We start from the raw sequence: 57,830 nt of genomic DNA, 5'->3' as shown, positions 1-57,830 counted from the left end.
ACTTGTCACTAGAGGTGTGATCATGGTCTTCTTGCAAAGAGGTGTTGATGTTTTCACCCTCCCCTCCACCACCATCCTATGTTTACAAACAACCCTGGACTGGGAGGGGCATTGATTCCAATTGGTGACGTCATCGTGAAACGCACATGTTTCCATGCTGCAAGGCCACAGCGAGTCCCAAAAGACGTTGGTTATTGCAGTAAAATCAACGAGCATTCGGTCCAGTCTCCGTACCTGGTGTTTGGGTCGAAATTGTATACTGTATTTTCGTAATGAATGTTTCTAAAATGATGTTAAAGCTCTCAGACTACTATGACCTCTATAATTTACGAGAGGGGTCTCAGGGCATTCTGGGTACCATAACACAAACCGGCAAGCTGCTGCAAACGGTGTCCTATCAAATACCAGGCATGGAATCCGTAGTAGTCCTGGTGGTGGATCATAATGTATAGGCGTTGGATGGTGACTATTGTGGAAATTGTCTCAGTCTTTATTCTCGGCCTATACCAGCCATTCTTCCGATTGGCAATTTGTTCATCCAAAATGTCAAGCTTGTTCATACTTTCGGTTATATGGGACGTTGCTTTGAATATGTAAACATGCAGTGCAAAATCACAACGTCATCATCAACATAAATGTTGTTTTACGAATAATCCAATTCTATGGTAACAAAAAGAACACTCATAAAGCATGAAATCGTTGTCATCTTGGCAATGGCATCGTTTGAAGTTTTTTTTTTTAAACGATAGTGCCGGGACTTACATCTCGCCACGCATAATACGGGTCGTCACTACATACCACAGCCACAAAGTCATAAGCCCCGCCTATTTCTACAATTATCTTTTTAAAATGTGATTTTTAAACCTAACCACACTGTTAACCGTATGCCTAACCGTAATCTTAAATTAAGACCAAAAATGACATTTTCGTTTTCATGAATTTTTAAGATATAGCCAATTTTGACTTTCTGTATGTGGTAATTATTGACAACACAATGCGCGTACGCTACAGTTCAACCAACCTTGAGTCAATGATCAGCTGTTTCTTGTGTCTGATTGGTCTTCTCTTTGTAGCGTCAAGTGCCTGTTCATTTTTTATTGGGTTATTGGATTGTCAATCGTGGTATATCCACATGTTGTTTGTTTGGTTGGAGCCTTCTCCTACCCTTTCTCTCTGTGTCGCGGCGCTGGGTTGGAGCCGCTGTCCCTGGTCTGGCACGTTCCCTTACATTTTTGTGTTAAATTTGATGCCCCTTTTTTTTGATTCGACAATTTGCAACGGCATTTAAAACACCTACACGGGCATCTCCATACCGGTGTTTTTTTAAATAAGAATTTGTCAAATATACCCTTTATCCTGTAAAATGGCGGTGTTAAGCGGGTCGTCTGGGCCGGTTGCCCGGCTTGAGGGCCGTGAATTCGAATACTTGATGAAAAAGCGCTCGGTGACTATCGGGAGGAACTCGTCTCAGGGCTCGGTGGATGTGAGCATGGGTCATTCCAGTTTTATTTCTCGAAGACATCTCGAAATATTCACTGTTAGTGACGATACCACTGGTGGTGGAGATTTCTACTTGCGATGCCTCGGCAAAAATGGGGTGTTCGTGGATGGAGTGTTCCTCAGACGGGGTGCCCCTCCTCTACAACTACCACGAATGTAAGTTCAACATGTATTTAGAATAACTAGCTATCTTATCTTTGTTTTGAATTACCACAAAGCACGTGCTGTTGCAGCAAGACTAAGGGGTGGTGTTTGCCATGTAGGTTCATCTTTGCTAGCTAATTAACGTCAGCTAGACAGTGTTTGTCATATACTAGTAGCTACATGTTATGAACTGCCCTCCCATTGTTATAAAATATCTTCTGAATTAAGACAGCCAAATGTAGCTAGCGGTATTCGAACTTGATTCTACAGCACACTGTCTGTCGGCCAGCTTTCAGTTGATTTGCAATCACATAGTGTGTCATTATTGTAACTAGCTAGCTGTGTACTTGGTCATACAGGTAAACAATGTCATATAGTTCTGTGCAAGTGTTTTGTTAGTCAGGTGGATATGATCGATGTTTTGTTTATATTTAAGTTTGTGGGTGGCTACGTTGCTTGTAGGCCTGTATCTTTATAACATGTGTGATGTGCATCACTAGGCCATCACTCAATTGAACATTTCTGATTCGGGTCATTACGGGTCAGCTTTGCACAACTCGGAAGATAGATGTTTTGGTTCAGTTTGCTCCATTCACAAAATTATAATGGCAGGTCACAAAGGCCAACGCTAACGTTACAATACATAAGAAATAGTCTCCTCAATATTCACTGACCATTATTTTCCTCTTGCCATCACGGTAACATTACTCTATTCTCTTAGACCGATTTGAATTCCATAATACTAAAATGAGATTCTATTTCTATGCCAAATTCCCGGTATGCATAGTTTGTTTTGTCAGATTTGGCCCATTTTATTCTAAAGGAACTTGCAAAATACACTCCAATCCAACTCAACCATTAAATCTGAAGACAACCCTGTATTTAATTAGGGAAAGTCACTATTGTGCCATAATCCACTTTTGAATGTTTATATTTGATGCATAATTCACAACAAAATGTAGTGGGCTGCTGGGGCTCATTCATTGGTCAGTTGCCTCAGTGACATACAAACACAAAGCTGCATTCTTAAAGCAGCAGTCAGCAGTAGAAACAATAACAAAGTGGCCTCCCCAACCCTGTTTCGGTAAAAAGCTAAGGGATGGGGCTGGAGAAATGTAACCACTCTCAAATTCATATATAGAGCTATATAGAGCTATGGGTGCAAGGACTGACCATCCAAAATTATAGTTTCAAACGTGTTTTGAGGCTATGGGTGTGTATATATATATTCACTCTGGAGTGCCAGAGTGCGCACAAATTCAGAGTGTTGTCAGCGCACACTGGACGCTCTGCCCGAGGAGTAGGGTTGATCCAAGCGTTCTGACCTCACATCAGTCAATCACTCAAGCTAACTGGCTAAAGTTGGCTAACTTGCTAGCTACTTCCAGACACAAATGAGAGAACACATCACTCTGACCATTTCTATCGCCCTAGCAGAGCTGGTTAGGCTGTTTGTTATCTAGAGCGTTGGTGACTGTAACTGTGCTGCTGGCAACAATTTTAATATTTTTTTTGCCAATGTTTACTGACAGGTGATATTCAACTGGTGCTGCACTATTTGTAAATTCATCAGTTATTCTGCACTCTGGTACACTCAGATGAGAGTGCTCTGAAATCAGCGTGGAAAGCCAGAGTGAATTTACGAATGCACCCTATATAGTGTTTGTTTGCATTTACTTTGACAAACATTGGAGTAAAACATGTTTATTTTGGGTTGTGATGAGGTACGACATGAGACAAGTTATATTATTCAAGAATCAGTGGGGTACATATAATTAATTTATACGTTCAAAAATGGATGTAGCAACTGCTCATTGCCCCTTTAACTAACCACCCAGTCTTCTTACCCATTCATGCACTGTATCACAGCACTTTAGACTGAAGAGATGTTGATTCCTAACTAAGAAGCACAGTGGGCTCAAATTCCCTTATCAATCAGGTTGACGTGACTAAAGAGCTTTAAATCAGGGGTGTGTTTTATACGCTCACATCTACAGCTTCAAGAAAACCTTGTGATATCCTTATTTTGGAATTGGGCTTCATGGGTATAATGACTATAGTAACCCACCCTACCTAAGGCAAAGAATGATCAGGGAAGTGGACAGACAGTCTTGGCTTGGAGAGCTCTGGACTGGGGTTCTTTATGTCCCCTGGATTCCAACAGAATGACATAAATTGCCAGAATGAAGTAGTCACTGCTGCCCAGCCCTCCATGTTGTTGCTCTCACACGCCTACAAAATTACTCCATGGCATAGTCTTGCTATGACTGTTTACATCCTAACTGAATCTGTGTAAAGCAGTTATATTAGTTTGATGCTCATTGTTTGATCTCATTGGGATGTTGTGTTTTTCGGATAATCTTTAGGGATGATTATCTTGGGCAAAAAAGTGAAAGAAATAGAGAAGACTTGTTGTCTCTGCTGCCCTGAGCTTGGATACTTTTTGATCTTTTGAGGGTCCATTGTGTTCTACATCCTGGCATAACATAGCAACTGTGCATTTGCTTTTACAAAATGTTTGGTCTCATTGAGCAAGGATGGAAATTGGCAAAGGAGCCTGAATGTTAAAATGCATTGAGACTGTGGGAAAACTCAGCTCTTTGCAAAATGACTTGGGATTTCCATGCAAGCTTATCCTCTTAACCAAGCTTCTTTTGTTGTTGAAAACATTTAAGTATGAATTGATTGAAGCCGATAGTAGACTATATAATAACATTAATTGTCTGGTAGGGGGGTGGGTTTTGTGGTCTTGTGGAATTCTTTACCTCAGGTAGTAGAGATTGGGGGTCTGGTGGCAAAAGGAATTCTGTTTGTATGCGTCTGTGCCTGACTGACAGAGGATCAGTGAGCCCACACACACACACACACACACAACGTTGTAAAAGCAATGTGTGTTGGCTTTGGTCACACACAGCACTCTGCGAGGAATGTGATGTCTCAGAGCTCAGCATTCCTGTATCAAAGACACCCTGATGGGTGCCATGTGAGTGTGCTGCTGAGCACAATGTTGATGGTGCTGTTCTTGCTATTAGGTGATTTTCCCCTCAATAGCAGGAACAACACCATCAGTGGTCAGAACCAAGTAATATCAGGATGCAAGATGGCACATAAACCCAACAACCTCAATGACTAATTTCTCTGAACTAGAGGTCGACCGATTATGATTTTTCAACGCCGATACCGATTATTGGGGGGACCAAATAAAGCCGATGCCGATTTTTGTGTGTGTAATAAATGACAATTACAACAATACTGAACAATGAAGACTTTTATTTTAACTTAATATAATACATAAAATCAATTTAGTCTCAAACAAATAATGAAAAATTCGAAATTTGGTTTAAATAATGCAAAAACAGTGTTGGAGAAGAAAGTAAGTGCAATATGTGCCATGTAAAAAAGCTAACGTTTAAGTTCCTGAACATATGAAAACTGGTGGTTCCTTTTAACATGAGTCTTCAATATTCCCAGTTAAGAAGTTTTCGGTTGGAGTTATTATAGGACTACTTCTCTATACCATTTGTATTTCATATACCTTTGACTATTGGATGTTCTTAAAGATAGTTTAGAATTACCAGCCTAATCTCGGGAGTTGATAGGCTTGAAGTCATAAACAGCGCTGTGCTTCAAGCATTGCTAAGAGCTGCTGTTTGAATGAATTCTTACGAGCATGCTGCTGCCTACCACCGCTCAGACTGCTATATCAAATCATAGACTTAATATAATAAACACACAGAAATACGAGCCTTAGGTCATTAATGTGGTCAAATCTGGAAACTATAATTTCGAAAACAGAACATTTATTCTTTCAGTGAGATACGGAACCGTTCTGTATTTTATCGAACGGTTGGCAACCCTAAGTCTAAATATTACTGTTACATTGCACAACCTTCAATGTTATGTCATAATTATGTACAATTCTGGCAAAGTAATTACTGTCTTTGTTAGGAATAAATGGACTTTCAACAGTTCGCAACGAGCCAGCCGGCCCAAACCGCTGCATATACCCTGACTCGCTTGCACTGAACGCAAGAGAAGTAACACACTTTCCCTAGATAATATTGCCTGCTAAACATTAATTTCTTTTAACTATATATGCAGGTTTTAGAAAATATACTTGTGTATTGATTTTAAGAAAGGCATTGATGGTTAGGTACGTTATTATAACGATTGTGCTTTTTTTTCGCGAATGCACTTTTGTTAAATCATCACTTGTTTGGCAGGTGGTTAGCCTGCCATGCAGCCTCCTTGTGGATTGCAATTTAATCGCCGTCCAAAAAGGCCTATTACCGATTGTTATGAACACTTGAAATTGGCCCTAATTAATCGGCCATGCCTCTACTCTGAACATCACCAAATTCACTGAGGATACATTACATAGGATGAAGAAACAATACGCCGATCCTCAGCCCCTTACTACATGGAGAACGAATACTGTATACTCGTTATTGAGTGGGATCTGCATGGGGTGTGTGTGTGTGTGGGGGGGGGGGTCCTTGGTGGCTTCACACCATTTCTTTGGATACCTCATGGGTAACTCATTGTTAGAAAAAAGTTTGATCCAAATCAGATCTTAGGTGCTATATTTATTGAATATTATATGAATCCTATAAATTAAAATGACCAGTTGGGTTCAATAGATTAGCTCAATGTTGCAGGAATGCTAATCTTATCTGTTTCTAACAGAAATTATTTCAGAACAATCTGAGATGGTGGGTGTCGATCCTCTTTCTTGTGCTTTTTAAGTTTGAGCGATCCAAAGGCATCATTAGGCCTATTGAATATTGCTACCTGCCTCTACCATCAGGGATGCAAACTAATCACCTTTTGGCGAAATTTGCAGTTTTGAATCCAAATTCGGTGACCTACGTGATCCGTATAGATCTAATGATAAAAGTTTGTGTGGGGGGGGGGGGTTGGAGCAATACTGGCTGTATCCAAGCCTCAGCCAATCGTTTACATAACAGAATGCAGCGCAGCACGCGACTGAAGAAAGAGAACCAACTTACTAGTTACAGCATCAGCGAGCGCTCTGGAAAGGCAGCTTGCCAGTTACAGCAGCGCATCCCCTGAACGATAACGAAGAGGTAACGTTAGATGAGAAGCCTGACCATGGAGATGGGGGTGAGAAGGTGATGAAGCGTACTTCATGAGCTGTAATTGAAAAACTAATGGCATTTGGAAAGTTTGTGGTGAGGGAGAAAGTGTGGTGGAACTGGTATTAGCATTGTTAAGTATCTTGCTAGCTGGATCGAATTCTCAGTTAGCTAGCCAGAGAAATGTTGAGCAACATTAGCCAACTTAACTGATCAAATAATTGAGTTTATGGTGTGAAAACTAGCTTGCTAAAAAAGTAGACAGCTAACATTAGTAACCTAATCAATTCTCTATAGTATTAACTGCTGTACGACTCCTTGCCATTCCTCAAGTTATAACGCGTTAGTTGCTTACTGGACCCTGGCAATCTGTGTGAAATGTTAACTAGCTAAAGAACTAACCACTATCTGTTAACTAATGTTTTCCCTCTACAGTATGTGGTTAATTTTCAGAATGAGAGAATTAGGTGAGTTAAACAAGTACATTCAGGGTGTGGAGCTGGGCCTGGCTTAAGCTGGATGCCACGATAGAGGTGAAAGGAACACCACACACTTTCTCACTTTTGCTGGCACATTGTAGAACAGATGTCCACAGGCAGAAGGTGTACAATATAATAATGTGCAGTGCAGCCCAAAGATATTGTTTTTGTTCTGTTGAACTTGACAGTAACACGTGTGGGGGATTATAATTTAATTCGGTGAATGTTATTTTTGCACACATGTAGCCTTGTGCACTTGATCAATGTCTATAGTGACCACAATAATAGATAAAAAATAGAATGCCTGTTTGTTTCATTCTATTTCTACTTTAAAATGTATTTTTCCCATGTGCAATGTGTGTGTGTGTGTGGTCACAAGCGTTCTATTATAAAGGCTGTCATGGTCACAAGCGTTCTATTATAAAGGCTGTCATGGCTAACTGCAATATTAGTGTATTGTTTTTTCTCAAGACTTGAGTGTCATTTGCAGTAAAGTCTAGGCAACAAATAACATTGGATTGCTTTCTTTACATTTTTTAGCTGTGAGTTAGGTTCACAATTACCACTTTATTTTACACAGAGACTGATCATGTAGATCATATTCTTTGTTCAATTAGTTAAAACCTGCATTTCCCCCTAGCAGGGATGTTTTGCATGTTTCAGTGCAGCAAAAAAAAAGTGTCACCTTTTTGGACCCTCACCAGTTTGCATCCCTGTACCATGCTGATAACTAGTTTTGAAAAAACATGTTTTCCCACTAGACACTAGTTATGTGTGGTCTGCATAATGAGGTCATCAACATCCCCCTATTTCATCAAATCATTTAGTTTCCCATGCTCTTTGTTGACAGGGGTATTACATTGGTTCTGAAAGGGTGTTGGAGTGCATATGCATAATTGAAGTGTCTGGCTTCACCAGGCTGGCTCCCAGCAGTTTTTCACCCTCTGAGTAGCAATGCTAATTTGAGACTTGGGTGTCAGGGACACTGTTCTCTCAATGTGCTCTATGCCAGCTCTGTTGGGGCTTGGCAACAAGTGCTGCAGCACCTGGCATCCGGACCAAAAGGAAGCAGGGCTGGCATAACAATCTGGCCCTCAATCTCTCTCTGGGGTGTGGTGATGGAGCCTGATCCTGCACTGATTGAACCTTGGTGTATATGGACATCTCCATTCTAGGCATTCACACTGCTTGTTGTTTACCCCACAATGAGAATGTGTGTTTGATTAGGCTACCACAGCCTATATTTAGCCTGAGCCTCTGGAAGCAACGTCAGCACAAGAACTGTTCGTCAGGAGCTTAATAAAATGTGTTTCCATGACCGAGCAGCCTTACACAAGCCTAAGATCACCATGCGCAATGCCAAGTGTCGGCTGGAGTGGTGTGAAGCTCGCCGCCATTGTACTCTGGAGCAGTGGAACCTCGTTCTCTGGAACCTCGTTCTCTCACACTTCACCATCTGGCAGTCCGACGGCCAAATCTGGGTTTGGTTGATGCCAGGAGAACACTACCTGCCCCAATGCATAGTGCCAACTTTAAACTTTGGTGGTGGAATAATGGTCTTGAGCTGTTTTTCATGGTTTGGGCTAGGCCCCTTAGTTCCAGTGAAGGGAGATCTTAACGTTACAGCATAAAATGACATTCTAGACTTCTGTGCTTCCATCTTTGTGACAACAGTTTGGGGAAGGACCTTTCCTGTTTCAGCATGACAATGCTCCCATGCACAATGTGAGGTCCATATAGAAATTATTTGTTGATCGATGTGGAAGAACTTGACTGGCCTTTACAGAGCCCTGACCTCAACCCCATCAAACACCTTTGGGATGAATTGGAACGCTGACTGCGAGCCAGGCCTAATCACCCAACATCAGTGCCCGACCTCAGTAATGCTTTTGTGGCTCAATAGAAGCAAGTCCCCGCAGCAATGTTCTAACATCTGGTGGGAAGCCTTCCCAGAAGAGTAGAGGCTGTTATAGCAGCAAAAGGGGAACCAACTCTATATTAATGTCCATGATTTTGGAATAAGATGTTCGATGAACAGGTGTCCATATAATGTAGTGTATAACGAAAAATACATTACATACAAAATACTTTTTACAGTTTACATACATTTAAAAACATTAACATGTAGTGTGTGGATGCTCAGAGTCCACATAGACTGGAAGGTTGCATTATGTTGTGTGGTAGGTGATTTTGAACCTTTTGTCTCTTTTTCTCTGCAGGTGCACTTTCAGGTTTCCCAGCACAAACATCAAGATCACATTCACAGCCCTGTCCAGTGGGAAGAGGGAGAAGCGTGAGGCGCCTGAGTCTCCAGTAAAACCAGTCCACATCTCTCCACTCACCATAAACATTCCAGACAACATCGCCCACCTCATGAGCCCTCTGCCCTCGCCCACCGGCACCATCAGGTACAGTAACAGTAGGCCTGGGCCTCAGTTAACCTTGAGATAACTTATCATACTGGCCTGGCGGCTAATGCTTACTTTATTGAACTCTAGGGGAAGCTGTGAACCAGGCTCAGCTTGCAGGTTAGGTCACCTCCTAACCTACACAATCTGTCCAACACAGCTTTATTGCGTGTACTTGTTAAGCCTAGTCTGTGTGTAGCCATTGGCAGTCTTTACTTAGCTGCTGTGTGTGTGTTGACTGAAAATACATGGCTTCTAGCAATGTTAATTTTGACAGCTGTTTTAGTTTTAATACCTTTTAAATACCTTTTTTCAGTCACATTTTAGTCATTTCATCCTTTGTTAGTTATTATTAGTCGACCAAAACTGTGGGCAGTTTGTCTAGTTTAAGTCACAGCCATTTAGGTCACATAGTAAGTGCATTTTCCCCCCCGATTTTTAAATTATGAATATTTAGGCTACCTCTAACTTCCATGTGCACATTCCTTGAAAAGGGGGGAAATTGAGCCTTACAAAAATGCAAAGGAGTATTACTGTACTACTAATATTCAACAAATAGCATTTGTTATTTCCATAGGAAAGGTTAGTTACAAGTCAAGTATCCTGTAGGCTTGGGTGGTATACTGTATAACGGGGTATTTGGAAGAAACCACGGGAGGATTTTTCAAAACCGTCAACTATTTCTTTGAAGTTTCAGTGAATTTGAATATTTGTAGCAACTTTTTATGTTAATTCCTGCAGTCAACTTGTGCAATACATTACGAGATAAAGCATATCGCATTCTTCATTTCACCTGTCACATTATTTTACGTGATGAAGCTTACCGTAGTTCCCCAGAACAGTTGAGCCAGTCACGTGTTTGTTTGTAAGTAGCACAATTGGAGAAAGCCATCTGGTGAGTCCACAGCATTCTATATCGATCGGCGAGTCTCTGTTGTGCAGCGCACATGAGGTGATGAAGCCATCAGATATCTTATAATGGCTTTCTGCCAGAAGTCAGAGCGCTAGATGAGTTCTGTACAGCTGCCATTTTTCCCCCTGTGCTTTCTACTAGTGTTTTTTTATTTTATTTTTTCTTCTCCCATCTGCTCCATGTACACATGCTTCTCTTCCTTCGGAAAAGCATGCATCACAACTTTGTTCATTTGCACAATTTCTCTCGTTCGCTTTCACTTGTAAATGTCCATACAGATCAAAAATGACATTCGGTAGCTACTTTTGTTTAACTTTATGAGCTGTATTTGCTGGTCTTTGTAATTAGTTTGTTTTGCTCGTTGGCATTTCGCAATTAGTTTGCTAATTTTTATTTGCATTCTGGTAAGAAGCCCAGTTGACTTTTCTTGTTTGTAGCGCCCTCTTGTGTGCTATGCTGGTAATACCGTAAATCCTGGAACGAGAGAAGGGACTGTATGACGACATGAAAATCTGTATACCGCACAAGCCTACTGTCCTGGCTTTGCATCAGTTTAAAAGATTGAACGAGTGACTGAAGTGACCACCTGGGAACTGTGTGGGAGAGCCTGGCAGATCAACTCAATCAGACCGTGCAGCTCAAATATGTAATGAGAGCATTGAATGAAATATTCTGCACTCATGCATGCTTAGGATGGGACAAAACAGTTGAAAGGAGCTTCATGTCAAATGAAATGTGAGACTAATGGACGTGGAATTCTCTTTTCACATTTTCGTAGACTAAAATGAAAATGAATTTGTAATAGTTATAGTTTATTCCAGTGCATTTCATTATCGTAGTAGTTTTAGACAGGAAAAATAGGTTGTTGATTAGTTATTGTTGACTAAATTAACACTGGCTTCTAGGGGTGTGAACGTTTAAATGTAATTGGGGTCCTTAACGTTAGGAAACATTTTTTTAAATTCACATTGCCGTTATCACGCAACATATTTTGTGTTGTTGCCGAACTAGACGATAGGCTATATAGGCCTGGGGAAAGTTGTGTAACGGTTGACTCAGCGATATGACTTAGCTGCAGAAAGTAAACTGCATAGTGGGTAAATATCCGCAACATCTAAGAGTGTTGAAGTGCTAGGCTCAACTTCTCAGCTGTTTTTGTCCTCTTTCTGCCTGGTGGGCGACCTGCCTATACTGTGCCCCTCCCCTCTCTCTCCGTCCCTCGCTAGCTCGCTATGAAAGATGCAAGTGTTTGTGTTCTCTGAAGTATGGTAACTAATCCAGGGCTCTACAGTGTGACCATTTCGCTCGCACATGCGCCTAAATATTTTTCTGTGTGACCTGGGCATTTTGTTTAGGAGCGCCTGGAACATTTGAAGGATTTTAGCTTTAATATCTCAAATATTGTTAATTGTGCTCAGTTGTAATCAGGCTCCTCCATTCCAAAATTCCTGGCGGAATTGAATCTTAACTCTCCAGAAATGGGGAGTTGACGTGCAAGTCTGAGTAATTTATTTTGGCGTCAACTGTCCACCACTGCGTCATCATTGTTAACAGTTGGAAAAATGGCAGAGAAAGGCAAGCGACAGCACTGAAGCCCTGTATGGCAACACTTTGAGAAGTTAATGAGAAGGAAATGCACATTTTGTGAGGTGGAATTGAAGTACAGTAATGGTAGTACAGGTGCAATACTGAACCATCTGAAACGGGCCAAACCGTTGTGGGCAGCAGCGCAGCTGAATTGTGAATTCACTTGGAATGTTTTTTTGCTATCGTTTTAACGGAAAACCCATGATAAAAATTGCAGTTTAAACATTAAGAACTTTTCCCCCCATTTGTCACATCCTTAATAGCTTCTGCTGTGTTCAAATGTAAACTACCCCTATATAGTATGTGAAATGAAAGTTGTAGCAGTGCTAATTAGAGGTCGACCGATTCTGATTTTTCAACGCCGAAACCGATTTATATGTATGTGTGTATATCACAAAAGTGAGTACACCCCTCACATTTTTGTAAATATTTGAGTATATCTTTTCATGTGACAACACTGAAGAAATGACACTTTGCTACAATGTAAAGTAGTGAGTGTATTTGCTGTCCCCTCAAAATAACTCGACACACAGTCATTAATGTCTAAACCGCTGGCAACAAAAGTGAGTACACCCCTAAGTGAAAATGTCCAAATTGGGCCCAAAGTGTCAATATTTTGTGTGGCCACCATCATTTTCCAGCACTGCCTTAACCCTCTTGGGCATGGAGTTCACCAGAGCTTCACAGGTTGCCACTGGAGTCCTCTTCCACTCCTCCATGACGACATCACGGAGCTGGTGGATGTTAGAGACCTTGCACTCCTCCACCTTCCGTTTGAGGATGCCCCACAGATGCTCAATAGGGTTTAGGTCTGGAGACATGCTTGGCCAGTCCATCACCTTTATCCTCAGCTTCTTTAGCAAGGCAGTGGTCGTCTTGGAGTTGTGTTTGGGGTCGTTATCATGTTGGAATACTGCCCTGCGGCCCAGTCTCCGAAGGGAGGGGATCATGCTCTGCTTCAGTATGTCACAGTGCATGTTGGCATTCATGGTTCCCTCAATGAACTGTAGCTCCCAAGTGCCGGCAGCACTCATGCAGCCCCAGACAATGACACTCCCACCACCATGCTTGACTGTAGGCAAGACACACTTGTCTTTGTACTCCTCACCTTGTTGTTGCCGCCACACACGCTTGACACCATCTGAACCAAATAAGTTTATCTTGGTCTCATCAGACCACAGGACATGGTTCCAGTAATCCATGTCCTTATTCTGCTTGTCTTCAGCAAACTGTTTGCGGGCTTTCTTGTGCATCATCTTTAGAAGAGGCTTCCTTCTGGGATGACAGCCATGCAGACCAATTTGATTCAGTGTACGGCGTATGGTCTGAGCACTGACAGGCTGACCCCCCCACCCCTTCAACCTCTGCAGCAATGCTGGCAGCACTCATACGTCTATTTCCCAAAGACAACCTCTGGATATGACGCTGAACACGTTTACTCAACTCCTTTGGTCGACCATGGCGAGGCCTGTTCTAAGTGGAACCTGTCCAGTTAAACCTCTGTATGGTCTTGGCCACCGTGCTGCAGCTCAGTTTCAGGGTCTTGGCAATCTTCTTATAGCCCAGGCCATCTTTATGTAGAGAAACAATTCTTTTTTTCAGATCCTCAGAGAGTTCTTTGCCATGAGGTCCCATGTTGAACTTCCAGTGACCAGTCAGTATGAGGGAGTGTGAGAGCGATGACACCAAATTTAACACACCTGCTCCCCATTCACACCTGAGACCTTGTAACACTAACGAGTCACATGACACCGGGGAGGGAAAATGGCTAATTGGGCCCAATTTGGACATTTTCACTTAGGGGTGTACTCACTTTTGTTGCCAGCGGTTTAGACATTAATGGCTGTGTGTTGAGTTATTTTGAGGGGACAGCAAATTTACACTGTTATACAAGCTGTACACTCACTACTTTACATTGTAGCAAAGTGTCATTTCTTCAGTGTTGTCACATGAAAAGATATACTCAAATATTTACAAAAATATGAGGGGTGTACTCACTTTTTTGATATACTGTACATACAGTGGGGAGAACAAGTATTTGATACACTGCCGATTTTGCAGGTTTTCCTACTTACAAAGCATGTAGAGGTCTGTAATTTTTTATCATAGGTACACTTACTGTGAGAGACGGAATCTAAAACAAAAATCCAGAAATCACATTGTATGATTTTTAAGTAATTAATTTGCATTTTATTGCATGACATAAGTATTTGATCACCTACCAACCAGTAAGAATTCTGGCTCTCGCATACCTGTTAGTTTTTCTTTAAGAAGCCCTCCTGTTCTCCACTCATTAACTGCACCTGTTTGAACTCGTTACCTGTATAAAAGACACCTATCCACACACTCAATCAAACAGACCCCAACTTCTCCACAATGGCCAAGACCAGAGAGCTGTGTAAGGACATCAGGGCTAAATTGTAGACCTGCACAAGGTTGGGATGGGCTACAGGACAATAGGCAAGAAGCCTGGTGAGAAGGCAACAACTGTTGGCGCAATTATTAGAACATGGAAGAAGTTGAAGATGACGGTCAATCACCCTCGGTCTGGGGCTCCATGCAAGATCTCACCTCGTGGGGCATCAATGATCATGAGGAAGGTGAGGGATCAGCCCAGAACTACCCGGCAGGACCTGGTCAATGACCTGAAGAGAGCTGGGACCACAGTCTCAAAGAAAACCATTAGTAACACACTACGCCGTCATGGATTAAAATCCTGCAGCGCACGCAAGGTCCCCCTGCTCAAGCCAGCGCATGTCCAGGCCCGTCTGAAGTTTGCCAATGACCATCTGGATGAACCAGAGGAGGAATGGGAGAAGGTCATGTGGTCTGAGACAAAAATTTAGCTTTTTGGTCTAAACTCCACTCGCCGTGTTTGGAGGAAGAAGAAGGATGAGTACAACCCCAAGAACACCATCCCAACCGTGAAGCATGGAGGTGGAAACATCATTCTTTGGGGATGCTTTTCTGCAAAGGGGACAGGACGACTGCACTGTATTGAGTGGAGGATGGATGGGGCCATGTATCACGAGATCTTGGCCAACAACCTCCTTCCCTCAGTAAGAGCATTGAAGATGGGTCGTGGCTGGGTCTTCCAGCATGACAACGACCCGAAACACACAGCCAGGTCAACTAAGGAGTGGCTCCGTAAGAAGCATCTCAAGGTCCTGGAGTGGCCTAGCCAGTCTCCAGACCTGAACCCAATAGAAAATCTTTGGAGGGAGCTGAAAGTCCGTATTGCCCAGCGACAGCCCCGAAACCTGAAGGATCTGGAGAAGGTCTGTATGGAGGAGTGGGCCAAAATCCCTGCTGCAGTGTGTGCAAACCTGGTCAAGAACTACAGGAAACGTATGATCTCTGTAATTGCAAACAAAGGTTTCTGTACCAAATATTAAGTTCTGCTTTTCTGATGTATCAAATACTTTTGTCATGCAATAAAATGCAAATGAATTACATAAAAAATCATACAATGTGATTTTCTGGATTTTTGTTTTAGATTCCGTCTCTCAAAGTTGAAGTGTACCTATGATAAAAATTACAGACCTCTACATGCTTTGTAAGTAGGAAAACCTGCAAAATCGGCAGTGTATCAAATACTTGTTCTCCCCGCTGTACGTGTGTAATAATGACAATTACAACAATACTTAATGAACACTTTTTTTATTTTAACTTTAATATAATACTTCAATAAAATCAATTTAGTCTCAATTAAATAATGAAACATGTTCAATTTGGGTTAAATAATGCAAAAACAGTGTTGGAGAAGAAAGTAAAAGTGCAATATGTGCCAGAACATATCAAAGCTGGTGGTTCCTTTTAACACGAGTCTTCAATATTCCCAGTTAAGTTTTAGGTTGTAGAAATAGGACTATTTCTCTCTACCATTTGTATTTCATAGATGTTGACTATTGGATGTTTCTTATAGGCGCTTTAGTATTGCCAGCCTAATCTCAGGAGTTGATAGGCTTGAAGTCATAAACAGCGCTGTGCTTCAAGCATTGCGAAAAGCTGCTGGCAAACGGAGAAAAGTGTGGTTTGAATGAATGCTTACGAGCCTGCTGCTGCCTACCACCGCTCAGACTGCTCTATCAAATATCAAATCATAGACTTAATTATAATATAATAAGCACACAGAAATACGAGCCTTAGGTCATTAATGTGGTCAAATCTGGAAACAATAATTTCTAAAACAAAATGTTTATTCTTTCAGTGAAATACGGAACCGTTCCGTATTTTATCGAACGGGTGGCAACCCTAAGTCTAAATATTACTGTTACATTGCACAACCTTCAATGTTATGTCATAATTATGTACAATTCTGGCAAATTAATTACGGTCTTTGTTAGGAAGAAATGGTCTTCACACAGTTCGCAACGAGCCAGGCGGCCCAAACTGCTGCATATACCCTGACTCTGCTTACACTGAACGCAAGAGAAGTGACACAATTTCAGGCACCGCATTGATTATATGCAACGCAGGACAAGCTAGTTAAACTAGTAATATCATCAACCATCTGTAGTTAACTAGTGATTATGTTAAGATTGATTGTTTTTTTTATAAGATAAGTTTAATGCTAGCTAGCAACTTACCATGGCTCCTTGCTGCCTGCACTCGCGTAACAGGTGGTCAGCCTGCCATGCAGTCTCCTCGTGGATTGCAATATAATCGGCGTCCAAAAATGACGATTACCGATTGTTATGAACACTTGAAATCGGCCCTAATTAATTTGCCATTACGATTAATCGGTCGACCTCTAGTGCTAATCCAACCATGAATTCCTACTAGCACATCTGCCAATCAGCTACGGCGCATTGCACCGATGATACTGCTCCAGATACATTGAAGAATGGAAAAAATAATATTGATGTTTTAATTTAATTCTAGCCAATCATCAGTGTTTATCTCCAGATTATTCATGTTTGCTTCAGCTAATGACACATCCTTAAGCTTTTTCTGCTGTTTTAACTCTCAACTTAATGCCTCATGAAACGGTTTTGCTGTCCTTTCAATATGGGTTAGATAATGTGAGGCTATTTGCATAGGTGGTGTGTACCACTCTGACCGCAGGCTACTGCAAGAAAGGGTACAGATAAGCTGAGCCAATATATTTATTTTACTGAGGCCCCCTATTCCTCAGAATAGCTTGGCTAATTGTAAACCATTGCTTGATTTAAAAAAAGAAAAACATCAGTGGATCAATTAGGCAGTTTTGTTTGTAGCCTAAAAGTATTGCATTATTCTTAGTCAGATAATTTGATACTGTGTTTGTCATCATGCTGACAGACTTGGTGACTAACAGTCTGGTTCTCTTCTTCCCTACAGTGCTGCCAACTCGTGCCCCTCCAGTCCCAGGGGAGCGGGCTTGTCCGGCTACAGGATGGGTCGCATCGTCAGCTCTGCAGAGCTACAGCTCATAAACGACAACTCCCAGTCAGAGAACGACAAGGAGGCCTCAGGAGGGGACAGCCCCAAGGTGAGCACCACATACAGAGAATCTCCATTGAACATGCTTTTAGTCTAAGGCTTAAATTCATCTGTGTCTGTGAAACTGGCATTTTTTATTTAGTGGCAATCAGCAGTTGCAACCATAACATGTTATCCCCGCCACTGTTTTGGTAAAAAGCTGAGGGATGGGGCTGGAGAAATGTAACCACTCTCAAATTCATAGGTGGAGCTATGGATGCAAGAATTGACCAACCATGATATCAATATAGTTTTAATGTTATGATGGTGTACAGTGTTTGTTTACATTTACTTTATTTTAGTGCTGAGTAGGGTTGCACATTTTGGGGAATATTCAGAGGTGGAAACTGTCTGTGTGAATTAACGGGAATATTATGGTAATTAACAGATATCTATGCAAATTAATATTAATACCATTTAAATGTTTTTTTGCTTTGGATATATTTACCATATCATATGGAGACAGAAACATAAACCCTTTAACCTTATCATAAGTAGACATAATTGCAAATGGTTAAATCCTTCCAATAGAGAAAAAAAAAATACGAATTGAACTTTAATTAAATGAGTTGACTCTTCATGATTTCACTGAACAAAAAAAGAAAGGGAATATTGAATGATCCCCAATGATCTATCGCATTTCCCCAAAAACTTTTTCAACATACATCTGTAAAATTATAGTCTAGAAACTAAAGCTTTGGTTGTCTTCTCAGGCTTCTCTGTCTTCTCCCTGGACCTCCTCAATGTCCACCTCTTGAACATCAGACTGAGGCCTCATCCTCACTGTCACTTTCCAACCTTGTTGAGGATGACTTGTTGTCAGGCTCAAAAAGCCTCAAATTTGCCCGGATGGTCGCCAATTTTTTTCAACTCTTGTATTGGTCAGCCTGTTGCGTGCTTTGGTGTGTGTGTGTGTTCCCAAACAAGGACCAGTTGCCATCTGAGATGGCTGATGTTGGTGGGATTTGGAGGCAACAGGGGAAAGAGCCTCATATCCACAAAGTCCCTTCCACCAGTTGGCTGATGAGATATGTTGTCATGACTGCCATGTTGCATCTCCATGCCAAAGCCCTTGCTTAGAAGTTTACTTCGCCAGACTGCAGAGAACCTTGCCCTTATCAAGGCCAAGGTGGCGAGACACGGTAGTGATGACACCATAGGCCTTGTTGATCTCTGCACCAGACAGGATGCTCTTGCCAGCATACTTGGGGTCCAACATGTACGCTCGGCGTGTATGGGCTTCAGGAAGAAGTCTTCACGCTTTCTGATGCATTTCAGAACTGCAGTTTCCTCTGCTTGGAGCAACAGTGAAGTGGGAAGGGCAGTACGGATTTCTTCTCTTACATCTGCAAGCAGAGTCTGAACATCAGACAGGATGGCATTGTCTCCCTCAATCTGTGCAATGGCTATCGTTTTAGGTTTCAGGCTGCTTACCACTCTCTCCCAAAATACATTACCCAGGAGGATCTTCTTGAATGGGCTGTCCATATCGGCAGACTGTGATATATTCTTGGAGAGACTCCTTCCCCTCCAGGTTGTCATCAAACATGATGACAACACCACCCCAATGGGTGTTGCTGGGAAGCTTCAATGTGGTGCTCTTATTCTTCTCACTTTGCTTGGTGAGGTAGATTGCTTCTATAACTTGATGACCCTTCACATACCTAACCATTTCCTTGGCTCTCTCCATTGTTTTCAGTGCTATGATGTCCTTGAGGAGCAGATTCAATGCATGAGCAGCACAGCCAATGGGTGTGATGTGAGGGTAGGACTCTCCACTTTAGACCAAGCAGCGTTCATGTTCGCAGCATTGTCTGTCACCAGTGCAAATACCTTCTGTGGTCCAAGGTCATTGATGACTGCCTTCAGCTCATCTGCAATGTAGAGACCGGTGTGTCTGTTGTCCCTTGTGTCTGTGCTCTTGTTGAATACTGGTTGAGGGGTGGAGATGTAGTTAATTATTCCTTGCCCACGAACATTCGACCACCCATCAGAGATGATTGCAATAGTCTGCTTTCTCTATGATTTGCTTGACCTTCACTTGAACTCTGATCTCTGCATCCAGCAAATTAGTAGATAAAGCATGTCTGGTTGGAGGGGTGTATGCTGGGCAAAAAACATTCAGAAATCTCTTCCAATACACATTGCCCGTGAGCACAAGTTGCATACACATCTTGAGCAAGACATTAACTTCTCTGGAATATGTGGGATGCAAGTGTCCCACATGGCCAACATCCAGTGAAAATTCAGAGCGCCAAATTCAAATAAATTACTATAAAAATTCAACTTTCATGAAATCACACATGCAATACACCAAATTAAAGCTACACTTGTTGTAAATCCAGCCAAATCCAGCCATTTCAAAAAGGCTTTACGACGAAAGCACACCAAACGATTGTTAGGTCAGTACATAGTCACAGAAAAACACAGCCACTTTTCCAGCCAAAGAGAGGAGTCCCAAAAAGCAGAAATAGAGAAAATCTTCATCAGATGACACTCATAGGACTTCATGTTACACAATACATGTATGTTTTGTTCGATAAAGTTCATATTTATATCCAAAAATCGTATTTTACATTGGCGTGTTAGATTCAGTAGTTCTAAAACATGCAGTGATATTGCAGAGAGACACATGAATTCACAGAAATACGCATAATGAATGTTGATGAAAATACAGCTATTATACATGAAACTTTAGATACAGCGGTTGCATTAAGGAGAAGTGTGTCAGATTTCAAAAAAACTTTACAGAAAAAGCATAATCTGAGAACGGTGATCAGAGCCCAAACCAGCCAGAGAAATATCTGCCATGTTGGGTAGTCAACATTATTGATAAAGAAAATTATAAAAATTCACTTACCTTTGATGATCTTCAACAGAATGCACTCCCAGGAATCGCAGTTCCACAATAAATGCTTGTTTTGTTCGATAATGTCCATCATTTATGTCCATTTATGTTCAATAGCTTCTTTTGTTAGGGCGTTTGGTAAACAATCCAAAAAAGTGATCTGGTCCATTCGGACAAAACATTCAAAAGTTATATTACAGGTCGAAGAAACTTGTCAAACTAAGTATAGAATCAATCTTTAGGATCATAAATGTTCAATATTGTTCCAACCGGAGAATTCTATTGTCTGTTGAAAAGCACTGGAACGAGAGAAACCTCTCAAGTGAAAGCACGTGACTGAGAACGAGGCTGTAGGCAGACCCCTTAGTAAAACATCTCTCATCCGGCCCCCCTTCACATGAGCAGCCTGAAACCACGTTCTAAAAACGGTTGACATCTAGTGGAAGCTTTAGGAAGTGAAAAAATACCCATGTCTCAAAGTGTATTCGATAGGGGTGAGTTCAAAAACTACAAACCTCAGATTTTCCACCTCCTGTTTGGATTTTTTCTCAGGTTTTTGCCAGCCACATGAGTTATGTTATACTCACAGACTTGATTCAAACAGTTTTAGAAACGTCAGAGTGTTTTCTATCCAATACTAATACTAGTATGCATATATTAGCATCTGGGGCTGAGTAGGAGGCAGTTCACTCTGGGCACGCAATTCATCCAAAAGTGAAAATGCTGCTCCCTATCCCAAACAAGTTAAGCATGGAACTTTAGATAAACTTCTCCTTAATGCAACCGCTGTGTCAGATTTCAAAAAAGCTTTACTGAAAAAGCACACCATGCAATAATCTGAGTACAGAGCTCAAACAAGCCATACAGATATCCGCCATGTTATGGAGTCAACAAAGTCAGAAATAGCATTATATATATTCACTTGCCTTTGATCTTCATCAGAATGCACTCCCAGGAATCCCAGTTCCACAATAATTATTCGATAAAGTCCATTTATGTCCAAATACCTCCTTTTTGTTCGCACGTTTAGTACACAATCCAAACTCACGACGCGCGGTCAGGTCCAGGCGAAAGTTCAGACAGTCATATTACAGTTCGTAGAAACATGTCAAACTAAGTATAGAATCAATCTTTAGGATGTTTTTATCATAAATCTTCAATAATGTTCCAACCGGAGGATTCCTTTGTCTGTAGAATTGCAATGGAACGCAAGCTACCTCTCACGTGAACGCGCATGACCAGCTCATGCCACTCTGGCAGACCTCTGACTCATTCAGCTCCCATTCCCCCCTCCTTCACAGTAGAAGCATCAAACAAGGTTCTAAAGACTGTTGACATCTAGTGGAAGCCTTAGGAAGTGCAATATGACCCCATTTCCACTCTTGGATAGGCAAAGAGTTGAAAAACTACAAACCTCAGATTTCCCACTTCCTGGTTGGATTTTTTCTCAGGTTTTTGCATGCCATATGAGTTCTGTTATACTCACAGACTTCATTCAAACAGTTTTAGAAACTCCAGAGTGCTTTCTATTATATGCATATTCTAGCTTTTAGGACTGAGTAGCAGGCAGTTTACTCTGGGCACTTTTTTTATCCAAGCTACTCAATACTGCCCCCCTGTCCCGAAGAAGTTAACAAGAAATCATGTATGTCATATAACATATATTCACCCCACCCAGTATTGTAATCAAGACTTACCAGAAAGCATGTAGTCCTTGGCTCAGACAGTGTAGTAGTGTGGGCTCAATAGCATCTCATTAGTGTGCAAGATCTTGAGAATCAGCTGTACATGTGATGGAAGAATGCACTGTGCATGCAGAGGGTTGCAACTCCATTGAATTGGGGATAGACCTAAATATGCCACAATACCTAGAATTGCCTTGTGTATCCCTCAAAAAGGTTCACTGTTATAAGCAAACTTTTATTTATTTTTTTAAAGAAAAGTTCCAAATATTCCTGGGCTTAACTTCCCAATTTCTGGAACGTTTCTGCCACTTTGCAACTCTAGTGCTGAGGGATTAGTGCTTTTTGGGGTCGTTTTGGCTCTATTATAAAAAAAATAATCACGGTTTTGATAACGCATAGTACATTTAATGACAATTGTATTATGTGGATTGAATGATGTAACAACACAGAATAAAACATTTAACAAAAGTCCCATGATGGTAGTGACTGCCCATTACTGTACTTATTAACCATCATTTATTTACATTACTATTTACTTTATAAATATTTAAAATATTTCAGTTGTTGGGTATATTACATTTAGTTTTATTTGATGACTTTTTATTATTTAATTCCAAGTCATCGTCTCATCTCTATAAGAGCTGCTGTCTGACATAATCAGTATTTTAATAGTTCTTGAGTAAATAATGCATACTTTTACAACTGCTGAATATCAACTATCAATCACTTAGATCATGTATTTTCAAGTAGAGATACCTCTCAAAGCAACTGCTCCCTATGCCTCTCGCTCGCGTTTCTTCTGTCTCTTCTCCCTCTGTGTGCCCCACACAGACTGGACAAGTAGGCGTGACATTATTTATGGTCATGTTGGTTAATTACTGCGCTAATCTATGTAGAATATTGGCCTGTTAAACTACAACTCTACTATATCACACAGTTTGGACTTGATCCGATTTATCTCGATTGTTTTTTTTACATATCTGATCTTTCGGTTAATTGCTCAACACTACTTTGTTTACAAACATTGGAGTAAAACAAGTTTGTTTGGATGGGGTATGACAGTTGAACTAAGCTCGAGGCATTTATAAGTTATATTCTTCAAGAATCAATGGGTACTGCAACTGTAGATTGCCCTTTTTAAATTACTGCACACTTGAATTAATTGGAAAGGTAGTCATGTGTCTGCCTGTTTTGGCATTTTAACTGATGCATGTGACAAAACAAACCCATGATTTGTTGTCATCAAGTTTAATTTGTTACATGCTTCGTAGACTAACAGTGAAATGCTTACTTACGGATTATTTTCCAACAATGCAGAGATAAAGATGAGATTAAAAATAATATACAAAATTGAGATAGTGACACGAAGAATAAAAACACAGTGAATAACAAATAGAAATAGCATGGCTATACATATAGGGAGTACCTGTACCGAGTCGATGTGCAAGGGTATGAGGTAATTGAGGTAGCTATGTAATGTACATACAGGTAGGGGTAAAGTGACTAGGCAACAGGATAGAGAATGGGCAGTAGCAGATGTGCAAAAAAGGGTAAATGCAGGTAGTCCTGGTAGCCATTTGATTAGCTATTTAACAGTCTTGTTTAGATGTCTTGGGGATAGAAGCTGTTCAGGGTTCTGTTGATTTCAGACTTGGTGCGTTGGTACTGCTTGCCGTGCAGTAGCAAAGAGAACACGTCTGTGGCTTGGGTGGGTGGCTGTCTTTGAGAATGTTTTGGGCCTTCCTCTGACACCGTCTGGTATAGAGGCCCCAAGTGAGTCAAGATGGTGCCGCTGTAGAACTTTTAGAGGATCTGAGGGCCCATGCCAAATCTTTTCAGCCTCCTGAGGGGGAAGAGGCGTTGTCGTGCCCTCTTCACAACTGTTGGTGTGTTTGGACCATGATAGATCCTTCATGATGTGGACACCAAGGAACTTGAACCTCTCGATCCACTACAGGCCTGTTGATGTGAATGGGGGTGTGCTCACCCTTACGTTTCCAAAGCATTTGGGTTTGTGTCCCGCTCCCTGAAAGCAGCAACTCTAGCCTTTAGCGCAGTGCTGATGTTGCCTGTAATCCATGGCTTCTGGTTGGGATATGTACATATGGTCACTGTGGGCATGTCGTTTGAGGTTGTTTTATTTTTACAGGGACAGTGCACATTAATCAACGCTTCAGTAAAAGTGCCGGTTTTAGCCAGCCGGCAAATTTTTTAACCGCAGTCCCTGGGCAGGTTTTCGATGCACTTATTAATGAAGCCAGTGACTGATGCCATCGGATGAAGCCCGGTACATATTCCAGTCTGTGCCTTCAAAACAGTCCTGTAGCTTAGCATCCGCTTCACCGGACCACTTCCGGTCACTTGAGTGAGTCACTGGTACTTCTTGTTTGAGTTTTTGCTTGTAAGCAGGAATCAAGAGGATAGAGTGATGGTCAGATTTGCTAAATGGAGAGAGAGAGAGATGTGCATTTCTGTGTTTGGAGTAAAGGTGATCTCGAGTTTTTTTCACCTAGTTGCACAGGTGACATGCTGGTAGAAATGAGGTAAAACGTATTTCAGTTTCCTGCATTCAAATCACGGCCACTAGGAATGTCACCTCTGGGTGAGCATTTTCTTGTTTGCTTAGGGTCTTATACAGCTCATTGAATCCAGTCTTATTGCCAGCATCGGTTTATGGTGGTAGAAAAATATAATGATAACTCTCTTGGTAAATAGTATGGTCTACAGCTTATCATAAGGTATTCTAACGTGAGCAGAACCTCGAAGAGACGCACACTCCCTCCCCCTGAGCTTCCCCGATGCTGCCGTTCTGTCATGCCGATGTATAGAAAAACCAGCTAGATTAATATTTTCCTTGTTCCACCACGACTCAGAGAACATAGGATATTACAGTTCTTCAGATCACGTTGATGGGATAGTCTCAAACAGAGCTCGTCCAGTGATTGCACATTAGCCAGTAGCGCCGCCTACTTCTCAGTGTCATGGATTTGGGCCTGGTCTGGGATAATCAATATGTCCTTCGACTCATTGCAGTAAAAGTCCTCATCCAAATCGAGGTTGGTGATGGCTTTTCTGGTTTCCAGAAACTCTTTTCGGTCATAGGAAACGATGGTGTAAACATTGACGTAAACATTATGTACAAAAAAAGTTAAGATCAACGCCCAAAAACACAAAATAGTTCAATTGGCCAGGAGCCCGTGAAACGGCTGCTATTCCCTCCAGTGCCATTGCTCACTATGTGCTTTGCTACCTAGTAAATGACACCCTTTCTCCCTTCCTCTTCTTCTTCCCTTTAGGATGATTCCAAACCGCCATACTCATATGCACAACTGATAGTCCAAGCCATTACAATGGCACAGGACAAGCAGCTCACACTAAACGGAATATACACTCACATCACCAAAAACTACCCCTACTACAGGACTGCAGACAAAGGCTGGCAGGTGAGAAATTACGTCTTTCAATACAAATAATTTCAGTGAAAATGGTGCATGTGAGGGAAAAGATCTGAACCTGTTTTGAATAGCATTAGGATACCACCACATGGTTATATTTGAAATATCTCAAAAACCAGAGCATAGCCCCTTGATTTTTCCCCACATTTCCTTGTTTCAACATGGATCAACATTGTAGTTACTCCACAATACTAACTTAATTGACAGAGGGAAAAGAAGTCTGTACAGAATACAAATATACCAAAACATGCATCCTGTTTGCAACTAGGCACTAAATTAATACTTGGCAATTCAATTTTTGTCCTGAATACAAAGTGTTTGGGGCAAATCCAATCCAATACAACACATTACTCAGTACCACACTCCATATTTTCAAGCATAGTGGTGGCTGCATCATGTTATGGGTATGCTTGTAATTGTTAAGAACTGGAGAATAAATGGAATGGAGCTAAACACAGGCATAATCCTAGAGCGGGGGTACTCTACTCTTACCGTATGAGGTCCAGAGGCTGCTGGTTTACAGTTCTACCTGATAATTAATTGCACACACCTGGTGTCCCAGGTCTAAATCAGTCCCTGATTAGAGGGAAACAATGGAAAAAATGCAGTGGAACTGGTTTTGAGGTCGAGAGTCCTAGAGGAAAACCTGTTTCTCTCTGACACTGGGAGATGAATTCACCTTTCAGCAGGATAGTAATCTAAAACACAAGGCCAAGTCTTCACTGGAGTTGCTTACAAAGAAGTCCGTGAATGTGGCGGAGTTAGTTTTGACTTAAATCTGCTTGAAAATGTATGGCAAGACCTGAAAATGGTTGTCTAGCAATGATCAACAACCAATTTTGAAAGAGCTTGAAGAATTTTGAAAAGAATAATGGGCAAGTGTTGCACAATCCAGGTGTGGAAAGCTCTTCGAGACGTACCCAGAAAGACTCACAGCCCTAATTGCTGCCAAAGGTGTTTCTACAAAGTATTGACTCACTTAATAATTATGTAAATTAGATTACTATTTAATTTTCAATCGATCAGCAAAGATTTCTAAAAACAGGTTTATTGTGTGTAGATGAGTGAGACTTTTTAAATACATTTTGAATTCAAGCTGTAACACAACAAAATGTGGAATAAGTAAAGGGGTATGAATACTTTCTGAAGGCACTGTATATTAAGATGTGCTTTGACTAATATGCAACCTTGTAAAAGTACACATTCACTTTGGCTTCAAACTGAAGGGCGGTACATGGCTTATCCCATCTGTTTCCATGTTGTTTTTGAGCATGTGCCATTGATGAACTGTGACGTGAATAACAGCCGTGGCTGCAGTGTGTTCGTACTAACACGACGGCGTATTCTGTTGTAGAACTCGATCCGTCACAATCTGTCACTGAACCGCTACTTTATTAAAGTAGCCAGATCGCAGGAGGAACCGGGCAAGGGCTCGTTCTGGAGGATAGACCCGTCCTCAGAGGGCAAGCTCATGGAGCAGGCCTTCAGGAAACGAAGGCCGCGGGGTGTGCCCTGCTTCAGGACCCCCCTCGGACCCCTCTCCTCCAGGTATGGACCTACTCACTCAGGTTTCAGTCACACGATGAGCTCGCTGCATGCTTTACTGCAGGGGTCTCCATCCGGTTGCTCGCAGCCCATCTATCCACAAATCCTCATTTGACATTATCCCATCCCTAGTTAGCTCCAATTGGCCTAAACAAGCCAAATGTAACACTATCTGCCAATTAATTTCCAGCAATAGTTCCCCTGTATGTCTGTGTAGTGCACACATTTCTCTTCCATTCACTTTGTGTAGCCAGTAAGAGATGATGATAACTGTCTTCTGGGTAGATGGTAGGCTTGGGCGGCATACCGTATACCGGGGTATTTGGAAACAGCCAGGGCATAGTTTTTCAGTACCGTCAATACCATTGAAACTATTTCTTTTAAGTTTTTCAATATTTTGTTACTTTTGAAGTAAATACCTGCAGTCAGCTTGTGTAATATGTTAGGAGATGAAGCATATCGCGTTCTTAATTTCACCTGTCACAATATTTTACATTATGAAGCATAGTTCCCAGAACAGTTGAGCCAGTCATGTGGGGCGGCAGGTAGGTGGTTAGAGTTGGGCCAGTAACCGAAAAGGTTGCTAGATCGAGTCCCTGAGCTGCCACGGTAAAAATCTGTCATTCTGCTCCTGAACTGTTGCTAAGCCATCATTGTAAATAGGAATTTGTTCTTAACTGACTTGCCTAGTTAAATGAAATAAAAAATCAAATAAAGTGTTTGTAAATAGCACAATGGGAGAAAGCGCGAGCAGTTGGTTCCAGCTGTGTATTGACAGGGGTCGCGTTTTATATTGACAGTCAAGTGTTTTTTTTCTTTCTTTCCTTCAATAGAGGGATCAGGGACATGCAACTATAGTTTTCCTTCACAGAAAACACATTCGGCAGAAAATAGCTTCATTTTCATCAGATAACAACATTTAGCAAGTAAATGGGCTTACAATGAAAAAGCAAGGTCTTTTTTGCAAAAAAAAAGCTACATTTCCTAATGTTTTGCTTAAAGTTAATCTTGCATTTTACTGGAGAAAAGTAGTCTGGCTACACTGAGTAAAGTACTGGAGAAAAGTAGCTCAACATCAGTCAGTGCTGTCTGCTGATAGAAAGCCTATGAATTCTCATCTGAGTGGAGAAATGCAACTGAAGCACAAAATGTGTCTGATGCCGAGCAGAAATTACAATAAGAAGCATTTTACATCTGCGTTTACAAAACACAGCAAGATAACAATTTTTTTATTTTTTTCCTGTGAGAAAAAGCAGAATTCTGCGTTAAAGCACAATACTATGTTTAACTTGCTAGTTATCGAAGTATGTGGCTGAATTAATAGGGTGACGGGGCATCATATAGTGTTAGAGAACTCAAAGCCCTTTGGATTAGTTATTTGTACAGCTGCCACTATCTTGATATCCTTGTGCTTTTTCTCCTCTCCGTTCTCGGGCCGTCTTCTCCTCCCCAGGCCCGTTGCCCTAGTGACTCCAGACTCCACATACACAGCATGTACACATGCTGCAGCAGAGCCAGTTCTGTTCGTCCTTCAGACAAGCATGTTTCAAAACTTTGTTCATTTGCACAATGTCTCTCATTTACATTTGCTTGTAAATGTCCAAACTCACCAAAAATGACATTCAGTAGCTCCTATCTAGGCAATCCAGCTCATAAAGTTATACGTGTATGTCTTTGCAATTCGTTTGCGCTCTTTAGCGTATTTTGTTGGCATCCTCCATGGAAATGTTCCATTACTTGTGCAAATTTTGTTAATAGACGGCCAATTGTTTTTTTTATTTTTAAAAAAATTTAAATTAATTGGTGCGTCCTTGTGTACTAAGCCGGTAATACCGTATATCCCGGGATGCAAGCAAAACGGTATGACAATATGAAAGTATGGATACTGCCCAACTCTAGGAGAGAAAAATTCTTTCCCCAAAACCTTCTCAATTAAATGTTAATGGAAAAGCAGGCTTACCTGGCAGAATTCTATCATGATTATTTGATCAATCGGGTGGGCTTTTTTTTGTGTGCAAAATCTGTCATGACATGCAGCAGCAAAAACATTGCTAGACCAGCACAGTCTCTCTCGCAAAATTCTCAATTAAAGTGGTATTGCATGCAAATCAAAATGATTTTTTCCCCAGACCCCAAAAATGATCTTAAATGTGATTTTAAGTATTGGCGTGGACTCAGAATATCACATTTCATTGTTTCTCTAAGAATAATTGTAATTTTGAGTGAAAAACTGTAAAAAATCCCAAACCGGGAAAAATATAACGGGACTGAATTTGGGAAAATACTGTGTATTTGATGCTAGGAAAAAATGTAGTATTTTGTGATAGGTTTCATATTTTAAAGTAGCTCTCATGATATAAAAGGTTGGACACCTCAGCTTTACTGTTAGATTGACATGTTTGTGCCATCCCCTTGTGGTCACTATAATATTCCCATTGGGAAAGTGTGACTATGGTGGAGTGTGACTAGGGTGGTAAATTTCAATGCATATGTAAATCTAGGGCATTTTTAAAGTCTATCTGCTTTTCCCTTTCACAGGAGTGCCCCAGTCTCTCCTAATCACTCTGGGGTGCTCTCGGCCCACTCGAGTGGGGTACAGACCCCTGACAGCCTATCCCGAGAGGGTTCCCCTGTCCCCATGGAACCAGAGCCCGCTCCGGCCCCGCCCCCTGCCACAGCAGTCCAGCCCAAACTAGCTGTCATCCAGGAGGCCCGCTTTGCACAGAGTACACCAGGTGAGAGACGCCCATTTTTGTCCAATCACATTGTTGGAGTCTTCTCCAATCCTATGTACAAATGTGCAGTCGTCACATGTGGATCCTCCGTTAAAGAAAGCTATTGTTTGTCCAGGCTCCCCTCTCAACAGCCAACCGGTGCTCATCACGGTTCAGCGTCAATTACCTCAGACCATAAAGCCGGTGACCTATGCCATGGCCACGCCTGTGACTACCAGCACCAACCAGAACCAGCAGCCCGTCATGCAGACGGTGCACGTCGTCCACCAGATCCCTGCTATGTCTGTCACCAGCGTGGCCGGGCTCAGCACCGCCAACACCTACACAGTGGCCACCCCCGCCATGGTCACCCTCCAGACTGAGCCCCTGGAGAACGGAGACTACTCAGAGGCCAAAGGTGAGGGCAGGGAAGGAGGATGGTGTGTGTGTAGATGGACAGATTGTGTTGACTCAAGGTAGTAGTGGTTTCAGCCAGGTTTACGTAGGTCTGTTTTACCCTTGGCCAAGGCACCTGTGTCTGTGTGTGTATATGTGTTGTCTTAGTAAATGTGAAATGTATCTCATGTTGATCAGTTATTGTAGTGCTTGTTTGGTGTTAGTTATGTTATTAGAAGTCATTGACATCTCTTTTTTTTCTATGTTTGTCTCTAGTAAAAGTAGAATCTGTTCCAACCATCTCCCACGCCTCTATAGGAGGTGGCAGTCGCATCATCCAGACAACCCAGTCGACCACGCCCTTACAGACGCTGACCTTAGTGCAGCAGCAGCCGCCCCTGGGCCAGCACCAGCTCCCCATAAAGACCATCACACAGAACGGCACCCACCTGATGCCAATGCAGGCCGCTGCAGGTGAGACACTGACTTAGAATGGATCCTGTCAAAGCGCTTTATCCCCATCTGTAGTCTACCACTGCTCTGACCCCATCTGTAGTCTACCACTGCTCTGACCCCATCTGTAGTGTACCACTGCTCTGACCCCATCTGTAGTGTACCACTGCTCTGACCCCATCTGTAGCCTACCACTGCTCTGACCCCATCTGTAGTCTACCACTGCTCTGACCCCATCTGTAGTCTACCACTGCTCTGACCCCATCTGTAGTCTACCACTGCTCTGACCCCATCTGTAGTCTACCACTGCTCTGACCCCATCTGTAGTCTACCACTGCTCTGACCCCATCTGTAGTCTACCACTGCTCTGACCCCATCTGTAGTCTACCACTGCTCTGACCCCATCTGTAGTCTACCACTGCTCTGACCCCATCTGTAGTCTACCACTGCTCTGACCCCATCTGTAGCCTACCACTGCTCTGACCCCATCTGTAGCCTACCACTGCTCTGACCCCATCTGTAGCCTACCACTGCTCTGACCCCATCTGTAGCCTACCACTGCTCTGACCCCATCTGTAGCCTACCACTGCTCTGACCCCATCTGTAGCCTACCACTGCTCTGACCCCATCTGTAGCCTACCACTGCTCTGACCCCATCTGTAGTCTACCACTGCTCTGACCCCATCTGTAGTCTACCACTGCTCTGACCCCATCTGTAGTCTACCACTGCTCTGACCCCATCTGTAGTCTACCACTGCTCTGACCCCATCTGTAGTCTACCACTGCTCTGACCCCATCTGTAGTCTACCACTGCTCTGACCCCATCTGTAGTCTACCACTGTTGTGAGTAGTCCCTGTTTGTTTAATTAACTAGAATTCATGCAGCATACTTGTCAGTGCTGCTCTGCAGTGTGTTTGTATCTCGAAGGGCCATATGAATCTCTGTCTGGCTAGAGTTTCCTACACTGTTTGGAAAAGTACACTTTTTATTGGCATATGTTCTAAGACGTTAGATTACTTAGCAGAGTATTCCATCAATTCCGCCACTGAAATATTTCTATTTTTTTCCTCATCTTCCTCCCTATGTTCAGCCACAGCTGTTGCGAGTCCTCTCCACTTGCTGGCCACTCACGCCTCCGCTTCAGCCTCCCTCCCGACCAAACGACAGAACGGAGCCCAGGCGGCCAGCGATCAGCCCGGCGCTAAGCGCATCAAAACAGAGGAAGGGGACAGCGCCACCCCCACCGCAACACGCGCAGCAGACACGGACTCGTCGGCAGCCAATGACCAAGCCAGCCACCACAACTAGTCTTCTGCAACAACACCACCGGCTTGTTTTTTTTTTCTCCTTTCCTACCATTTATTTCCCCCTTCTTCCATTGACTCCCAAGGTGCCAAAAGGAGAAGATTTTCAGTTGGGTTTAACCATTGTAGAGGATTGGAAAATATGACCACCCCTTTAAAAAAAAAAAAAAAGACTGAAGAGAACATTTAGTTGAGATTTGAAAAATGGACAACTAGGACAAAGAAGAACTCTAATTTGAAGGTACCCCTGTGAGACATCGCCACGGAGGAGGATGACGACTACTCCAAGACCACAGGAAGCCTTAACAACAATTAACCTTTAACATGATGAGCTGAACTTTGACCACCTTTGACCACCAGCGAGCAGTTTGACTGAGGCCCATGTTAGCCCGGCGGTCGCGCAGCACCTCTGTCTCAACTACCTCAGTGCAGATTGGGGCCACGGCCAAGGGCACCACTCAACGGACCCATGGGATGACTGGATGAAGTGACCAACTAGCAGCATGACAAGCATTTGACGCAGACATGAAATGTCAATGAGTGCATTCAGAAAAAGGGATCAAAACAGTCGGAGCCAATTCCTGGACCTTTGGCAGCTAGCCTTTCATATACTGACCTAGCCTTATTGCAGCTGCAAGTAGAAATGCAGTATTTTGTTGTTCGTATGTGGACCATAGGATCTGTTTTGGATGTATTTTCATTTATATAGGTAAAAAAAGTAACAATAATTTAAATAAAGCATACAGCAGTGGGGTCAATGACATTTCAATCACTCTACCTGAACTTTAAAATTCTCGCTGTTAGTTTGTATGTGTTTTTTTCCCTGTTAAGTGTAGTTTCTTTTTACAATTCTATCAATGGAGTGTTTTTTTTCCCCCCTGTCAAATCCACGTTCTGTCATATCCAAATCAATTTGCTTTGTTACACTTACATATTTTCATACTTGCACAGATAACCAGTAAGATATAAACATATTAATTCCATGTGTAGTTGATCAGATGCCTCCTCATCGAGCTTTCATGTAACAGACTACAGAAAAGTACCTGAGCCGTTAACACTTGAATCCTTAGTTGAAACAATACCAAAGTGGTCACTCCGCCTCTGTTTTTGGTAAAAAGCTGAGGGATGGGCCTGGAGAAATGTAACCACTCTCAAATTGACAGACGAGCCTATGGATGCAAGGACCGACTATCCATGATATCCAAATTGTGGTTTTAACCATGTTTTGAGACTACCGTGCTTTACATTTACATTGTTTACAAACCTTGGCGTAGAACACGTTTATATTCTTGATTCTGATGGGGTACGAGAGTTGAACTAAGCTCATTAGGTGGATTATTCAAGAATCGATGGGTATATATCATTCATTTAAGTCAGAAAATGGATGTAGCAACTAAGGATTCTAGCTTTAACTGTACATTTAACAGAAGAAAAGAGCTGCTTAAAACCAGACCAGATCTGCACTTGGTAAAATGTTTTTCTCTCGTTATCCTTGGCTGTGGTGACTTCGGTGTGGACAGACCCTTTGCTTGATTATTTTATTCTGTTCCGACAACCTGACGAGTCTGTCTTCAGATTGTATATGTTCCAAACTAAAGAAGATACGAGTGATGGATATTTGTTCCACTTCAGTGGATAAATGCTTTTTTTTTATTTTATATAAATTAATTTAAAACCTTTCACACTCTCTATTTTACTTGTCCAAAGGTTTCACCACAACAGTGATCAGATCTTCTGCTCTCAGTACGCATTTAATTCACAGATGTTTCAGGGACAACATGCCAGAGCAGCTGATGGCAGACTTTACTTAGAAGCCGCACGTGGCCATTCTATTGCCTCTGACCAGATTATCGTCCTTCAGTTTTACATGTTGAATAGCTGCCGTTCAACAACAACCAGCAGGTGATTGCTAACAGCCCACGGCCACCCGTTCCTTTTAGCCGTTCCTCTTTCTGAGTTTCCCCCCTAACAATACAACTAGAGAATGACACACCATAGCCTCTTTTGCTGAGGATTTGCCATTTGGCACACACGACATTCACTTGTGATTTGAAGCGTTGTTTAGTTGCCTTTTGACAGCTTCCGTAGGGAAATTCAAGATCTGCAAAATTAGACATGCTTTCTTTTAAACCCCTTTTATTGTATTGGTCATTGTGTGAATTAGGATTTTGACAGTGCCCCAATTGACCACAGAGGGGCAGTATTGGCATGGTAAGCCAACCCTGCCTTCGCATCACATACACTGTGCACAAAACATAAGATCACCTTCCTAATACTGAGTTGCAGAACCCTCCCCACCCAGGACTTTGCTCTCAGAACAGACTCAATTCGTCGGGCATGGACTCTACAAGGTGTCGAAAGCGTTCCACAGGGATTCCACAAGCATTTCGCTACACCCGCAATAACATCTGCAAAATGTGTATGTGACCAATACAATTTGATTTGATTTGGCCCATGTTGACTCCAATACTTCCCACAGTTGTCAAGTTGGCTGGATGTCCTTTTGGTGGTGGACTTCTTGATACACATGGGAAATTGAGCGTGAAAAACCCAGGAGTGTTGCAGTTCTTCTACAAACCGGTGCACCTAGCACTTACATTTACATTTTAGTCATTTAGCAGACGCTCTTATCCAGCGCGACTTACAGTAGAGTGCATACATTTTATTACATTTTTACATACTGAGACAAGGATATCCCTACCGGCCAAGAGCAGACGCTCTTATCCAGAGCGACTTACAGTAGAGTGCATACATTTTATTACATTTTTTACATACTGAGACAAGGATATCCCTACCGGCCAAACCCTCCCTAACCCGGACGACGCTATGCCAATTGTGCGTCGCCCCACGGATCTCCCGGTTGCGGCCGGCTGCGACAGAGCCTGGGCGCGAACCCAGCCCAGCCTGGGCACGAACCCAGAGACTCTGGTGGCGCCGCTAGCACTGCGATGCAGTGCCCTAGACCACTGCGCCACCCGGGAGTACTCCCGGGTAACCTGTTCAAAGGCACTCATTATTTTGTCTTGCCCATTCACCCTCAATGGCACACATACACAATCTGTGTCACAATTGACTTAAGGCTTAAAAAAGTATTCTTTAACCGGTCACCCCCCTTCATCTACACTGATTTGAAGTAGATGACAAGTGACATCAATTAAGGAATTGTAGCTTTCAGCTGGATTCACCTGGTCCGTATGTAATGGAAAGAGCAGATGTTCCTAATGATATGTACATGATATGTATATCATCACCTGTGACCTGACGACAAACATGTAAAACAAGCAATATTTGCATGCTTGACTAAAATGTTTCACTCATTAGTATGATTCTGTCATACTCTATTTGGCATGACGTTGTTGCATTGTCATAGCCGGGGTTTGTTAGAATTCTAGCTTGGTATTAGGTGTGTGTGTGTGATTCAGTTCAGCCTTTCTTTCTGATTTGGCAAACCCCTAGAATGCTCCTGTCAGATTTGTATGACTTCACAAGCAACGATTAATGCACTCATGACACGCATGCTAAATTAAACTCAATGCTTGTCTTTCATCCTAATAGCAAAGCCAACTGAAACAGGAGTACAAGTTGGAAATGTAGGTAATCAAGCACGTTCTAGATACCGTGCCTTCAAAGTATTCATGCCCCTTGACTTATTCCATATTTTGTGAGTCAATTCAAAATTGATTAAAATTATTATTATTTTTCTTGTTTTTAGACATTTTTGTGAATTTTTGAATATATGTACTTACATACAGTGAGTGCATTCGGAAAGTATTCAGACCTTGACTTTTTTCACATCTGTTACATTACAGACTTATTCTAAAATTGATTAAATCATCCCCCCTCTCATCAATCTACACACAATACCCCATAATGACAAAGCAAAAACGTTTTTTTGAAATACCTTATTTACATAAGTATTCAGACCCTTTGCTATGACAATCAAATTTGAGCTCAGGTGGATACTGTTTCCTTTGATAGTCCTTGATGTTTCTACAACTTGACTGGAGTCCACCTGCAGTAAATTCAATTGTTAGGACATTAATCGGAAAGACACACACCTGTCTATATAAGGTCCCACAGATGACAGTGCATGTCAGAGCAAAAACCAAGCCAAGAAGTCGAAGGAATTGTCCGTAGAGGTTCGAGACAGGATTGTGTCCAGACAGGATTGTGTCCAGACAGGATTGTGTTCTTGAAGGTGTTCAAGAACACATTGGCCTCCATCATTCTTAAATGGAAGAAGTTTTGAACCACCAACACTTCCTAGAGCCGGCCGCCTGGTTCAACTGAGCAATCAGGGGAGAAGGGCCTTGGTCACCTGATGATCACTGACAGAGCTCCAGAGTTCCTCTGTGGAGATGGGAGAACCTTCCAGAAGAACAGCCATCTCTGCAGCACTCCACCAATCAGGTCTTTATGGTAGAGTGGCAAGATGGAAGCCACTCCTCAGTAAAAGGCACATGACAGCCTACTTGGAGTTTGCCAAAAGAACCTAAAGGACTCTCAGACAATGAGAAACAAGGTTATCTGGTCTGATGAAACCAAGATTGAGCTCTTTGGACTGAATGCCAAGCTTCACGTCTGGAGGAAACCTGGCACCATCTCTACGGGGAATCATGGTGGCGGCAGCATCATGCTGTGGGGATGTTTTTCAGCGGCAGGGACTGGGAGACTAGTCAGGATCGAGAGAAAGATGAAAAGAGCAAAGTACAGGGAGATTATGAATGAAAACCTGCTCAGGACCTCAGACTGGGGGCGAAGGTTCACCAGGACAACGCAGGAGTGGCTTCGGGACAAGTCTCTGAATATCCTTGAGTGGCCCAGCCACAGTCTGGACTTGAACCCGATCGAACATCTCTGGAGAGACCTGAAAATAGCTGTGCAGCGACACTCCCTATCCAACCTGACAAAGCTTGAGAGGATCTGTAGAGAAGAATTGGAGAAACTCCCCAAATACAGGTGTGCGAAGTTTGTAGGATCATACCCAAGAAGACTCAAGGCTGTAATCGCTCCCAAAGGTGCTTTAACAAAGTACAGAGTAAAGAGTCTGAATACTTATGTAAATGTGATATTTCAGTTTTTTATTGGTAATTGATTTGCAAAAATGTCAAACCTGTTTTTGCTTTATCACTATGGGTATTGTGTGTAGATTGACGAGGGAAAATAACTATTTAATCAATTTTAGAATAAGGATGTAACGTAACAATGTGGAAAAAGTTAAGGGGTATGAATACTTTCTGAATGCACTGTAAGTGGCATTCCCACAGATTGGATGTCATGATGTTCCCTGTTTGTGCCTGATTTTGGTGTAGTGCACCCCCTCTGCCTGCAACATCGCAGCACAGGTACTATGTAAAAATGTTACTTATTAGTGACCTCATAAGACTGATTTGCATGATAAAACAGAGACAAATGGAGAATAATCTATGGATGATTCCACATAGAACACCACTGGGATTCTAGAAGACTGTTACTGTTTTATATTACACTACTATAGCCTGAGTGCCAGTCTTTTTGTGCTATCATGCCAACTCGTCAATAATTGTCATGCCAAAATGTGGCTTTACAATGTCAGCAATGTAGTTGGTAAGAGCACAAACCGACTGGCACTCAGGCTAACACTACTGAACTTATTTATGGTGAAACACTAAAAGGAATAGTTGGTTCAACGATGTGAGTGAACCTCTATTAGCTACTCACGTTTTCACACAAATAGCACTACTAATCTCAAATGATTAGCTGTCTCAAAAGAAGTGGTTTGTCTTGAAGATACCATGGTCAAAAACAACATGAAGATATGGGCTTCATGTACATACTACCAACTGGTAAAAGCATTCATTGCTGTAAAAAAACAAGATAATGTGACTGTGATCGTTTAGGCTGCTGGGACCGCAGTGTTTCCTCACCTGTAACGCTTGTCATTTAGTAGGCAGTGTTAACAGATGCTGTTTACAAACTAATGACCTCATGAAATGAAAAGAAAACAACGAGCTTAGATATGTCCTTGTGACGCTAAACTTCACTTTTGTATACATAGTCTACTGAGATCTCAGAGAGAACAAGTCGGTTTGGTCTTTTTGGGACTCATAACCTTAAAGGTCACTGATAATTAAATGAAAAAGAGGACAAACTGCATTTCACTAACCTGGAATGTTGTGTCTTATCAAATGTGACCCAATTATTTTAGGAGGGTAATGGCTGTTGTGTTGGGAGTTGCACTTCTTGATTGTCCAGGTGTACGTCAGTGGTTTCATTTCAGGTAATGCAAACAAGGCCTGCCAGAATAGGCCTGATACCCCACAGCTCTAAGTAACTAGGTGTGGACCCCAGGAAGAATAGCTGCTGCTTTGGCAAAAGATAATCGGGATCTGAATAAACCAATAAACGAACATTTTGATAACTCCATAAAATATATTTTTTAAGAAGAGTAGTATCTCTATTCAAGAAAAGATTGACACAAAGTTACTTGATCATTTTATGATCTCGGAACAAATGTTATACCCAAGGCCTGTCCTAGTTTTGCTAGGTTGTTTAATGAGCATGAGCACCAGACCAGAGATCACATCCCCTGGTTCTGCCTCCTAAGGAAAGAGAGAATTCACAAATATGTAGACCAAAAGGTGGAGTGCAGTTATGAATGTCTTTGACACAGAGCTGCCCCAGTAATTCAACTGAAATCCAATCAGGTGTAATAGTCTGTATATTATTGCCCATGGTGATAATCATCTACTGTATAGTGCTCCTTTTTCAATTAGCACTATAGGTTGGCGGTGTTGGTAAACACAGTTAGTGCAGAGACAGGTGGGCACCAAGGGCATTCAAAGCAACAGAGTTACAGCGTAATGAACACATCTCTGTTGCCTCAGCTGCCTGTGTAGGTGGTGTTTCCATAGAAACCAGGAGCTTGGAGCAACTGCTTTATTGAACATGTGATCCACTGTCATTTTAGTTGGGGGATGGATACGCGATTTGATTGATGGAGGGAAGTCGTCTGAAAAATAGATCCTGGAAGTCAGATTTATTTATATGGATAATATTAACATATTTTTGTGTGTCTGCCCAAAAAGAGAGCAAACATTTCCTTAAAAAGCCAACATACATATGAGCATTTCTTTCAGAACAAGTTAGCCAGTAAATGGCAAAGATCACTGGGACCAACAACCATTTTAAGCCTGACTGACACATGGCTTTGAACAGGAAAAGAAAGTGTAAATGGTTCTCTTGTGTCTGCCATTTTCTCTAAGAATGTAACTATGTTAAGGTTCCAATCCTCTGATACCTTCTCATCCTGCTCCATGATGAACAGCTCTGTGGATTTCTAGTAAAAACCATGTTATGCACAATGGTTATAAACAAAGTGTGATAGGATTAATTAAACAAATAATCACATCCAGCGTTCAGGCTAATGATTTACTGTTAGTGCTTCTACCATTCCAAACACATCTATCAACTTCATGGAGTTTTCATTGTGATCCTGCTATTTTAAAATACAATCCAATTATTCACTTGTGGTTCTTGTTGTGAAGTAACGAATGCAGAACAATAATCCCTTTTGTGAGCGCCATGTAATTCTCTGGAATTCACAGCTAGAGACAGCATTCAGAGAGCTCCAAGATCAGAGAACCAACTGGTCAAGACTGGTTGGTTGTTCAAATGGATGTTGTTGAGATTACATTACATAACAGATTTAAGCTATTATGAGGGTAAGTTCATGCTAACTGGTTTTGGCACCTGGCATTTCAGTTTTTTGTTTTGTCTTGTCATTAGAGAAAGTCAACTTTCTTTGGAACCACTTGTTGGATTTTGATAATGCATTCTCCCTGATTTGAGGGCAACCTCACAGCACAGGGTCTATCGGGTTGCAGTTCCTCCATGTACCACATGATGGCAGTGCAGAGCAAGGTACACAAACGCCTGTCTGACGTACATCCATGTGCAGAGATTCACAATATCTATTATGCTGTGTGCACTCTCTGTCTTTCTCAAACTCATGCACATACACCCGAATGACAGCATATAGAGAGTGCTTAGAACACATCACCCACGGTGAAAGTGCCAAGAACATGTATCTCAGCCTAATCTCAAAATTGTATTTAGATCCTCGATACATGTCTTTCGCCCATGAGAAACAGAAAGAGAGATCGGTGAGTGGTTAGAGATGCAGTGGAGAGATGGGGAGTTTGTGTGGGTGTGCTCGGTCATCAAGAACTCTGAAGAACCCTGCCAGAAACCGGTTTGGAGATTAGAGTAGATGGCTGCCGCTGATCTTGTCTTACGGGCCCTGGGTAAAAAGGCGGCTCTCCAACTGACCTGGACAGAATCCTAAAGCCCTAGATGCAGAATTACATACATCTCTGAGCTTAAATACGCCCTCACAACACCCAGAGATGGACACTAAGAGAACTCAATGACCATCCCTCAATGAGCCTAAGGGCCTTGAGTAATGTATTGAGTGTATACTCTATTAGACCAACCATGTTATAGTGGAGCCGTTTACACTAGAAATGTGAAGTATGAGGAGGTTTGTTACCATGTTTTGACTGACTCCACATTGTAGTGCTTTACTGGCTGAGTCATTCTGGTCCTCTCTCGGTAATGGAGGGCATGGTTGACTGGGTTCTGACATGCGCTCTGCAGCATCCTGCACTCTACTGGAAGGCTGTCGGCCAAGCAGTGCTTCTGGGTCATCACGGAGTGGTCTGAAAACATCACATGAGCTCCACATGGGCCTTCATGTTAGACCGCATTAGTCAGGCTCTTATAACGTTTTGATTGTGATGCTTCATAGCTCTTTTGTAATGCTCCAGAACGCATTGGGTCCGTGACTATCAGAGTAACAACAATGAGAAACCGTGAATATTCTGACTGTGAAAATGTAAAGGCACCACTGTGTAAAACACAGAACAACCTCTTACAATCTTTTTGGAATATGCAACAATTTCAAAGATGTCACTGAGTTACAGTTCATATAAGGAAATCAGTCAATTGAAATAAATTCATTAGGCCCTAATCTATAGATTTCACATGACTGGGAATACAGATATGCATATGTATGTCACAGATAGCTTAAAAAAAGGTAGGGGTGTGGATCAGAAAACCAGTCAGTATCTGGATTTTGGCGGAAACTGGAACACACTGTCATACATGTTGATCCAGAGCATCCCAAACATGCTCAATGGGTGACATGTCTGGTGAGTATTCAGGCCATGGAAGAACTGGGACATTTTCAGCTTCCAGGAATTGTGTACAGATCATTGTGACATGGTGCTGTGCATTTACATGCTGAAACATGAGGTGATGCCTTCCAGGAATTGTGCTTTCTAAACAGCTTCTTGAAATCCCACATCTCTCAGGGGGATGGATTATCTTGGCAAAGGAGAAATACTCACTAACAGGGATGTAAACAAATTTGTGCATAACATTTGAGAGAAATAAGCTTTTTATGCATATGGAACATTTCTGGGATCTTTTATTTCAGCTCATGAAACATGGAACCAACACTTTACATGTTGCGTTTATATTTTTGTTTTCATATAATTACCTTGTGGAAGGTTTCCCAGTGTCCCCTAATTTGCTCCAGGGGTGTCGTACTACTATAGCTGACCCTGTAAAACAACATGTGACAATAAAACATCCTGTTTTTATTTACTTTTGTGAACCATAACCATGTAAATTCAAGGTATCACTACTCCGTTTGTTAGGGCAATAATTCAAATAACTCCAATGTCACACAACCCTTGTCAAATATTAGTTATCTTTTAGAGAGAAAGAGGACCGTGTCATGGGTGAAGAAGTGGTTTAGAATGCCTAAATCATGGCTATTCGCCACCATTTATTTTCTCACTACTCTCAATCATGTTAGCTCCTTACACATGTTTCACCCCCCCCTAACACACACACACACACACACACACACACACACACACACACACACACACACACACACACCCACCTAGCCCTCAGTGAGTATGTGCAGCAGAAAGGCCTGGAGCATTCATCTCTGGGTCGGGCAGAAGCATAGGGGCTGTGTCCACTCCTCTAGCCACGGCATGAGAACTACAGGCAACAGCCAGAGAGGAATGTCGGCGGGAGGGGACACATGGTCCCCTACGGCCAGAATCATCCCTTTCATAACATCAAAACTGACCACTAACCAGCAGCATCCCATGTCTAGGCCCATTCACAAATACACTGAGTGTACAAAACATGATCACTTTACCTAATATTGAGTTGCACCCCCCCCCCCCCCCCCCCCACCCCTTGCACTCAGAACAGACTCAATTGATCGGGGCATGGACTCTACAAGGTTTCGAATGCGTTTCACAAAGATGCTGGCTTCCACTGTTGTGTCAAGTTGGCTGGATGTCGTTTGTGTGGTGGACCATTCTTGATACACACAGGAAACTGTTGAGCTTGGAAAAACCCAGCAGAGTTGCAGTTATTGACACAAACCAGTACGCCTGGCACCTACTACCATACCCCATTCAAATGCACTTAAAATGTTTGTCTTGCCCATTCACCCTCTGAATGGCACATATACACAATGCATGTCTCAATTGTCTCAAGGCTTACAAATCCTTCTTTAACCTTCATCTACACTGATTGAAGTAGATTTAACAAGTGACATCAACAAGAGATCATAGCTTTCACCTGGATTCACCTGGTCAGTCTATGTCATGGAAAGAGCAATTGTCCTTCATGTTTTGTACACTCAGTGTATTTGCCCATGCACAATAACAGGCTGGCATCTGTACCATAAGAACAGTACAGTGCATACCAAGGTTAGGAAGTGGTGTTTTGACTGAGTGTAAATGACTCCTGACAGGTGCTGCAGGTGCAAGGTGCTGTGGGTGAAAGCTTGTGTTGGTGTACTGAGGACAGCAATGTCTCACCATGCGGGTAGAGACACATTATGAGAAAGTTAACAAGAGGTTCCTGCTAGTCAAGAACCTGAGAATCAAGAACCTGACCAAAATACCTGTTTAGTTGAATATTTGTGGATGCTTTTTCTAATGACTCAATGAAAGACTGACTGTTTGGTGGTAGGGGATGACAGATCTCATTAGCTGTAATTGCTTCTGGTTAGAATTACATAAAGTCACACAACATAAAAAGAGCAGTGGGAGATATTGCTGATTTTGCCTCCTCTCCTGTTGTGAGAGCTGTTTCCTGCTGGGTTAATTACTGGAGGATGCTTTCAGAACTGTCTTTGTGTTGTTTGTTAGGCTACCTTTCAAGTATAGTAGCTACTCTCATTAGAATATTTTCAAAATATGTCATCATTGTACTTTTTATTATTGTTTTACCTGGACAAATTGTGTCTCTGTAGACTAGAGAAATATTGGTAGCTATTTTATGAGCGACCTGTGTGTGATGTGATTATAAACTGTTACGTACGCTCATAGCGAGTTTTGTAATGTTCAACTCATCCCCTTCATATAGGCTGGTTCAAGGAGCCATAAGTTGCAGTGAATTATTATGGCAAGAATGCATGAGGTGATAGAATAAAATAAAGCATTCATTATGCACAGGTGGTTCAAAAAAGTGGTACTGAAATATTTGGATATGCTTGTACATGATAAAAACCATCAAAAGCTCCAATGGTTAATATTTTGTGTCTAATTCTCTGCATGCGTTTTAATTGCATTCTTCAGTGAAGTGATTGAAAAGGCTATGCTGGGTAATTTGTGCAGGGCGTCTGAGAGGCACAAAGCCACCCGTCCTTCAGTGTTCTAATTGGTCATCAGTTTTATTCCCCCACCACTCTGCTTCTGACAGGCCTTACAGATGGAAAGCCTGTCTACTGTTCCCAAGGAAACAGTAAGACCTATTTTACACTGCAACAGCCTCTTGGAGCTAACGCCAAGGTAGCACTCTTAGTCGCCCATGTTTCACGCTGTAGATGAGGTGGAATTGGAAAAACAATTGTTCTACACTCTGGCTGGTTGGTGAATGATCTTGATAACAATCTGCCAGATAGTAAATATACTGAAGAAAAATATAAACGCAACATGTAAAGTGCTGATCCCCTGTTTCATGAGCTGAAATAAAAGATGCCAGAAATGTTCCATGTGCACAAAAAGCTTATTTCTCTCAAATGTTGTGCACAAATTTGTTTACATCTCTGTTAGTGAGCATTTCTCCTTTGCCAAGATAATCCATCCACCTGACAGGTGTGGCATATCAAGAAGCTGATTAAACAGCATGCTCATTACACAGGTGCACCTTGTGCTGGGGACAATAAAATGCCACTATAAAATGTGCAGTTTTGTCACACAACACAATGCCACAGATATCTCATGTTTTGAGGGAGCGGGCAATTGGCATGAGGACTGTAGGAATGTCCACCAGACCTGTTGCCAGATAATTTAATGCTAATTCCTCTACCATAAACCGCCTCCAATGTCATTTTAGAGAATTTGGTAGTTTGTCCAACCGGCCTCACAAATGCAGACCACGTGTAACCACGCCAGCCCAGGACCTCCACATCCAACTTCGTCTGAGACCAGCCACCCGGACCGCTGATGTAGCTATTGGTTTACACAATGTCTGCACAAACTGTCAGAAACCGTCTCAGGGAGGCCCATCTGCATGCTTGCCGTCTTCAACAGGGTCTTGACCTGACTGCAGTTTGGCGTCGTAACCGACTTCAGTGGGCAAATGCTTACCTTCGATGTCCACTGGCACGCTGGATAAGTGTGCTCTTCATGGATGAATCCCAGTTTCAACTACACCGGGCAGATGGCAGACAGTGTATATGGCGTCGTGTGGGCGAGCGGTTTGCTGATGTCAACGTTGTGAACAGAGTGCCCCATGGTGGCAGTGGGGTTATGGTATGTGCAGGCATAAGCTACGTACAACGAACACAATTGCATTTTATCAATCGCAATTTAAAAGCACAGAGATACCGTGACGAGATCTGAGATACCATGACGAGATCTTGAGGCCCATTGTAGTGCCATTCATCCGCCGCCATCACCTCATGTTTCAGCATGATAATGCATGGCCCCATGTCGCAATGGTCTGTACACAATTCCTGGAAGCTGAAAATGTCCCAGTTCTTCCATAGCCTGCACACTTACCAGACATGTCACCCATTGAGCATGTTTGGGATGCTCTGGATCGACGCGTATGACAGTGTGTTCCAATCCCCCCAGCAACTTCGCACAGCCATTGAAGAGGAGTGGGACAACATTCCACAGGCCACAATCAACAGCCTGATCCACTTAATGTGAAGGAGATGTGTCGCACTGCATAAGGCAAATGGTGGTCACACCAGATACTGACTGGTTTTCTGATTCACACCCCTGCCTTTTTTTTAAAGGAATCTGTGACCAATAGATGCATATCTGTATTCCCAGTCATGTGAAATCCATAGATTAGCGCCTAATGAATTTATTTCAGTTGACTGATTTCCTTATATGAACTGTAACTTGCATGTTGCGTTTATATTTTTCTTCAGTGTAGAATCAATGCCCTCCATGAACTGATTCAGAACACTGCATGGAGAAGGTAGAGGCTTTTCCCACACAGAAAACGTGTGGGAATTTGTGCCATCATGTCTCCAAGGCTACCCACCCTTATCTCAGTAAAGCCATATAATATCACTGTACCTTTTACAGCAGGAGAGTTTAGACCACACCTGGCTGTGCCTGACTGTAAACAACTAGGTGCCATTCAGTAATGTTACCCTCTCAATAGCCTTATCAGAGAACCTTGCTGTGCCTGACTGTAAACAACTAGGTGCCATTCAGTAATGTTACCCTCTCAATAGCCTTATCAGAGAACCTTGCAATAGTCACGGTGGGTAGATTATAAAATGTGGCAAAGTATCAGGATCAATATGTTTGCAACCTGGGACGTGAATGAACAGCACTGAACAGCTGGTGTGAACAGTGTTGAGTGGACTTCTTAGAACCTGTGTTTTGTGCCATGCACTTTGCTTCAATCTTCGCAATTATGTTCATTAACGTTACAGTGCATTAGGTCAGTGGTTCCCAAACCTTTTCACTCATGCCCCCCTTTCATCATTGGGTAGCATTCCACTCTGAGTGTATTTTAATGTTCTGAATCAGTTTTAAAATGGCCACCTGAACTATTTACATTGGACCCCCCCCCCCCCCCCCCCTTTGTTTTTCCACTGCTTCTACTCGCTGTTTATTTATCTATGCGTAGTCACTTTGACTCGGTACCGGTGCCACCCGTATATAGCCTCGTTATTGTTACAGTATGTACGTATGTACAGTATGTACAGTATGTACAGTATGTACATTTTTTGTGTTACCTTTTGATTGATTGGATTTTTTTTACTTTAGTTTATTTAGTAAATATCTTTTAAACTCTATTTCTTGAACTGCATTGTTGGTTTAGGGTTTGTAAGTAAGAATTTCACGGTAAGGGCTACACCTGTTGTATTCGGTGCATGTGACTAATGAAATTTGTCCTTGACTTGTATTTCCCTCAGTGACACACTAGGCCCTATTCCTCAATGGTTCAGACCTAGTCTGGTGGTCATCTTATTCAGCAGCTGGTCCCTTGGTTTGTGAGTTCAGACGATCATCTCCAGTCTATAGTCTGAGGTGTCTTACATCTTTGTGAATAGAGAAAAGGATTTGAAGACAAAAAAAGCTGGAACACTATAACATTTGTCATACCACCTGGGAAGATGTCTGAGGATTGTTCTTCGTCAGGTCAGAACATACATTTGTACAGGTTGTACTTTTTTGTGATCAAATGATTTTTAGCCTACTTACTCTACCAGCTACAGTATCTCTAGCAGGTATAGTATCTCTCAAATGTGACATGAGTCTTGAACAGGAAGAACTCCTGGCCCTGATATAGTATTACATTTGAGGAGGTTAGGGATAGGCCCGCTAGGGTTTCCCTTTACTATGAGTACAGTAGCAGGGGGCTTTGACAGTGACAGACCGATGACACAGTGGCCTATCACAGTTCACCCACTCCACATCCAGTCTGTACATTCACTCTATTTTTATACAGACTGAGACCTCAGAACAAGGATCACAACAGCAGGGACATGGCCTGCCCTACATTTAGTTCTGCTTACGGATGTGCATTTTTCATTTTCCCTTCTGCTCTGTCTAGTTTCCACAAGCCTCTTAAGTCAAACTGAGTGGGAGAGTGCATAAAACGAAGATAGACTGCGGAAAAATAAATCATGGGCTTTACAGTGATGTATAAGTAAAACTTTGATTAATACCTTACCACTCGGCAATAAATACTAAAGATTTGTAAATAGCTCCAGTCATGAGCTCTTGATTTGCTTGTTATGTCCTTCCTCAAATCTGTTTGTATTTTAACCACAACCATGCCATATTTGGTTTCGAGATGTGTGTGTGTGTGTGTGTGTGTGTGTGTGTGTGTGTGTGTGTGTGTGTGTGTGTGTGTGTGTGTGTGTGTGTGTGTGTGTGTGTGTGTGTGTGTGTGTGTGTGTGTGTGTGTGTGTGTGTGTGTGTGTGTGTGTGGACGTGTTTAACTATTCTTGTGGGGACCAGAAGTCCCTACAAGAATAGTAAACGAACAAAAAGTTGACCAGCTGGGGACATTTTGTTAGTCCCCACAAGGTCAAATGCTATTTCTAGGGGGTTTAGGGTTAAGGTTAGAATTAGTGTTAGGGTTAGAATTAAGTTAAATATTAAGGTTAGGAGCTAGGGTTAGTTGTAGGGTTAGGGTTAGGAGCTAGGGTTAGGTTTAGGGTTAGGATAAAGTTTAGGTTTTTGGGTTAGGGTTAGGGTTAAGGTTAGGGTTAGGGTAAGAGTACGGGTTAGGATTAGGGTTAGGTTTAGGGTTAGGGGTTAGGGAAAATATGATTTTGAATGGGACTGAATTGTATGTCCCCACAAGGTTAGCTGTACAAGACTGTGTGTGTGTGTGTGTGTGTGTGTGTGTGTGTGTGTGTGTGTGTGTGTGTGTGTGTGTGTGTGTGTGTGTGTGTGTGTGTGTGTGTGTGTGTGTGTGTGTGTGTGTGTGTGTGTGTGTGTGTGTGTGTGTGTGTGTGTGTGTGTGTGTGTGGTTATACAGTGGGGAGAACAAGTATTTGATACACTGCCGATTTTGCAGGTTTTCCTACTTACAAAGCATGTAGAGGTCTGTAATTTTTATCATAGGTACACTTCAACTATGAGAGACGGAATCTAAAACAAAAATCCAGAAAATCACATTGTATGATTTTTAAGTAATTCATTTGCATTTTATTGCATGACATAAGTATTTGATACATCAGAAAAGCAGAACTTAATATTTGGTACAGAAACCTTTGTTTGCAATTACAGAGATCATACGTTTCCTGTAGTTCTTGACTAGGTTTGCACACACTGCAGCAGGGATTTTGGCCCACTCCTCCCTACAGATCTTCTCCAGATCCTTCAGGTTTTGGGGCTGTCGCTGGGCAATACGGACTTTCAGCTCCCTCCAAAGATTTTCTATTGGGTTCAGGTCTGGAGACTGGCTAGGCCACTCCAGGACCTTGAGATGCTTCTTACGGAGCCACTCCTTAGTTGCCATGGCTGTGTGCTTCGTGTCGTTGTCATGCTGGAAGACCCAGCCACGACCCATCTTCAATGCTCTTACTGAGGGAAGGAGGTTGTTGGCCAAGATCTTGCGATACATGGCCCCATCCATCCTCCCCTCAATACGGTGCAGTCGTCCTGTCCCCTTTGCAGAAAAGCATCCCCAAAGAATGATGTTTCCACCTCCATGCTTCACGGTTGGGATGGTGTTCTTGGGGTTGTACTCATACTTCTTCTTCCTCCAAACACGGCGAGTGGAGTTAGACCAAAAAGCTCTATTTTTGTCTCATCAGACCACATGACCTTCTCCCATTCCTCCTCTGGATCATCCAGATGGTCATTGGCAAACTTCAGACAGGCCTGGACATGCACTGGCTTAAGCAGGGGGACCTTGCGTCCGCTGCAGGATTTTAATCCATGACGGCGTAGTGTGTTACTAATGGTTTTCTTTGAGACTGTGGTCCCAGCTCTCTTCAGGTCATTGACCAGGTCCTGCCGTGTAGTTCTGGGCTGATCCCTCACCTTCCTCATGATCATTGATGCCCCACGAGGTGAAATCTTGCATGGAGCCCCAGACCGAGGGTGATTGACCGTCATCTTGAACTTCTTCCATTTTCTAATAATTGCGCCAACAGTTGTTTCCTTCTCACCAAGCTGCTTGCCTATTGTCCTGTAGCCCATCCCAGCCTTGTGCAGGTCTACAATTTTATCCCTGATGTCCTTACACAGCTCTCTGGTCTTGGCCATTGTGGAGAGGTTGGAATCTGTTTGATTGTGTGTGGACAGGTGTCTTTTATACAGGTAACGAGTTCAAACAGGTGCAGTTAATACAGGTAATGAGTGGAGAACAGGAGGGCTTCTTAAAGAAAAACTAACAGGTCTGTGAGAGCCGGAATTCTTACTGGTTGGTAGGTGATCAAATACTTATGTCATGCAATAAAATGCAAATTAATTATTTAAAAATCATACAATGTGATTTTCTGGATTTTTGTTTTAGATTCCGTCTCTCACAGTTGAAGTGTACCTATGATAAAAATTACAGACCTCTACATGCTTTGTAAGTAGGAAAACCTGCAAAATCGGCAGTGTATCAAATACTTGTTCTCCCCACTGTAGTTACCATACATTTTTGTTGGAACATTTTGACATGCATCTGCTTGTCATTTAACTTCACAGGGTACACCCTGGCAACAAGTAGACAATAGGAGACAACTGGGACCACAAAACAGGGGTCAAATGAAACAAAAACAAAAGAGAAAATGGATAGAACATTCTACGAAAGAGTAGGATCAGAAGGTGTTGGCCTACATTGCCCAGATTGATGATGTGACACATGTGTGAGGCCCTCTTTCTATGAAATGCATTCCTTGTGCCTGGAGGCCTTCAGGATAGGGGCTAGTTGTGGTATTCTTGTGCCTGTGTGTTTAATCACATTACAGAAGCCAACAAGCTGTGGCTGGTACACAGCAGCCTTCTGGACTGGAGTCCCACTTCTCATGGGAGCCCCTGGTGTAGATCCTGCCTGGTGAGCTCCATTTAGACAGAGGGTGTATACTAAGCCTTTCACACCCTCTACTGTACCAGCCTGTCAGCGCCAACACAGCAAACCCGCCCTCTCCCTTGTTAATGCACTCTAGGTCCTCTCTCCACTTCCTCAATCCAGCTCCTTTCCCCAGACTCCACTTCGTGTTTTCTCTCTCTCATGTTCCCTGCTTGAAAAAGTAGGTCACTGTTTGCTTTGTATTATTCAGCAACTGGAATGATTGAGCAGCAAGTGCTCCTTGCTCCTGCCTGTGATCTGGGTGAGGTGTGGTGTGGCCAGGTTGTGGTGTGTGTGCAGGGCTGCGAGAAGAAGACCAGCAATATCGTGGCTCATTAGTGCATCTGACAGCTCATCGGGGAGCTAATATAGTGTTTGACATTTGGTGTTCGAGCGGCCTCACTCTGTGTCCCTGCTACAAACAACTTGGCTGTATCCTGATGTGCCCTCCTGCCCTTCAGCCTGCCAGGCCCTCCCCACTGTGTTCTAATGTGTAATTGCCCTATGTTCCTCTCCTCCCATTATGTATAATACAGTCCTCTGTTGATGTGAAGGAAACAGAAAACAGGAAGAGAGGCTGAGGAAGCTCAACAGAGATGTTATTATTGTGGGAATGGGCTATGTACACAGAACAGAAAGAAAGTAACATTCACTTTGGGCTACTGCATTTTTTAAACATGTTTGTGTCAGAAGATCAAAATGAGATACATCCTAAATGAGAAGAAATAAAGATATGGTAGATAATTGGGAACAATGTCCTGTTCTTCGCTGAGGTGGGGAACGGAATGGTCACAGCGGCTTAGCAGGGGTCATGTCATCTTGGTGTCTTCACAGGAAAGGAGGATATGAAAAGGGAACTGTTTCACAGAGTCAACCACACATGTTGTAGTACAAAGAAAAGGTCAGGTGTCACATCAAGTTCATCGCTGCATTGGATGCTGAACATCAATAAAACCATGAGTGTGTACTTTTGGGATATTCAAACAGGAAGATGAACCCCAGGTACAGCTGTGTGTGTGTGTGTGTGTGTGTGTGTGTGTGTGTGTGTGTGTGTGTGTGTGTGTGTGTGTGTGTGTGTGCGTGCGTGCGTGCGTGCGTGCGTGCGTGCGTGCGCGTGTGCGCGTGCGCGTGCGATTACATTGCAGTGGCAATTGGCCCTGCTGTCATCCTGGATTGGAAAGGTATTATACAACCTTAAGGTCCCCAGATGAACTCTGGTTTAGGGCTTATCGTGACAGGCCCTTTGGCATGGCTCCACCAGAAACAGTTACTGCACTGGCTGCTCCATCAGCATCTGTCTGTGGTCTGGCTGTTTATGGTTGAACATGAGTCATTGTGGGCCTTCGCTTGTGATCAGATCAACTACCATTGTCACGACCAGTGTATTTTTCCCATTTAAACATGATGTCTCCCTAAACTGACCTCAGTAAGTAGCTACTATTGATGTTGACTGTTCACTATTGATTGGAAAACGACACAACAATGTCCCTTTGTAGTTGGTCAGCAAGTGACACAATTAATTTGTTGGCCAGTCTTTGTGCATAATAAAACAGGAAGATATGCAATAACCGGTTACCGATTCAGAGACATCCTTAAGAATCCATTTCCCAGCCATTCAGAGAGAGACCACAGCGTGCTACAAGGTCCCTGTGGTAGCTTTCACACATCTGGATGTCTTTACAACCAGTGTCTTCACCTCTCTGTAACGTTCACACTAAAAAAAACGGCACATAGTCAGTTATGGTATGTCTCTATGCACCACTAGTTTGTCCCATTAGTTAGAATCCTGACAGCTCCTCAGTCAATCACTCTTGTGTTTTTTACAGTCCCGCCTCCAGCCAGTGAGTTGCGGTGAAGACAAGTGGACAGACTTTTCTCACCATACGGTGGTCACGTGTTCTCTCGGGCCACATTATACTTTACAGTCTATGTGAGCATGTTGAATCTGTATTATGTAGCAGTAAATACTGCAGCTTTATCCTGCTATTGTCAATCATATTCTTATATGCTGCATTGTCATTCAGTTAAGACAAGTCAAGGTGTATCTGTGTATAGCCTTACCTCTTTTACATATTATTGTGTACTACTGTATAATATGTCCTTTCTCTTCTACCCTTGTAGAACCACTATCTAAAGTTATTCATTGACGTCAGCCGTGTGTCTGTATGTGTGTCTGTATGTGTGTCTGTGTCTGTGTCTGTATGTGTGTTTGTGTGGATCTTTGCTGTCAATTAACCCCCCTTACTTGGACATTGTGACTCCTCATGGTTGTGGACAGACATTCTGTAGTGGTTACTACCAGCCTGATACCAGCACCTAACTTTTCCTCTATTTTAATGGTCCTTCGACTCTACAACCAAGCAATATTTTTCACACACTCTTCAACATTGTGTTATATCAAATCACATTTTATTTGTCACATGCGCCGAATACAATACCGTGAAATTCTTACTTACAAGCCCTTAACCAACAATGCAGTTTTAAGAAACAGAATAAAAAGTAACACAATAAAATAATAATGACGAGGCTATATACAGGAGGTACCGGTACCAAGTCAATGTGCGGGGGTACAGGTTAGTCGAGATAATTTGTACAGGGGTAAAGTGACTATGCATAGATAATAAACAGCGAGGGCGGGGGTCAATGTAAATAGTATGGGTGGCCATCTGATTAATTGTTCAGCAGTCTTATGGCTTGGGGTAGAAGCTGTTAAGGAGCCTTTTGGACCTAGACTTGGCACTCCGGTACCACTTGCCGTGCGGTAGCAGAGAGAACAGTCTATGACTAGGGTGACTGGAGACTTTGACAATTTTTTAGGGCCTTCCTCTGACACAGCCTAGTATAGAGGTCCTGGATGTCAGGAAGCTTGGCCCCAGTGGTGTACTGGGCCGTACGCAGTACCATCTGTAGCGCCTTACGGTCGGATGCCGAGCAGTTGCCATACCAGGCGGTGATGCAACCTGTCAGGATGCTCTCGGTTGTGCAGCTGTAGAACTTTTAGAGGATCTGGGGACCCATGCCAAATATTTTCAGTCTCCTGAGGGGGAAAAGGTGTTGTTGTGCCCTCTTCATGACTGTCTTGGTGTGTTTTGACCATGATAGTTTGTTGGGGATAAGGACATCAAGGAACTTAACTCTCAACCCACTCTACTACAGCCCCATCGATGTGAATGGGGGCCTGTTCGGCCCTCCTTTTCCTGTAATCCACGATCAGCTCCTATGTCTTGCTCACGTTGAGGGAGAGGTTGTTGTCCTGAAACCAGACTGCCAGATCTTTGACCTCCTCCCTATAGGCTGTTTCATCGTTGTCGGTGATCAAGCTTACCACTGTTGTGTCGTCAGCAAACTTAATGATGGTGAACAGGGAGTACAGGAGGGGACTAAGCACGCACCCCTGAGGGGCCCCCGTGTTGAGGATCAGCGTGGCAGATGTGTTGTGCCTACCCTTACAACCTGGCGGCAGCCCGTTAGGAAGTCCAGGATCCAGTTGCAGAGGGGGGTGTTCAGTCCCAGGGTCCTTAGCTTAGTGATGAGCTTTGTGGGCACTATGGTGTTGAACGCTGAGCTGTAATCAATGAACAGCATTCTCACATAGGTGTTCCTTTTGTCCAGGTGGGAAAGGGCAGCGTGGAGTGCGATTGTGTCATCTGTGGATTTGTTGGGGTGGTATGCAAAATGGAGTGGGTCTAGGGTTTCCAGGATGATGGTGTTGATGTTGATGTGACCTAGACTTGGCACTCCGGTACCGCTTGCCGTGCGGTACCGTGTTGATGTGAGCTATGACCTAGACCTAGACTCCAACTTAATTGAGGAAAATAAGAACAATCCGAAATTTATTTTTGATACTGTCGCAAAGCTAACTAAAAAGCAGCATTCCCCAAGTGAGGATGGCTTTCACTTCAGCAGTAATACATTCATGAACTTCTTTGAGGAAAAGATCATGATCATTAGAAAGCAAATTACGGACTCCTCTTTAAATCTGCGTATTCCTCCAAAGCTCAGCTGTCCTGAGTCTGCACAACTCTGCCAGGACCTAGGATCAAGAGAGACAATTAAGTGTTTTAGTACTATATCTCTTGACACAATGATGAAAATAATCATGGCCTCTAAACATTCAAGCTGCATACTGGACCATATTCCAACTAAACTACTGAAAGAGCTGCTTCCTGTGCTTGGCCCTCCTATGTTGAACATAATAAACGGCTCTCTATCCACCGGATGTGTACCAAACTCACTAAAAGTGGCAGTAATAAAGCCTCTCTTGAAAAAGCCAAACCATGACCCAGAAAATATTAAAAACTATCGGCCGATATCGAATCTTCCATTCCTCTCAAAAAAAATTGAAAAGCTGTTGCGCAGCAACTCACTGCCTTCCTGAAGACAAACAATGTAAACGAAATGCTTCAGTCTGGTTTTAGACCCCATCATAGCACTGAGACTGCACTTGTGAAGGTGGTAAATTACCTTTTAATGGCGTCAGACCGAGGCTCTGCATCTGTCCTCGTGCTCCTAGACCTCAGTGCTGCCTTTGATACCATCGATCACCACATTCTTTTGGAGAGATTGGAAACCCAAATTGGTCTACACGGACAAGTTCTGGCCTGGTTTAGATCATATCTGTCGGAAAGATATCAGTTTGTCTCTGTGAATGGTTTGTCCTCTGACAAATCAACTGTACATTTCGGTGTTCCTCAAGGTTCCGTTTTAGGACCCCTATTGTTTTCACTATATATTTTACCTCTTGGGGATGTCATTCGAAAACATAATGTTAACTTTCACTGCTATGCGGATGACACACAGCTGTACATTTCAATGAAACATGGTGAAGCCCCAAAATTGCCCTTGCTAGAAGCCTGTGTTTCAGACATAAGGAAGTGGATGGCTGCAAACGTTCTACTTTTAAACTCGGACAAAACAGAGATGCTTGTTCTAGGTCCCAAGAAACAAAGAGATCTTCTGTTGAATCTGACAATTCATCTTGATGGTTGTAAAGTCGTCTCAAATAAAACTGTGAAGGACCTCGGCGTTACTCTGGACCCTGATCTCTCTTTTGACGAACATATCAAGACTGTTTCAAGGACAGCTTTTTTCCATCTACGTAACATTGCAAAAATCAGAAACTTTCTGTCCAAAAATTATGCAGAAAAATTAATCCATGCTTTTGTTACTTCTAGGTTAGACTACTGCAATGCTCTACTTTCCGGCTACATGGATAAAGCACTAAATAAACTTCAGTTAGTGCTAAATACGGCTGCTAGAATCCTGACTAGAACCCAAAAATGTGATCATATTACTCCAGTGCTAGCCTCCCTACACTGGCTTCCTGTTAAGGCAAGGGATGATTTCAAGGTTTTACTGCTAACCTACAAAGCATTACATGGGCTTGCTCCTACCTATCTTTCCGATTTGGTCCTGCCGTACATACCTACATGTACGCTACGGTCACAAGACGCAGGCCTCCTAATTGTCCCTAGAATTTCTAAGCAAACAGCTGGAGGCAGGGCTTTCTCCTATAGAGCTCCATTTTTATGGAATGGTCTGCCTACCCATGTGAGAGACGCAGACTCGGTCTCAACTTTTAAGTCTTTACTGAAGACTCATCTCTTCAGTGGGTCATATGATTGAGTGTAGTCTGGTCCAGGAGTGTGAAGGTGAACGGAAAGGCTCTGGAGCAACGAACCGCCCTTGCTGTCTCTGCCTGGCCGGTTACCCTCTCTCCACTGGGATTCTCTGCCTCTAACCCTATTACAGGGGCTGAGTCACTGGCTTACTGGTGCACTTTCATGCCGTCCCTAGGAGGGGTGCGTCACTTGAGTGGGTTGAGCCACTGACGTGATCTTCCTGTCTGGGTTGGCGCCCCCCCTTGGGTTGTGCCGTGGCGGAGATCTTTGTGGGATATCTTTGTGGGCCTTGTCTCAGGATGATAAGTTGGTGGTTGAATATATCCCTCTACTGGTGTGGGGGCTGTGCTTTGGCAAAGTGGGTGGGGTTATATCCTTCCTGTTTGGCCCTGTCCGGGGGTATCATCGGATGGGGCCACAGTGTCTCCTGACCCCTCCTGTCTCAGCCTCCAGTATTTATGCTGCAGTAGTTTATGTGTCGGGGGGCTAGGGTCAGTTTGTTATATCTGGAGTACTTCTCCTGTCTTATCCGGTGTCCTTCTCTCTAATTCTCTCTTTCTCTCTTTCTTTCTCTCTCTCGGAGGACCTGAGCCCTAGGACCATGCCTCAGGACTACCTGGCATGATGACTCCTTGCTGTCCCCAGTCCACCTGGCCGTGCTGCTGCTCCAGTTTCAACTGTTCTGCCTGCGGCTATTGAACCCTGACCTGTTCACCGGACGTGCTACCTGTCCCAGACCTGCTGTTTTCAACTCTCTAGAGACAGCAGGAGCGGTAGAGATACTCTTAATGATCGGCTATGAAAAGCCAACTGACATTTACTCCTGAGGTGCTGACTTGCTGCACCCTCGACAACTACTGTGATTATTATTATTTGACCATGCTGGTCATTTATGAACATTTGAACATCTTGGCCTTGTTCTGTTATAATCTCCACCCGGCACAGCCAGAAGAGGACTGGCCACCCCTCATAGCCTGGTTCCTCTTTAGGTTTCTTCCTAGGTTTTGGCCTTTCTAGGGAGTTTTTCCTAGCCACCGTGCTTCTACACCTGCATTGCTTGCTGTTTGGGGTTTTAGGCTGGGTTTCTGTACAGCACTTTGAGATATCAGCTGATTTAAGAAGGGCTATATAAATACATTTGATTTGATTTGATGATCAGCCTTTCAAAGCACTTTATGGCTACCGACGTGAGTGCTATGGGGCGGTAGTCATTTAGGGAGGTTACCTTCGCTTTCATGTTCACATGTAGCATAACCTTCTGATGTGAGCACGTTATAGCATGAATGCAATGCAGAAAATATGGAGATGTGGCCTGGAGAGTTGTTGCCAATGGCAACCCATCATCGGATATTTTTTATTTCTGTCCTCTTAATAAGTTGGCAATCTCCCTCTCCAGTGTTCAGCATGCATATAGCTATTGTAGTATGGTTTTTATATCTTAACTCAGGGTGGACAAAGGCAGAGACTCTTTTTTTCTAATTTACACTGATCACAATCAACCAGATCCTAAAATAATTTAATGTTTGAATAGATGAAAGATGTCTGCTACGTATGCTCAGAACGTACCGTTGGTCTGATACTGTCTCCATTAGATGGTACATCTACTCTGGAGATGATATATTCACAGCCACGCTGCCAGGTTTAACATGGAAGGTGCTGCTACAAATAGGTCTGCATATGAGGAAATCCATTCCCTGTTCCTTTCAGCTTTCTGATAACCTTTTATTTTCTTCATTAACAGTTCAGATAAGAGCCGGTTCCCTTTCTGGAAATCTGCCACTTTCCTGTCTGTCTACACCTTATCAACGTCAATCAACAGGCTGTCATGTCTCATTCAAACTACTGCAGCGGAGGTTGGGTTGACCTTAATTGAGATTATTTATTTGAAGCTTCTCCTGGACAGTAGATGTGTTTGGATGACAATTAGGTGCCAGCAGACTGTGGTTATGTTGAGTCCTTCCAGTTTCCATAGGGACAAGGCAGTTTATTTTCTCACCACTGTTAGCAACTGAGATGCACTTCCCTTTTCTATAATATCTAGGTCAGCTTGTACTGTTTTCATAAAGTGATAACAAGACAACGTCTCGCCATATTATATGATAGAGGAACTTGTTAACAACACTCAGTTTTATAGGCTAAAAATGTTATA

At 42.7% G+C, this 57,830-nt stretch overlaps 1 protein-coding gene across 2 annotated transcripts; it reads left to right on the top strand.

The window, feature by feature from the left end:
* Positions 1-1,121: 1,121 nt before the first annotated feature.
* LOC139564777 (forkhead box protein K2-like) lies at positions 1,122-33,671 on the top strand. Of its 2 annotated transcripts, none has more exons than XM_071384570.1 (9): positions 1,122-1,656; positions 9,439-9,627; positions 17,450-17,600; positions 25,420-25,566; positions 26,933-27,126; positions 29,662-29,858; positions 29,974-30,255; positions 30,552-30,707; positions 31,778-33,671. In XM_071384570.1, exons 1-9 carry the CDS (start codon positions 1,364-1,366, stop codon positions 31,993-31,995), a joined length of 1,827 nt encoding a protein of 608 aa, XP_071240671.1. In that variant the 5' UTR covers positions 1,122-1,363; the 3' UTR covers positions 31,996-33,671. The 2 variants fall into 2 exon arrangements, with proteins under 2 accessions (XP_071240671.1, XP_071240670.1); XM_071384569.1 differs by having other exon boundaries at positions 1,161-1,656; positions 30,510-30,707.
* The last annotated feature ends 24,159 nt before the right edge of the window (positions 33,672-57,830 follow it).

The sequence above is a fragment of the Salvelinus alpinus genome, chromosome 36 (genome assembly GCF_045679555.1).
Source record: "Salvelinus alpinus chromosome 36, SLU_Salpinus.1, whole genome shotgun sequence".
Lineage (NCBI taxonomy): Eukaryota > Metazoa > Chordata > Actinopteri > Salmoniformes > Salmonidae > Salvelinus > Salvelinus alpinus.
Note: the sequence above shows the minus strand (reverse complement) of the source record. Positions and strands in the feature narration are given on the sequence as shown.

Bases quoted from the DNA above. Each gene is read 5' to 3' on its own strand.
- LOC139564777 (XM_071384569.1), top strand. From the start codon at position 1,364: ATGGCGGTGTTAAGCGGGTCGTCTGGGCCGGTTGCCCGGCTTGAGGGC. The intron at 1,657-9,438 runs GTAAGTTCAACA...TTTTCTCTGCAG, and splicing joins CCTCTACAACTACCACGAAT to GTGCACTTTCAGGTTTCCCA. The intron at 27,127-29,661 runs GTATGGACCTAC...TCCCTTTCACAG, and splicing joins CTCGGACCCCTCTCCTCCAG to GAGTGCCCCAGTCTCTCCTA.